We start from the raw sequence: 72,089 nt of genomic DNA on the forward strand, positions 1-72,089 counted from the left end.
GTGTGAAAAAAATCTGGCACTGACTCTAAAGAGATACATTTTGTGAAAATAACACTAATAACACAACATATAGGTTAGGCCAACATTCATTTTTTGCGACTGTGATAAGTCTCATTGGTACTATACGCATTTTGCACGCATTTCGCTTTATATCAAAGCATCTGCACTGGTCACTTTAAGAATGTGGTTTCTCTTACACATCTGTATGTCAAGATCTTAAACCGTTTCATGTTTTAAATTGGTGCCTTAAAATAGTATTAACTTGTTCTCACTATTTACGATATTTTTGTCCCTTAGTACATTCATAATGTTCCTCTACACATAGTGTCCGATTTTAGAACACTGTATTTTCACTGACATTCAATATTTTAACGTTATAATGTTGTATAGATCCATTTACATCTCGCGTACTTTGGTTTGATATGCGCTGGTCTATCGTCCTGCGACCTTGGCAAACACATTTGTAAGAAAAGGTACATTTTTATAGTGACCACTGAAAATGCAGTGAAATCAAGTGAAATGAGTATGGTCTAAATAAGACTTTTGTTACAATCACAAAAAAACGGTATACTACCTATATTACTTGTATAGCTCGGACTATAAAAACGGGACCTGACAACAACAAAAAAGACAACTACTACACTAATAATAATTTAATCTAGTTACATTCCATCGCCTAGGACACCGATTCTTTTATTTCCTTTTAATTGCAGGTGATAATAGCGAATACTGAATATTCCGTTCAGGAATCACAAAGGAGGAGGCATATTTGTAAAAGACGGGAAAATACAGGAAGATTCCAGCTGGATTACAGCAAGGTCAGACAAGGATTCCGAAATCAAATACTGGATTGAAAGGCGTATCCAGGAGCAAATACAGACTCACATCACAATTTAGTAATGATAAACAGCAGAGTGAGGTTTAAAACAATAGCCCAAAGGAATCAGTGTGTAAGGAAGTGGGGTAACGAATTAGTGAGGAATGACGAGACGCTTTGATGTTCGCTGATGATGTGGATACTGCGCTAAGAAACACCTGAATAGGCAGCTCAGTTCATCTCTAAAAAGGGCAATTACGGATGTTGGAAAGACAAAGATAGGTACAACGAAGATAATTGCCAAAAAGTCTTGGGTAACAAATGAGCGACTAAAGAAAGAATACAAAAATGTTCAGGGAACGACAGGAATACAGCAATATAAATCCATTAGGAATGAAATAAATAGCAAATATAGGGCAGCCAAGGCGAAACGGCTACAGGAAAGGTGTGAAGAAACCCAAAAAGGAATGATCGTCAGGAGGACTGATTCAGAACAAAACAAGCTTCACTGAAATTAAAGGTAAGGGTGATAACATTAAGAGTAATAGTAATTTCACTGTTAAACGCAGAAGAGTGAATAGATAGGTGGAAAGCGTACACTCAGGACCTCTATGAAGGGGAGAATTTGTCTGATGACGTGGAAGGAGAGGACACTCAAGTCGATTGGGATGCCGTAGGGGATCCACTATTAGAATTTCAAAGAGCTCTGGAAGACAGAAGGCATAGATAACATTACTTTGGAAGGTGAACCATCAAACTTTCGGAAAAATGTCATCCATACAATTCCGAAGATAGCAAGAGCAGATAAGGCGAAAACTATCCCACAACAAGCTTAACAGGTCATATATTCAACCTAATGTACAGCTAATGTACAGATGAATGGAAAAGAAAATTGAGGATGTGTTAGATGATGAACAGTTTGGTTTAGCGAAAGATAAAGACATCAGAGAGGCAGTTGCAGTTGATCACGGATTCAAGCTGTAGACAAGAAACAAGACATGGTCATAGCATTCGTCGACCTACAAAAAGCGTTTGACGATGTAAAATTCTGCAACATGTTAGAAATTCTGAAAGAAATAGGAGTAAGCTGTAGGTAAAGACGGGTAATATACGATATGTACAAGAACCAACAAGGAATAGTAAGACTGGAAAAAAAGGAACGGAGTGCTCGGTTAAAAAATGTGGAAGACAGCGATGCAGTTTTCCGCCGCTTTTGTTCGATCCATACATCGAAGAAGCAATGACAGAAACAACAAACAAAAACAAACAATGCTCAAGAGTGAGCTTAAAATTCAAGATGAAAAGATATCAAGGGTCAGACCGTCTGATGACAACATATCCTCAATGAATACAAAGAGGAATTACCGGATCTGTTGGATGGAATGAACAGTCTAATGAGTACAGAATATGTATTGAGAGTAAACCGGAAAAAGACAAAGGTAATAGATGTAGCAGAAATGAGAATAGTGAGAAATTTAATTTCAAAATTGGGCGCCACGAATTAGGTGAAGTTACGAAGCGAAGCAAAGATGACATAAAAAGTAGACTAGCTCTGTTAAAAAGGGCATTCCTGGCCAAGTGAAGCCTACCGGTAACAAACATAGGCCTTAGTTTTAGGAAAAAATTTCTGAGAATATACGTTTGGAGCACAGCATTGTATGAAGTGGATCTTACATTGTGGGACAACCGGAACAGGAGACAATCGATGCGTTTGAGATGTGACATTACAGAAGAATGTAGATAATCAGGTGGACTGGAAAGATAAGGGATGAGAGGTTCTACACAGAATCGGCGAACGAAGGAACATATGTGTAATACTGGCAAGAAGAAGGGACAGAATGGTAGTACATGTGTTAAGACATCAGGGAATAACCTCCATGTTATTAAAGGGAACTGTAAGGGAAGTCAGAGATTTGAATACATCCAACAAATAATAAGGACGTGAGGTGCAATTCCTACTCTTGAGATGAAAAGATTAGCGCAGGAGAATAAAAAGTTGGAAATGTGGCACACAACTGCAATTCCTTCTAATTAAAAATGTCATCAAAATAAAATAGCTTCTCAAGCTGGGTAATACAACAAGTCCATCATCCCTTAAGTAGCTGAAAATTGGGCACAATAAAAGTAGCATATTTAAAGCAGTTTCTCAGCGTGGGACTAACAGCATAACTGATCGTGGTTTTTATGCACGCCAGCAAGTACCAAACGACGTTACGAAAGAGCCTGAAAACACGTCGAAAGCAATCTAAGTAGCGAGAACCAACAAATGAACCATGTTGGTTTTTGTTTCCCACGTGAACCGGTAACCAAACATTAATTTGATCCTCAAAGGGTACAAATTACGTAGCGTCATGATTTCCGCTTGCTGAAATGACTGTGTGAGGCACTGTGAGAAATAAAAATTACCTGAATTGTGGAAATTAAAGGATAGATTCCTGCACCACGAAACGATTCCGGTTATACACCACTGTTCCGTTATATACAAAATGAATAACCGAAAAATTCTCTTTATTTTTCGATTCCCAAATCGTACATCAAGGACGGAAAGACAATAATGAGAAGAGTTTTAAGGGCCTCTTTTTTCTCTTAATTTTTTATTTCCTACCCAAGTGGGCGGAGCAGGCTATTGTAAAGCTCTGTTTTTTCCAGCCATACCTTAGAACTCAGGGGGGGGACAGAAGATTTCGAACATTATACATTTGGTTTTATTCGTTTCGCTCTATACCTTGAAGTGTAGAAAGGGTTTTTCGAGATAGCAGCCACTGCAGAGCCCATTCTCTTTCAACTAAATATGAGGCGAGCTGATGGTGGGAGAGAATGTATCCCACAGGGTAACCCTTCGGAGTGGCTCTCTAGTTCCGAGGTTTCCCATATAATCAATGGAAACCTTCTGAAAACCTTATCTGGCATTTGGAGACTGAAGTTAGCAGGTCTATACAACTACCACTGTCATGTAGGGCAGGCTACACATCAGGGGCCTGAAAATCATTTATTTGCCCCTGATGGACAAGTTGAAAGCAAAGCAGGTCGATAAAGCAAGTTGATACTGTAGCACAACATGCCTGTCATGTGGGGCAGCCTACATGTTGCAGCCCAGAAAACCTTTTCTCACCCCTGACATGTTGGCTGCCCCCTGCAACGATGGTTGGTTTCGTGAGCTGATGTTTTCCCACACAACATTCCTATCTTACAGGGCAGCCGATACGCCAGGGCCAGGAAATAACATGCTTTTTCCATATCTCTGCTCCTACTGGAGCTAAGAGCTTATAAATCCCACAGTGCTGGTAGTCATGAGGCCTGCTGTTTCTGTGCCAAATGTGATGGAAATCGATCCAAGGGTTTGGGAGGAGACCCCAGACTATACACACATACTCTTTGCTTCCATATATAAAATCTGAGCACTATAACTGCGGATTACCAAATAGGTTAATGTGCTTTACAAAACGTTAATATGTGGAATGGCTCAAATGGTTCAAATGGCTCTGAGTGCTATGGGACTTAACATCTGAGATCATCAGTCCCCTAGAACTTAGAACTAATTAAACCTAACTGACCTAAGAACATCACACACATCCATGCCCGAGGCAGGATTCGAACCTGCGACCGTAGCGGTCATGCGGTTCCAGACTGAAGCACCTAGAACTGCTCAGCCACAATGGCCAGCTAATATGTGGATAAGGGACTTGTGAATGTGGTGCAAACAGCATTTTCTCTTATCCCCACAAACTTCTTATTAAAGAACACAGGCAGTTCAAAACTGATCATACTAACCACTATGACAAACAGGAAAATTTCCATCCCTATTGAAAGAAATTACTGTACACGTTATCGGTATGTATTTTTTTTACCTGGACCTGAGGGATGGAAATTTTGTTTCCTCCTAACTGTGTTTAAGCCATATATCTCGCTGAATAATGTTATTCGCAGCAACTCATGGGAATGTATAGACTGCTACCACAAAACAACATAACGCTGAGCAGAAGTGAAATAATTTTGATTTTTCCATCAGTAACGAAAACTTATATTTCAAGGGAAACTTGTGAGTTGTAGAATGTCCAGTGAAATGCATGTGGTCCTGTTTTACATCTACATCTACGTGCCTATTCCACAATTCATACTTAATTGCCTGACAGGAGGTTCATTGAACCACTAGAAGATATAATCCCATGTTGTGCTACTTAAGAACGTTATGTGGGAAATTTTGTATGATTATCTGACTGTTTACAAGCTATTTACCATCGAAAAATTGATCACCGACGAATTTTGTTTTTGACATATCATTGCATTGGTTATCAAAAGAGTGAGGCCAGGAAATAAAATGTAACTATTATGCATTAAACTGTTCGGAAAATAACTGAAACAAGAGGATTGGCCTGAAACGTCAATATCACTCCATCGCTTACAGAATATCTCTGATATATGCGACTGCAGTCCTTCTCAGCGTATTCCACTGATGAATTCTTCTTGGGTTATCAGCCGAGTGGTGGCGTCGTCTTGTCGCAACGTTTCAATGAGTTTCGTACCCATCATCTTCTGGCGATCTCTCTGACATGTACCCTCATTAGTGTTCTTCATCCAAAAGGTGGAAGTCTCAAATTAAGACTTCTCCGTATCTGATCGGAAGTAAAATTCCACAGAGATAAGATGGTGGGACAATCTCATTTTGACCTCTGAGTCGAATTCATGAGACTGTTTTGAAAGCAGTTTGATATGATTTTCAGGCATTTTTGGTCACATAGTCGGTAGTCCAGACAGTGCTGATACTTAATATATAAATTACATTAAGCGGTTTCATGCTGTTGGTTTCGGGTCTTGAACCGACCTTTATTTGTTTATTTTGTACAAGTCTCATGAAAGTACTCTGTAGCTTACTGTACGAAAGAAAAACGAAATTGATTAGGTAATGATAAGAAATTGCAAGTCCCCATGTCTCGATGATGGACTGATAAAATACATTATAGGCACTCAGGATGCTTGAAATCCATTACTAAGAGAGTAAACTGGCGTAGGTATCTTGGGACAGTTTCTGCGAAACCATTGTGTCATTGTGGCCTTGTCAATGGAAGGAACAGCTTTTCACGTCACTTGTGCGACCGAAGCAGCCGCACAATTTTATTCTCCACTGGAGCCACGCATCAAAGAGATACAAGGCGGTGGAAGAAAATCACGATACTTACAGAAGATGATCCCAAATGACCGCCTCAATTTCAGAGTCGTCGCGGCAACTTCCAGCCTTGGTGGTGCGCAAATGAAAAATGCGTGCGTTTGAAACAGTTGATTCTTAAGTGTATTGCTTCGAAAGTATTCTATTCAGCTGTCGTTACATTTTACTGTTCTCTGTGCTCACAGCACCGCAGTTGCTCTGGAACAAATGACGAGATAATTTTATAAGACCAGTCCAAGAGCGAGAAATGACTGTTTAAGTGAAGTTTATGAGAAACAGGGCGACAGTTTTGTTTGCTTTATAAATATTTAACAGTGCGTCCTGTTAAGATTACGTAACCATATTTATAAGAAAAAAATAAGAGAACTACGCCAAGACATGAGGGCTCCTATACGTTGGGTACTTTTCTGTACTGTACACACGAAGGTGCTGAAGGAGGGTACTATTTGATCATGTTAGACAGTTACAGTCTCATAGTGGCCTTGTGAGTTGAAAATCGGTTAACTAAAGTATTTAATACTGTAGAGCATTCACGTTTTCTGCTTTTTATTTATTTTTTTTAAGTTATTCCTCTATGCATCACTGAGTGAAATTGTAAACTTACCGTTGACTAAAAGGAGGCAGGAGACAGCTGGGAGCGGTACTTCGGAGCATTCTGCAGTGAGGTTTTTCCACATTCCCCAATACGCCTTCCCACGACCGGGTTCCCGGGTTCGATTCCCGGCGGGGTCAGGGATTTTCTCTGCCTCGTGATGGCTGGGTGTTGTGTGATGTCCTTAGGTTAGTTGGGTTTAAGTAGTTCTAAGTTCTAGGGGACTGATGACCTAAGATGTTAAGTCCCATAGTGCTCAGAGCCATTTGAACCATTTTTTGAACCCAATACGCCAGTTGGCACAAGCTCAAGAAGAAGTCATGCCGTTCAACACGCCTGAGGTTTTAGAAGCCCGGCAGAAGGTAAAACTTGGGAAGTACACAGGGTAGATATGCCAGCAGAAGTGTCACAGAGGAGAAGAAGACGCCAACGGAGAAGACACGGAACACAACAGACACTATTTCTTTCATTGTAGATCTTACAGCACATCATCGACAGCAGGATAAATAAAGTTCTCAATATTACCGCCAATCAAAGGCTTTGTAAAAGGCTGCGGGACCACCGATGCCATCCATGCAACTCCCTTGCTTATTTATAAACACTGTGAGAAATCTAAACACTTTCACTTTCCTGGACTTGGAAAAGGCTTTTAACGGAGTATCGCATCTAATATGGTTTACTCTCCGAGGGCATGAGTGTCTGGAGAAATAAGTGAATGGATCCCATTGCTCTACCACAATCCTAAAAGGTGAGTACTATCTGTTGCTGGGTTATTGAATGAGTGTTTCTGTGGGTGTCCACCATCGATCTACTGTTTCTACTCTTCTCCTCGCAATAACAACAGACCTTCAGAAATTAGCACTTTGGACACGGGTTGAAAGGTCTCTGTTGGATTCCTTTCATGTTAATTTTTTAAATCTGTTGTCATTTACAGCATACATTCCACTTCTAAAGTTACTGTGGTGTTTCTGACTATCTGGGAGGAGACTGAGCAGTGAAACGTGTTACTTTTACACATAAACAAGAACGATCTGTCACACTACTACACTTTAAAACACAGTTTATATGTAATTCATGTAACACAGTCTCATACGGAACCTACATCCGCTTTCTTTTATATACTGTATATGATAAGATACTGTCATCCTCCTTCCCTTCTGTGTGAGAGGATCAATGAGCAAATGTATTTCTAGTTGCATGCTTGATGGTAGCAGACAAGCCTGTCTGCTAGAGAACAGTAGGACCAACGTCGGAACAGGTAGCTACGCTTTCTAAAAGCAAGAGAGGTTTCTGTTCTGAGTATGGTCCTGTCCGTCCCTTGTCATGTTGGTATAGGAAGCTGCCTCTCTGGTCACTTCCGTTTGTATTTGTGAGGCACCCCTCAGGAGGATCCCAGGTCAGTCTGTCCGCGGCGAGCATCTGAAGTGGTAAGATCTCCGGCTAAGCGCGTGTCTGCTAAGTCTGTAGGACAATGGATTTCTTAAGTTCAGCCTAACTGAAAATTTAATCACCTTTATTTCAGGTTTAGCTCTAAAATATCTAATGTTATCTTAAATTGCAACGCAGTGTAATTCGAGTGTGAAGTTCAGAATATACTCCGGTAGTTGCTTTGTCACTACTTTGTGAGTAAAGTGGAACCACGTGTTGATCAGTAACTCTAACTAAGTTCATCAATCTTAAATGCGAATGTGCGTGAGATTATAACGTTTCGTCTTGACAATATTTTTCAATATAGCAACTTTTCTTTATGTTCAACCCACGTGGGGTGTACTTTGTGAGACCAGTACCACGTGCTTATACAATTGTTTGACCCATCAGGTTAATAGTAAGACGATAGTAACCAGTTCGAGGTTTTTCTTTTGTAAATTGCTTTTCGATCTAATTTATTTTAATTATCAAAATTATTGTGGAGTTACACTCTTTGTGTAAACCAAGTTGACCACGTGAAGCATGTGGTGTAATCATCAAAGCAGCCCTCAGCTATTCTTTTCGGGAAGATTTCACAGAGAGTTAATATGAATTTAGTATACCAGTGTGTGGTAATTACATGACGGACAGGATTGCGCTACGAACGTAACTTCTTTGGGTGAAAATTGAATCGGTTGGTTGTGGTTAATTTCCTCTAGGATATGTTTCAACGTTCTTCGTGTGTTATTTTATGAATGCTGTGTTGTATGCAGTCTCCCAATCTTGGCTCCATATTTGATGTGTTCCGTAAGATTACAAACTCACATTTTCACAATCCTAAATAAGGCACCAGTTTAGTTATGAATCAAGTTTAATATGCTGAAATTTCAATGATCAATGTTAAAATAAATTTTCAAATATAAACTGATTTATTTCTTTTTATTTAAATTCTCTTTTTATTTAAATTATATATAATCATCGGTTGTCGTATGACTATTAAAAGATTATAATTAATGTTAGTCTGGTTGGGAATTTGGTAAGCTAGACTGGATACCTGGTGAAACAGTTGCTCAGTAATGCAAGATTAACTTACCCAGACAGCTCACAGCTTTTAACCCGCTTTTATTGTCTATCAGCACCGGTTTCAGAATAAATAAATGCAACAACACTACAGGGTATATACTGAAAATGTTCTACTGGCAGATGAAAATAGGAATGACCTTCAACGACAAGGTCAAGAATGGGAAAACCACCTTTAACAGTCTGCACTGTACCTCAGTATAAAGCAGACTTACTACCTGTCAATAGCTGCAGATAACATGGATAACATCGAGAGCGATGGTGTAGATATTCTGTAGATAACTAATGTCAAGTACTAGGTGGTTATGATCAAACTGACGGTATTCCGAGTGCTGTAGTGCCGGCTGAATACATGGCACGGAGTACGCTGAAAAAAGTAATAATTCCACTTTTTGCCACCAGGTGAAAACATGACACTGTAAGCATAGTGTGGCGTGGGTAGAGGAAAAGGGGAAAAGCGATCAAACACTTGATAACGGTGCTTCTCGCACGTTTATTAGGATATGGTCAGAAATTACGTGTTGAATATTCTCTCCCAACTCAGCAACATTGCACAAGTAATTAATCTCGTCTTATAGTTTAGAGTATCCCTACCGATCCAACGCACTGATTTTTTTGGCACCGCAGGAAACGTCTCTTAACTACTCAGTTCCCCTACCATAAAGCAGCTGTTCACATGTTTTGTAAGGTTGTTAACGGATTGCTCTATTTCTGTGTCTTGCTGTGTCCTTAAAAGAGGGTCCATTAGGCGTGAGTTCAGGCTTCGGTTCTGTGTGGATCAGTCCGGTACTGATTCTTCCTCTTGCCCCATCCACCCCTGCCCAAATACAATTTACCATCATATGCGTTGTTAATATATCAAACGTATTTAGGATTTATAATAATTTCCTCACGTCAGTTGTTGGTACAACGCTTTTGCTCTGTATCCATGCCTGGTATCTAACATTAGCATACAAAATGGATTTTAGCATTTTTGTCGTCTATGTGACGTTTCAGTTTCGTTCGCCTATATCGTCCTCCACCTTACTGATAATTTATCTTAGTCTTGAACTACAACATTTGTCTGGTTCAATTAAGAGTTCCAATTCCGGTAGCTACTCCTTCTGCAATTTCCGCAGGTCTACCAAGAACTGAGCCGGCTTTAACAGTGCTGGACTCAGCTGCTCACGTGCAGCATGTAAGACTGCTTCCTGCAACTACCTTACCACTACCCGAGCATGCCACAAGCTATCGGCTAACGACTGCAACAATATCGATACTGCCGCTCTCTTATCCGAAGTATCCACCCGAGCCTGTATAGCTTCCAGGTTCTGATTCACAACATTTACTGTTGTTTCACACGTGCGTTACCTCAGTTGCTAATCTTCGTAATGCCATTGTGTTGTTCAGTAGCCCTTGTTCCAAACTGGTTAACTGTGTAGTGTGCCATTCTGTGGTGGCCTTATTTCTCCTTGCTACATCATTCGGTTTCTATCATACCGTGCACTTCGCAGATATCACCGACATCGCCAGACCCGAAAACCGTTTGAGTAGCAGTCCCCTTCCAACTAACCAACCTCGCTTAGGTCGCCTTACGGTGCGTGGCAGTACTTCCGTCATCTGCTGCATCTGGCGTCTCAAGTGAAGGGTTTAGTGCATTAGGGGGGTAACTCAAAAAGTCACGAAAACCTGTTTATCGCACTTATGTGTGCAGTAAAATTAATTTCATCTTTGATGCAAGAATGAAGTAGGTCCACTGGAAACTGACAGTCATTATATGAGCTTTATTTCCTCTTGCGTTTGAGGCAAGAGGAAGGCACCTCCAGAATGTATCTCTCTTGCCGCAAAGTGTTTCCGCAGTCGTTCGGTAGAGAGAAGACCGTTCTGACTCTTATGCATATTCCTTTGCGTTACCTCAGTTGCTAACCTTCATAATGCTCTTGTGTTGTTCACGTGAACCTTGTGTGGTTTCGGGCAGTGAATTTAACTGCAGTAATGATATAGGAAGAGCATCTTCCCGAGAAAATAAAAATGTGAGTCGCCAAAGCCGTCAAAATCGATTTAAAAATCAAATGAAGTGGAAAAGGAATCAGAGGAAGTTGAAACGTGCTAGGGATGAGGAATATATAGGTGTTACTGGAAAAGTTGCACCAAGCAGGTAACCTGTTAAAGACTACAAATGCAATGGAAACTGCTTGTCGAGACTTACAGATGATGAGAAAAGTAATATCTTAACATATTTCTGTGAAGTAGAAAATCAAACACAACGAGATTCATACTTAAGAGGTTTAGTAACGGTACGTAGTGGGGTGAGTGCAGAACAAATGCAGGGACAAGGACTTGTCCAGCTTGCAGTTTCTGCTGCGCCGTGTGGGATCCTTACCAGATAGGACTGACGGAGTAATCGAAAAAGTTCAAAGAAAGGCAGCACGTTTTGTATTATCGCGTAATATGGGAGAGAGTGTCACAGAAATGATACAGGATTTGGGCTGGACATCATTAAAAGAAAGGCGTTTTTCCTTGCGACGGAATCTTCTCAAAAAATTCCAATCACCAACTTTCTCCTGTGAATGCGAAAATATTTTGTTGGCTCAGTCCTACATAGGGAGGAACGATCACCACGATAAAATAAGGGAAATCAGAGCTCGTACTCAAAGATACATGTGTTCATTCTTTCCGCGCGCTATACGATATTGGAATAATAGAGAATTGTGAAGGTGTTTCGATGAACCCTCTGCCAGGCACTTAAATGTGATTTGCAGAGAATCCATGTAAATGTAGATGTAGAGTATAAGGTACGTGTGAAATGCAAAACTTTCAGAAATGTATGTTTGTTTATATTTAACTATGCAGATTAGTGGAGTTTCTACATCTACATCTACATTTATACTCCGCAAGCCACCCAACGGTGTGTGGTGGAGGGCACTTTACGTGCCACTGTCATTACCTCCCTTTCCTGTTAAACTCGCGTATGGTTCGCGGGAAGAACGACCGCCGGAAAGCCTCCGTACGCGCTCGAATCTCTCTAATTTTACATTCGTGATCTCCTCGGGAGGTATAAGTAGGGGGAAGCAATATATTCGATACCTCATCCAGAAACACACCTTCTCGAAACCTGGACAGCGAGCTACACCGCGATGCACAGCGCCTCTCTTGAAGTTTCTGCCACTTGAGTTTGCTATATATCTCCGTAACGCTATCACGCTTACCAAATAACCCTGTGACGAAACGCGACGCTCTCTGTCAACCCGACCTGGTACGGATCCCACACTGATGAGCAATACTCAAATGTAGGCCGAACGAGTGTTTTGTAAGCCACCTCCTTTGTTGATGGACTACATTTTCTAAGGACACTCCCAATGAATCTCAACCTGGCACCCGCCTTACCAACAATTAATTTTATATGATCATTCCACTTCAAATCGTTCCACACGCATGCTCCCAGATATTTTACAGAAGTAACTGCTACCAGTGTTTGTTCCGCTATCATATAATCATACGATAAAGGATCCTTCTTTCTATGTATTCGCAATACATTACATCTGTCTATGTTAAGGGTCAGTTGCCACTCCCTGCACTAAGTGCCTATCCGCTGCAGATCTTCCTGCATTTCGCTGCAATTTTCTAATGCTGCAACTTTCTGTATACTACAGCATCATCCGCGAAAAGCCGCATGGAACTTCCGACACTATCTACTAGGTCATTTATATATATTGTGAAAAGCAATGGTCCCATAACATTCCCCTATGGTAAGCCAGAGGTTACTTTGTCTGTAGACGACTCTCCATTGAGAACAACATGCTGTGTTCTGTTTGCTAAAAACTCTTCAATCCAGCCACACAGCTGGACTGATATTCCGTAGGCTCTTACTTTGTTTATCAGGCGACAGGGCGGAACTGCATCGAACGCCTTACGGAAGTCAAGGAAAATGGCATCTACCTGGGAGCCTGTTTCTAATATTTTCTGGGTCTCGTGAACAAATAAAGCGAGTTGGGTCTCACACGATCGCTGTTTCCGGAATCCATGTTGATTCTTACAGAGTAGATTCTGGGTTTCCAGAAATGTCATGATACGCGAGCAAAAAACGTGTTCTAAAATTCTACAACAGATCGATGTCAGAGATATAGGCCTATAGATCTGCGCATCTGCTCGATGACCCGTCTTGAAAACTGGGACTACCTGTGCCCTTTTACAATCATTTGGAACCTTCCGTTCCTCTAGAGACTTCCGGTACACGGCTGTTAGAATGGGGGCAACTTCTTTCGCGTTCTTTGTGTAGAATCGAATTGGTATCCCGTCAGGTCCAGTGGACTTTCCTCTGTTGAGTGATTTCAGTTGCTTTTTTATTCTTTGGACACTTATTTCGATGTCAGCCATTTTTTCGTTCGTGCGGTCTTCCTCTGTGAAACAGTTTTGGAAAAAGGTATTTAGTACTTCAGCTTTACGCGTGTCATCCTCTGTTTCAATGCCATCATCATCCCAGAGTGTCTGGATATGCTGTTTCGATCTACTTACTGATTTAACATAACTTCCTAGGATTTTCTGTCAAGTCGGTACATAGAATTTTACTTTCGAATTCACTGAACGCTTCACGCATAACCCTCCTTACCCTAACTTTGACATCGTTTAGCTTCTGTTTGTCTGAGAGGTTCTGGCTGCGTTTAAACTTGCAGTGAAGCTCTCTTTGATTTCGCAGTAGTTTCCTAACTTTGTTGTTGAACCACGGTGGGTTTTTCCCGTCTCTCAGTTTTACTCGGCACGTACCTGTCTAAAACGCATTTTACGGTTGCCTCGAACTTTTTCCATAAACACTCAACATTGTCTGTGTTGGAACAGAAATTTTCGTTTTGATCTGTTAGGTAATCAGAAATCTGCCTCCTATTACTCTTGCTAAACAGGTAAAACTTACTCCCTTTTTTTTAATATTCCTATTTACTTCCATATTCAGGGATGCTGCAACGGCCTTATGATCACTGATTCCCTGTTCTGCGCTTACAGAGTCGAAAAGTTCAGGTCTGTTTGTTATCAGTAGGTCCAATATGTTATCTCCACGAGTCGGTTCTCTGTTTAACTGCTCGAGGTAATTTTCGGATAGTGCACTCAGTATAATGTCACTCGATACTCTGTCCCCATCACCCGTCCTAAACATCTGAGTGTCCCAGTCTCTATCTGGTAAATTGAAATCTCCACCTAAACTATAACATGCTGAGGAAATTTATGTGAAATGTATTCCAGATTTTCTCTCAGTTGTTCTGCCACTAATGCTGCTGAGTCGGGAGGTCGGTAAAAGGAGCCAATTATTAACCTAGCTCGGTTGTTGACTGTAACCTCCACCCATAATAATTCACAGGAACTATCCACTTCTACTTCACTACAGGATAAACTACTACTAGCAGCGACAAACACGCCACCGCCGGTTGCATGCAATCTATCCTTTCTCAACACCGTCTGTGCCTTTGTAAAAATTTCGGCAGAATTTATCTCTGGCTTCAGTCAGCTTTCCGTATCTATAACGATTTCAGCTTCGGTGCTTTCTATCAGCGCTTGAAGTTCCGATACTTTACCAACGCAACTTCGACAGTTTACAATTACAATACCGAGTGCTGCTTGGTCCCCGCATGTCCTGACTTTGCCCTTTCTGTACTTGGCCGAGGCCATCTAACCTAAAAAACCGCCCATTCCACGCCACACAGCCCCTGCTACCCGTGCAGGCGACTGCTGGGTGTAGTGGACTCCTGACCTATCCAGCGGAACCCGAAACCCCGCCACCCTATGGCGCAAGTCGAGGAATCTGCAGCCCACACGGTCGCAGAACCGTCTCATCCTCTGATTCAGACCCTCCATTCGGCTCTGTACCAAACGTCTGCAGTCAGTCCTGTCGACGAGGCTGCAGATGGTGAGCTCTGGTTTCACCCCGTTAGCGAGACTGGCAGTCTTCACCAAATCAGATAGCCGCCGGAAGCCAGAGAGGATTTCCTCCGATCCATAGCGATACACATCACTGGTGCTGACATGAGTGACCACCTGCAGATGGGTGCACCCTGTATCCTTCATGGCATCCGAAAGGACCCTTTCCACATCTGGAATGACTCCCCCCAGTATGCACACGGAGTGCACATTGGTTTTCTTCCCCTGCCTTGCAGCCATGTCCCTAAGGGGCCCCTTTACGCGTCTGACGTTGGAGCTCCCAACTACCAGTAAGCCCACCCTCTGCGACCGCCCGGATCTTGCAGACTGAGGAGAAACCTCTGGAACAGGACAAGCAGCCATATCTGGCCGAAGATCAGTATCAGCCAGAGACAGAGCCTGAAACCGGTACGTCAGACAAACTGGAGAGGCCTTCCGTTCAGCCCTCCAGAATGTTTTTCACCCCCTGCCTCACCTCGAGACGACCTCCCACTCTACCACGGTGTGATGGGTCAGCCTCAATGGGGGCAGTATCCCGGGCAGCCACAGCCATAGTCCAGTTGGGGGATGCGTGGGACGAGCTGGCCGTCCCCGACAAACCCCCGTCCGGACCCCCATAGTGATGCCCATTGGCAACAGCCTCAAGCTATGTGACCGAAGCCAACACTGCCTGAAGCTGGGAGCGAAGGGATACCAACTCAGCCTGCATCCGAACACAGCAGTCGCAGTCCCTATCCATGCTAAATACTGTTGTGCAAAGAACGTCTGAACTAATCTACAGAGAGCACAAACAATTCGACACAAAATTTAAATGGTTATTAAAATAAAGGATGCCTAGTAAGTGCAGTAATGCTGCTACTTGTGCACTGCTGACACACTGCTCGGCGGCGGAAGGAGACTACGCGATTTTACACTATTCAGGTACTAAACGCGATGGTACAACTCTCAAATAGCATAATACGCCCGAAATTTATGAATTAAACAATGCAAGTACCCAAAAACACGCAAAGAAATTAAGAATTAAACTATGTAACAAATAAGTGAGCTAAGAGTTCATACTGTATTGCTTTCTTTAGCTATGCAAGTCAGGATTGAGGCTAATATATGTGACCACCAAAAAGCGTGTCGAGCGTATTCCACGTTACATAGCGACAAACATTACACCTCCACTGGACAAGAGAGGAAAAAATAAAACCAGGCCTAGTGCCATTCCATAAATCATTAGACATCAGATAGACTGTCACATTAAAAGTTTTCCTTAACGTTCAACCCTCTATTGGAGGAAGCAGAGTAATGAGTGTTATTTGTCTCCTGACTGTGAGCAAGATGTATGACATGTGTTTGGAAAAATATGAGTGCGACCCGCATATTTTGAAGATAGGGAGTAGAATTTATAAACATATTGTCTCGTATGATATCTACTACAGATACTTTCCACAGAACTTTAATTATGCATTTACGAGCCCTCGAATAGACACTTGCAGAACCTGAGGGACAATAGAAAAGCAAATGAAAAGTACTGCAGCTGAGGAAGAAAATATTGCGTCTTATAAAATCTAAATGATTCTACAATGAACTGAGATAAATATGCAGAGGCATGGAGGGAAGCTTCTCTTACAACACTGTGTATTGACTGCCACTACCCAAGGTATCATCTGCTGATGCATTGTACAGTTTTCAGCTTTGGGTGTATAACTTCTGTGTCTACGGAGCCAAGAATAAGGCAGCACACCCATATATGTATGATAAATCGACTGGAAAGAAAATTGCAAATGAGGTAATCAGCTTTCTGAAGCACTACTTTGAGAATATAGTAAGTGGAGATATTAGACATCTATGCATATTCTCAGACAACTGCTGTCCCAAAATAAGAATACAGCACTGGTTTAGTTCCTATTTACGTACGTTGATGTTGGCAGACTGGAAATCATTACCAACTGGTTTCCTGAACCAGGTCATAGTTTTATGCCCTGCAGTAGGTGTTTTGGTTTAATCGAGAAGAACATGCACAGAACAGAGAGGATTTTTCTGCCACAGGGATATGAGAAAATAATAAAAAAGTCTTCACTATGGAAGTTTCATCTAATCAGCGTGAACACTGATATGATAAAAGACTTTGTGAGTCACCTAAAACCTTACTTCCTAAAATTTTTCAAATAGATACCAAAGACAGATTTCTGGTGTCTAGTTATTGAGTGTTTCGTTACAATCACAATAGTGCTATGGTAGAATATAGTGTATCTGCAGGCATGTCTCTCTTCCGCCAGTTCAAGCTGCTGAAACACTCAAAGAATAATTACCCTCACTGCTGCATGTGCATACCAAGGAAAGCCTTCATTAAAACTAAAAGACACGATGGAATTGATGGAGCAGTATGTACTCTGTAAAGGCATGTGGTACTATGATAAGCACTGACGCAGAGCAGTCATGTGAAGGAAGTGGAGACTATACAGACTCTCTTACAGAAGACGAAGACAACGCTTAAATATGGAATATTTCATTTGTTATGGTGACTATTTTGCTTTATTTTGTTTGTATATTTAAATTTACAAGTCTGTATTCTACATTAGGGATATTCTCAAATATAACATATTTTTAATACTTTGGTGCAAGACCGAGGTAACTTTATTTTAAATTTATATTAATATAAATAATACTAATCGGTCTGAACTTTCAAATTATACTCCTGCATTAGTGCCTTAAAGTAGGTGCTTCGATAATATATACTATGTGATCAAAAGTATACGGACACCTGGCTGAAAATGACTTAAGAGTTGGTGGTGCCCTCCATCACTAATGCTGGAATTCAATAGAGTGTTGGCTCACCCGTAGCCTTGAAGACAGCTTGCACTCTCGCAGGCATACGTTAAATAAGGTGCTGGACGGTTCCTTGGGGAATGGCAGCCCATTCTTCACGGAATGCTGAAAGGTGGCTACACTGAGCCACAGCGCCAAAAATCGCGCCAGAGAGTATTGTTCCGCCGCCTCCACTGGCAGTGATTATTGAGACGTAGCGGCAAGCAGTTCTTGCCGAGAAGTTGTGGTGGACACTGCTTGTAGCTGAAGTCAGAGTGAGATGCGGTAGTGGAGAGTGTTGTTCCATGTTTTATGCAGTGGTTTGATGGGAGAGATGATGATGTTCTAATGGAGATATTGTAATGGTCAGAGTGCATTTCGTCAATATATATGGAGGTATTTTCTTTTATTCTTTTATTCTTTCAGTGACGTGAATAATGTGTCATTACAGGTTCAGTCAACAAAGCATCTGGCGTGTGTTCTTGTATTAGAGTGTAATTTTGGTTTTCTTGCACAATTATAGTATTTGTAATTTTCTTTTATCACGTCAGTATAATTGGTATTTAAAAATTCTTGTCTTGTTGAAGAAGAACCGTGCCAGATGTGCGTTGAGTCATACTACCACATACAGAACAGCTACACTTGTGCTTTGTTGGTTTCGTAGGTTTTATAGTTGCTGGGGACTTAATTAATTAATTGTATTAACTGAAATTTTCATTTCATTCTTTGTGGTTGTTACATGCAGTCAGATTGCGTACAAAAACTAGTCAGGGCCAGCCGTTTACGAAACAGCGTAATCGGACATACAGCGACAGAAAATTAAAAAGTATTTGCATTGCATTCTTATATCTTTATTATAATTAAGCCCCCATGCAATGCTACACTGAGGAGAGGTATCGATGTCGGTCGGTGAGACCTAGCACGAAGTCGGCGTTCTAAAACATCCCAAAGGTATTCTGTAGCATCCAGGTCAGGACTCTGTGCAGGACAGTCCATTGCAGGGATGTTATTGTCGTGTAACCACTCCGCCACAGGCCGTGCATTAAGAACATGTGCTCGATCTGTTGAAAGACGCATTCGCCATCCACGAATTGCTCTTCAACGGTAAGAACCAAGAAGGTGCTTAAAACATCAATGTAGGCGTGTGCTGTGATAGTGCCACGCAAAACAACAGGGGATGCAAGCCCCCTCCATGAAAAACACTACCACACCATAACACCACCGCCTCCGAATTTTACTGTTGGTACTTCACACACTGGCAGATGACGTTCGTCGGGCATTCCGCATACCCACACCCTTCCATTGGATCGCCACATTGTGTACCCTGATTCGTCACTCCACACGACGTTTTTCCACTGTTCAATCGTTGAATGTTCAAGCTCATTACATCAAGCAAGGATTTGTTTGGAATTTACCGGCGTGATGCGTGGCTTATGAGCAGCCGCTCGACCAATAAATCCAAGTTTTCTCACCTCCCGCCTAACTGTCATAGTACTTACAGTGGATCCTGATGCTATTTGGAATTTCTGTGTGATGGTCTGCATAGATTTCTGTCTATTACGACCCTCTTCAACTGTCGGCCATCTCTGTCAGTCAACAGACGTCGTCGGCATGTACGCTTTTCTACTGTACATGTCCCTTCACATTTCCACTTCACTACCACATCCAAAACAGTCGACCTAGGGATGTTTAGGAATGTGGAAATCTCGCATTCAGACGTATGACACGAATGACATCCAGTCACCTGCCCCGTGAGTTCCGCGGAGCGCCTCATTGTCCTCTCTCACGACGTCCAGTCACTACTGACGTCGCTGGTTTGGACAACCTGGCAGTAGGTGGCAGCACAATGCACATAATATGAAAAACGTATGTTTTGGGGAGGTCTCCGGATACTTTTGATCACTATTCAAGCTATATGAAATACGTCAAACAGTTTTATGTGTCTCCTGAAAAAAATGTTAAAATGGAGTTAGCACCCTCTTCCACCAGACTCTTCAACTGTTCATATGAAGGATGCAACCTCTTTTCCTTCAGCCCGTCTTTTCCTTCCAACAGCCACCGTAACTCCATAAGCACATATTTGAAGCGTCTCACCTCATTATGCATTTCCAAAGTGTTCAGAGTCACCTGCAGTCCCCAATGTTGGCTTGTGACTATTACATCCTCTTTCCATGTGAAGAGTACTTCAGTTTCCAATGGTAGCACCTGCAGTGCCCCAACTTCCAACTTGCTGTGACAATGTCCGACTAAAAATTGTCACGATCAGCCTCATAACGTGCAGGCAGTTTCGGACAGATGGTCCTTCGTTGTTCTTTATGGTCTTCTGTTACGTGGCGCGAAACACAGCGAGCACCGAAGTCTGAGTACGCCATCTGGTGTCTGCACGTTCCAGCACTGAGGAGTCGTAGCTGTGTGCGGCCGGCCGGAACGCGAGAGATCGGCCAAGTTTGCACTGTTGCGGTAATGACATACACCACACCCAAGGACTCACCATATTCTTGTTCACTGGTAGGTCTCCGTGCACATTTTGCAGGCGCCTATGAATATCTGTGATGCTCTGATTTTCCACTAAAAGAAATTCAATGATAGCTGTCTGTCTGGAACGCACCTCGGTTACAGACGCCATTTGAAGGCTAGTATAGCGCCGCCACCAACCAGAACTTCATGAAGCTGTAGCTGCTGAAGTGGGAACACTCCACCACACCTCACAAGTTACTCGTTTGCTCAAAGGAAATCAGCCACGAAACACAATGTGTTGCATTACTTATTGAACGCCCCTCGTACATGCGAAAACCCCACGAACATTCGTCTAGTAGCTTGGAGACTAGTGTGTCCAAACAGACAAACATACAGACACGTCGGTTTTACAGGCTTGTTATTAGTATAGATATAGGTGATTCATCAGTTTCTCCTCCTTGATGGATTCGCGGAGGAAAACTTTTCAATTATTAGGTCGTGAGGGTGCATCGGCCGCAGTAGTACGCCGCCTCCGCAACAGCTGCAATTAGGAACGGGCAAAAACGTGTCCGTGTGGCAGGTAGGAGATGAAGAGGGAGGTGCTGAGGCGGCATAACGAGGCGAGGGCGGGCGGCCGGGCTGCGGCTGCGGCGGTGCTGCGGCGCATTCCTTTGTCCCGGCCGCCCGCCAGATAACAGCATCACAAGAAAGTCACAGCGCCGTGCCGCCAACGGGAAACAAGAAGAAGACCGGCGCCGGCGCGCCGAGCACCGCGGGCCTGCGCTGGGGCAGCGGGAACTCTGCTCGTCGAGTAGGCCGCCCGACATTCGCCTGACGCCGTGCGGGATGGCCTAGCACTGCTGGGCGAGAATGTTGCGTTTAGCTCCTGGGTGTTACTCATTGGGATTAGCCTCTATTCTTAATTTTTGTCGTCAGTGTTGATACGTGGAAAAGCATTGCGGTCTCAACAGAGACACTGATGAGACCAAACATTTCTGACCGCCACCGACCGTCAGGTGGCGTTGCGAGAAGGTGACAGGCTATGTGGGTGGAGAAGAATGGGCAATCATGATAGCGCCAATACCGGCCGCAAGTGGGGAAATCCGCTGACATAAGCAACTTTGACAAAGAGCAGCTTGTTATGGTCCCCCGCCTGGGAAGAAGCATCTCTGAATGGCATAGGTGGTCGTCTGTTCGCCTGCTATTTTCGTGAGGGCTATGGAAACTGGTTGATGAACTGTGAAACACGAGTAGGTGACGAGTTGTTCGACATCCACGCATAACCACAGATCGTGGAGACTGTAGGTTACCCCCTCTGTTACGAAGGATAAGTGGAGACATGTGGCTGATATCATGACAGGATAAAATCATGGCGCAGGAGCTAGTGTTTTGGAGTACACTATTCTTTGCTTATTGTTGAACAAGGAGCTCCGCAGCAGACGTTCCCTAAGTGTTCCTGTAATGATTCAACGACAATTGCGATGCAACCGGCATGAGATGATGTAAGATTGGATCATGGATTACTGGAAACGTGTCACCTGGTTGGATAAATCACGTTTCTTGTTAAACCAGGTCAAGGGTCGCGTCTGGACACATCACCACCCAGGCGAACGGCTGCCCAAAACGAGCGCCACACTATGGTTGCAAACTTAGCTGCTCTTCTGTGGTATGGGTAATACTCACCTGGTCTCTCATGAGATCTAAGGTAGCACTTGAAGGCTCACCTCTGGAGATTGTGAACATTACTGTGGACCACCTACATCCTTTATCCCTTCATTTTCCCCCCAATGGTAGGTTCCAGCAAAATATTTTCTGTGTCACAATGCCAGAACAGCGCTTTAGTGAGTTGAGTAACATGCTAATGAGTTCATCTTGATTTCTTGGATGCCAAATGCCCCTGATATGAGGCCGATGGAATCCATCTGGGACGCTACCGAGGACTAGCTCTGCGCCAGCTGCCCGCCCTCAATCCACCAGCCCATAACTTACCTGATGCGGGCCGCATCAAACCAGTCAGTAGACTAATGACTAAAAAAAAAAAAAAAAAGAAAAAAAAAGATATCTAGTTCCACATACCTCCAGAAACCTATCAAGGACCTGTCAGATCCATTCCATGTACTGCCTTCCAGAGTCCACCTGCTTACCTGAGTGGTTACGTATTTACCTACCATACAGTGGGCACGGGTTCGATTCCTAACCGGGTTGGAGACTTTCTCCACTCATGGACTAGGTGTTTTGTTACATTTCATCCTCATCATAGGTACCTGTAGTCTAGGGGTAGCGTCTTTAATAATCAAAACGTCTTCGGTCCCGGGTTCGATCCCCGCTACTGACTAAATTTTGATAAATAATCGGCATTGGCAGCCGAAGACTTCCGGCATAAGAAGTCAGCCTCATTCTGCCAACGGCCTTGTCAAAGAGGGCGGAGGAGCGGATAGAGGTTCAGGGCACTCTCTTGTCCTAGGGGTGGGAAATTGCCCCTAAAGGCGGAAGAATCAGCAATGATCAACGACATGAGGATGCAGAAGCCAATGGAAACCACTGCATTAAAGACACGTAACGTGTATCCACAGGACATGTGGCCTGTTATTGAAGAAGTGTCATGATGATCTCTCCACTGGCAAAAGATTCCCGAATAGTCCCCCATTCGGATCTCCGGGTGGGGACTGCCAAGGGGGAGGTTACCATGAGAAAAAGATTGAATAATCAAAGAAAGGATAACGTTCTACGAGTCGGGGCGTGGAATGTCAGAAGCTTGAACGTGGTAGGGAAACTAGAAAATCTGAAAAGGGAAATGCAAAGGCTCAATCTAGATATAGTAGGGGTGAAGTGGAAGGAAGACAAGGATTTATGGTCAGATGAGTATCGGGTAATATCAACAGCAGCAGAAAATGGTATAACAGGTGTAGGATTCGTTATGAATAGGAAGGTAGGGCAGAGGGTGTGTTACTGTGAACAGTTCAGTGACCGGGTTGTTCTAATCAGAATCGACTGCAGACCAACACCGACAACGATAGTTCAGGTATACATGCCGACGTCGCAAGCTGAAGATGAACAGATAGAGAAAGTGTATGAGGATATTGAAAGGGTAATGCAGTATGTAAAGGGGGACGAAAATCTAATAGTCATGGGAGACTGGAATGCTGAGTTCTGTAACAAGTTTCAGCTAGTAATAGTGAATAACCTGTTCAAGAATCACAAGAGGAGGAGGTATTCTTGGAAAAGGCCGGGAGATATGGGAAGATTTCAATTAGATTACATCATGGTCAGACAGAGATTCCGAAATCAGATACTGGATTGTAAGGCGTACCCAGGAGCAGATTTAGACTCAGATCACAATATAGTAGTGATGAAGAGTAGGCTGAAGTTCAAGACATTAGTCAGGAAGAATCAATACGCAAAGAAGTGGGATACGGAAGTACTAAGGAATGACGAGATACGTTTGAAGTTCTCTAACGCTATAGATACAGCAATAAGGAATAGCGCAGTAGGCAGTACAGTTGAAGAGGAATGGACATCTCTAAAAAGGGCCATCACAGAAGTTGGGAAGGAAAACATAGGCACAAAGAAGGTAGCTGCGAAGAAACCATGGGTAACAGAAGAAATACTTCAGTTGATTGATGAAAGGAGGAAGTACAAACATGTTCCGGGAAAATCAGGAATACAGAAATACAAGTCGCTGAGGAATGAAATAAATAGGAAGTGCAGGGAAGCTAAGACGAAATGGCTGCAGGAAAAATGTGAAGACATCGAAAAAGATATGATTCTCGGAAGGACAGACTCAGCATACAGGAAAATAAAAACAACCTTTGGTGACATTAAAAGTAACGTTGGTAACATTAAGAGTGCAACGGGAATTCCACTGTTAAATGCAGAGGAGAGAGCAGATAGGTGGAAAGAATATATTGAAAGCCTCTATGAGGGTGAAGATTTGTCTGATGTGATAGAAGAAGAAACAGGAGTCGATTTAGAAGAGATAGGGGATCCAGTATTAGAATCGGAATTTAAAAGAGCTTTGGAGGACTTACGGTCAAATAAGGCAGAAGGGATAGATAACATTCCATCAGAATTTCTAAAATCATTGGGGAAAGTGGCAACAAAACGACTATCCACGTTGGTGTGTAGAATATATGAGTCTGGCGATATACCACCTGACTTTCGGAAAAGCATCATCCACACAATTCCGAAGACGGCAAGAGCTGACAAGTGCGAGAATTACCGCACAATCAGCTTAACAGCTCATGCATCGAAGCTGCTTACAAGAATAATATACAGAAGAATGGAAAAGAAAATTGAGAATGCGCTAGGTCACGATCAGTTTGGCTTTAGGAAAAGCAAAGGGACGAGAGAGATAGTTCTGACGTTACGGTTAATAATGGAAGCAAGGCTAAAGAAAAATCAAGACACTTTCATAGGATTTGTCGACCTGGTAAAAGCGTTCGACAATATAAAATGGTGCAAGCTGTTCGAGATTCTGAAAAAAGTAGGGTAAGCTATAGGGAGAGACGGGTCATATACAATATGTACAACAACCAAGAGGGAATAATAAGAGTGGACGATCAAGAACGAAGTGCTCGTATTAAGAAGGGTGTAAGACAAGGCTGTAGCCTTTTGCCCCTACTCTTCAATCTGTACATCGAGGAAGCAAAGATGGAAATAAAAGGAAGGTTCAGGAGTGGAATTAAAATACAAGGTGAAAGGATATCAATGATACGATTCGCTGATGACATTGCTATACTGAGTGAAAGAATTAAATGATCTGCTGAACGGAATGAACAGTCTAATGAGTACACAGTATGGTTTGAGAGTAATTCGGAGAAAGACGAAGGTAATGAGAAGTAGTAGAAATGAGAACAGCGAGAAACTTAACATCAGGATTGATGGTCACGAAGTCAATGAAGTTAAGGAAGCAATTCTGCTACCTAGGCAGTAAAATAACCAATGACGGACGGAGCAAGGAGGACATCAAAAGCAGACTCGCTATTGCAAAAAAAGGCATTTCTGGCAAAGAGAAGTCTACTAATATCAAATACCGCCCTTAATTTGAGGAAGAAATTTCTGAGGATGTACGTCTGGAGTACAGCATTGTATGGTAGTGAAACATGGACTGTGGGAAAACCGGAACAGAAGAGAATCGAAGCATTTGAGATGTGGTGCTATAGACGAATGTTGAAAATTAGGTGGACTGATAAGGTAGGGAATGAGGAGGTTCTACGCAGAATCGGAGAGGAAAGGAATACGTGGAAAACACTGATAAGGAGAAGGGACAGGATGATAGGACATCTGCTAAGACATGAGGGAATGACTTCCATGGTACTAGAGGGAGCTGTAGAGGGCAAAAACTGTAGAGGAAGACAGAGATTGGAATACGTCAAGCAAATAATTGAGGACGTAGGTTGCAAGTGCTACTCTGAGATGAAGAGGTTAGCACAGGAAAGGAATTCGTGGCGGGCCGCATCAAACCAGTCAGTAGACTGATGACCAAAAAAAAAAGGCACGCGAGTCGCCCAATGCTGCCATTAACGATGGAACGCATATGATTTAAGGCACCATTGGTCCAGAGGTGGAAGCACAACTGATGGAGGAGATTGCAGAGGAGGAAGTGATGGAGGCCATTGGTAGGGGAGCGGTGAACAAATCTCCGGGACCAGATGGCCACGTTATGGAATTCTACAGGACCTTTAGCTATGTGATCGCACCACGATGGACTACTATCTGCCGCGAATTAATGTCTCCTGAAGTGCCCTTACCGCCTGATTTTGTTGAGGGGCTGATTGTTCCGATACACAAACCCTCGGGTGATACATGGATGCGGGACTACCGACCACTGAAGGTCCTTAACTGTGGCTTTAAAATATTCACCAGATTATTAGCAGCACGCGTCCGAAGAGTATTACGACAAGTACTCTCATTTCATCAAACTTCGCTCAGCGCAGAAAACAACATCCAGACGGCGCTTGTAGAACATCGCGACTTGATCGCTCTAGCAAAGACGTGTCGCCTCCGTTCAGCACTAGCGTCAATAGATTTTGATCAACCCTTTGATAAAGTTAGCCCAAGCTATGTTGCAGAAGTCGTAACGCACACGCGACTTCCACGACCATTTATCACTGTCGTGATGCGGCTACGCAGCAATGCCTCTTTCAAAGTGCTCGTCAATGGAAGTACGACAAATCACTAATCATAGCAAGATCGGTCAGACAAAGTTGTCCCTTATCAACGACACTATATGCACTGGCTCTCGACCCGTTACTTTGTGGCCTACGACACCGCTTGACAGGACTGACTTTGCGAAGATACATATTTACATGCAAGTCATATGCGGAAAATGGTTCAATGGCTTTGAGCACTATGAGACTTAGCATCTGAGGTCATCAGTCCCCTAGAACTTAGAACTACTTAAACCCAACTACCCTAAGGACATCACACACAACCATGCCGAAGGCAGGATTCGAATCTGCGACCGTAGCGGTCGCGCGGTTCCAGACTGAAGCGCCTAGAACCGTTCGGCCACTCCGGCCGGCTTCATATGTGGATGACGTGGTGCTGATAGTACGGAATGAAAGCGATATGAGTGTAGCTTTAGATTTGATACGCAAATACGGAACGGCCACTCGCAGCCGTAAAAATATGGACAAGTTTGTAGCGAAGAACATTAGTTCAAAAATGGTTCAAATGGCTCTGAGCACTATGGGACTTAACTTCTAAGGCCATCAGTCCCCTAGAACTTAGAACTACTTAAACCTAACGAACCTAAGGACATCACACACACCCATGCCCGAGGCAGGATTCGAACCTGCGACCGTAGCGGTCACGCGGTTCAAGACTGTAGCGCCTTTAACCGCTTGGCCACACCGGCCGGCAAGAACATTAGCGTTGGACTAACGGAAGAATGTGTAGGATCCTTACGGCTCATGGATACCTTGAAATGCCTAGGTATTGCTTTTACCAACGACGTATGTCGCACAGCAGCGTACAACTGTAAGAGACTACTACAGTCAGTCCGGACGTGCGTTAGAGCGAACATCACACGGGCATTAGACATGATCAACGGGTCACGTATGTTAACACCTACCTGGCGTCACGAATTCCGCATTTTGCTCAAGTACTCCTAATGCTGGTGACGATAGCACGACGAATAGTGGCGGCATTCGATTCCTTTGTGAGTGCAGGTCTACTGTTTAGCCGACCGCGGTGGCCACGCGGTTCTAGGCGCTGCAGTCCGGAACCGCGCGACTGCTACGGTCACAGGTTCGAATCCTGCCTCGGGGATGGATGAGTGTGATGTCCTTAGGTTAGATGGTTTAAGTAGTTCTAAGTTATAGGGAACTGATGACCTCCGATGTTGTCCCATAGTGCTCAGAGCCATTTGAACCATCAACTGTTTAAAGTAAGTTACGACACCTCTGCCCTACCTCTTAGTAGGGGTCCACAGCTCGTGACCTCACGGTCGCGTACTCGCTTCCCGAGCACGGTGTCCCGGTTTAGATTCCCGGTGGGGTCAGGGATTTTCACCTGTCTCGAGATGACGGGATGTTTGTGCTGTCCTCATCATTTCTTTATCATTCATGAATGTGGCGAGATTCGGCTGAGCAAAGGTTGGGAATTTGTACGGGTGATGATAACCACGCAGTTAAGCGCCCCACAAACCAAACATCTTAGTAGGGGCGGATTTGGTCTTGCGCATGTTCGTCATCGAGCCGTGGCACTATACCAGGTGGTCCATTGATAGTGACGGGGCCAAATATCTCACGAAATAAGCATCAAACGAAAAACTAGACAGAACGAAACTAGTGTAGCTTGAAGGAAGAAACCAGATGGCGCTATGGTTGGCCCGTTAGATGGCGCTGCCATAGGTCAAACGGATATCAACTGCGTTTTTTAAATAGTAACCCCCATTTTTATACATATTCGTGTAATACGTAAAGAAATATGAATGTTTTAGATGGACCACTTTTTTCGCTTTGTGGCAGATGGCGCTGTAATAGTCACAAACGTATAAGTACGTCGTATCACGTAACATTCCGCCAGTGCGGACGGTATTTGCTTGGTGATACATTACCCGTGTTAAAATGGACCGTTTACCAATTGCGGAAAAGGTCGATATCGTGTTAATGTATGGCTAATGTGATCAAAATGCCCAACGGGCGTGTGCTATGTATGCTGCACGGTATCCTGGACGACATCATCCAAGTGTCCAGACCGTTCGCCGGATAGTTACGTTATTTAAGGGAACACGAAGTGTTCAGCCACATGTGAAACTTCAACCAAGACGTGCAACAAATGATGATGCCCAAGTAGGTGTTTGAGCTACTGCCGCGGCTAATCCACACATCAGTAGCACACAAATTGTACGAGAATCGGGAATCTCAAAAACGTCGGTGTTGAGAATGCTACATCAACATCGATTGCACCCGTACCATATTTCTATGCACCAGGAATTGCATGGCGACGACTTTGAACGTCGTGTACAGTTCTGCCACTGGGCACAAGAGAAATTACGGGACGATGACAGATTTTTTGCACGGGTTCTATTTAGCGACGAAGCGTAATTCACAAACAACGGTAAAGTAAACCGGCATAATATGCACTATTGGGCAACGGAAAATCCACGATGGCTGCGACAAGTGGAACATCAGCGACCTTGGCGGATTAATGTATGGTGCAGCATTATGGGAGGAAGGATAATTGGCCCCCATTTTATCGATGTCAATCTAAATGATGCAATGTATGCTGATTTCCTACGTAATGTTCTACCGATGTTACTACAATATGTTTCAGTGCTTGACAGAATGGCGACGTACTTCCAACATGATTGATATCCGACACATAGCTCGCGTGCGGTTGAAGTGGTATTGAATAGCTTATTTCATGACAGGTGGATCGGTCGTCGAAGCACCATACCACGGCCCGCACGTTCGCCGGATCTGATGTCCCCTGATTTCTTTCTGTGGGGAAAGCTGTAGGGTATTTGCTATTGTGATCCACCGACAACTCCTGACAACAAGTGTCAGCGAATTGTCAATGCGTGTGCGAACATTACGGAAGGCGAACTGCTCGCTGTTGAGAGGAATGTCACTATACGTATTGCCAAATGCATTGATGTGGTATTTACAGGTAATCACGCTATAACAGCAAGCGTTGTCAGAAATGATAAGTTCACAAAGGTACATGTATCACATTGGAACAACCGAAATAAAATGCTCAAACGTGCCTAGATTCTGTATTTTAATTAGAAAACCTACATGTTACCAACTATTCGTCTACAATTGTGAGCCATATGTTTGTGACTATTGCAGCGCCATCTATCACAAATTGAAAAAAGTGGTCCAAATAAAACATTATTGTTTCTTCACGTATACACGAATATGTAATAAAAATGGGGTTCCTATTTTAAAAAACGCAGGTGATATCCGTTTGAACTATGGCAGCGCCATCTAGCGAGCCAACCATAGCGCCATCTGGTTTCCCCCTTCAAGCTAGATAAGTTTCGTTCTTTGTAGATTTTTCGTTTTACGTTTATTTCGTGTGATATTTGGCCCGGTCACGATCAGTGGACCACCCTGTATATCAGCACAATGTTTGAACTGAGTAGACATTAGACTTGTCTGACAGGCTTCTTAATAGAAGAGCTAGAACCAGTTTCTCGAACGGCAGCAGTGGCGGTGCAGCACATTTCCCAGTCACTCCCGCATATACGCACTTTCTTCACAGAGTACAGTTATGTCCAGACGGCTCTGCCGGGAACCAGACCTGCAACTGCGCCTGACATCTATCGGATACTAACTACCGGACGACACAGCAATCCTATTGAGAGGGAGCATCCACATATCAATTGGCAAGTAGTATGGCGATCGATACACCATGTTTCCTTAGATACAGAGACACGTGCTCCGTGGTACCTAACAGTTGATGGTAAAAATGTCACCCGATCCTGACTCCATGCGATTCATATGGCAGATTCACCATTGTGCCCTCAGCGCCAAACTCTGGACAACGATGAGCACCGTCTCATATGCGGCCCCTCGGAAGAAGTGTGGCGTTTGGCGACACAAATGATCGCGTTCTTTCTTCGAAGGGGACAACACAACACTGAACCAGGGATTATATTCTTCCCGGACGGCACATACTGCCCAATTGCCAAAACGAATGCCGTAACCAGGCTTCGAGGCCAGACGGTGCTCTATTTGTTCAGAGATGGCTCAAAGAATGTAATGGACTTTTAGACCTTTTTACAGGAACGACATCTAAAGATCGTGAACAATCCGAAATACCAACAGTATTTCTCCACTTCCTATGGAGTGTGTTTCAAGAGGCCCCGCATAGCTGGAACGTCCAGGGTAGGAGAATTGAAATTATTGATACGAAGAAAGAATGAACGGAAGATAAGAATCGGTGGATACATTATACTTACGAGGAGGAATACCCGGATGACAGAACAGAGGGAGGGATTGGACATACGATACTCCATTGTGACGTATGTTTCTTTCTTTCTGTAATGCGAGAATAATGTTTAGTTTACCAAGTTTCAAGCAATACGGAAATATTATTTGTGGTATGACAATGGAGTGGTTGTTACCAAAAATTAACTTCACTTAAATGTTATATGTGAACCAGGATTTGCTTTAGTTTGCGAAAGATATTCATTGAAGTTTGAAGCACAGCTGGAGAAGTATTTCTCTTTAACGTAATTTTATTGTCGTTTCATTTCTGACATATGATTACTTTTCCAAAGCTTACTACTGAACACAATGTTAATTTTACGCCAGTCTGTTTTATACTTATCCTTTCAGCTTTTATATATACACTCCTGGAAATGGAAAAAAGAACACATTGACACCGGTGTGTCAGACCCACCATACTTGCTCCGGACACTGCGAGAGGGCTGTACAAGCAATGATCACACGCACGGCACAGCGGACACACCAGGAACCGCGGTGTTGGCCGTCGAATGGCGCTAGCTGCGCAGCATTTGTGCACCGCCGCCGTCAGTGTCAGCCAGTTTGCCGTGGCATACGGAGCTCCATCGCAGTCTTTAACACTGGTAGCATGCCGCGACAGCGTGGACGTGAACCGTATGTGCAGTTGACGGACTTTGAGCGAGGGCGTATAGTGGGCATGCGGGAGGCCGGGTGGACGTACCGCCGAATTGCTCAACACGTGGGGCGTGAGGTCTCCACAGTACATCGATGTTGCCGCCAGTGGTGGGCGGAAGGTGCACGTGCCCGTCGACCTGGGACCGGACCGCAGCGACGCACGGATGCACGCCAAGACCGTAGGATCCTACGCAGTGCCGTAGGGGACCGCACCGCCACTTCCCAGCAAATTAGGGACACTGTTGCTCCTGGGGTATCGGCGAGGACCATTCGCAACCGTCTCCATGAAGCTGGGCTACGGTCCCGCACACCGTTAGGGCGCCTTCCGCTCACGCCCCAACATCGTGCAGCCCGCCTCCAGTGGTGTCGCGACAGGCGTGAATGGAGGGACGAATGGAGACGTGTCGTCTTCAGCGATGAGAGTCGCTTCTGCCTTGGTGCCAATGATGGTCATATGCGTGTTTGGCGCCGTGCAGGTGAGCGCCACAATCAGGACTGCATACGACCGAGGCACACAGGGCCAACACCCGGCATCATGGTGTGGCGAGCGATCTCCTACACTGGCCGTACACCACTGGTGATCGTCGAGGGGACACTGAATAGTGCACGGTACATCCAAACCGTCATCGAACCCATCGTTCTACCATTCCTAGACCGGCAAGGGAACTTGCTGTTCCAACAGGACAATGCACGTCCGCATGTATCCCGTGCCACCCAACGTGCTCTAGAAGGTGTAAGTCAACTACCCTGGCCAGCAAGATCTCCGGATCTGTCCCCCATTGAGCATGTTTGGGACTGGATGAAGCGTCGTCTCACGCGGTCTGCACGTCCAGCACGAACGCTGGTCCAACTGAGGCGCCAGGTGGAAATGGCATGGCAAGCCGTTCCACAGGACTACATCCAGCATCTCTACGATCGTCTCCATGGGAGAATAGCAGCCTGCATTGCTGCGAAAGGTGGATATACACTGTACTAGTGCATGCTCTGTTGCCTGTGTCTATGTGCCTGTGGTTCTGTCAGTGTGATCATGTGATGTATCTGACCCCAGGAATGTGTCAATAAAGTTTACCCTTCCTGGGACAATGAATTCACGGTGTTCTTATTTCAATTTCCAGGAGTGTGTGTATATATATACAAATTGTTAATCTCATTTTGTAACACCAACCAATAAAAAGTAATGTGGCGTCGACTGCAGTAAGACTCGCACTCGGCGGCCGAACTTCCCCGGATGAGACCTCCCGGCCGGTTGTGCCACACTATCATTTCACTTTTGCGTTCCAGAGGTGGACCAACACGCTATTAATTAGGTAGTCATTCCGTCTTGGTTCATCAGTGCTTCATCAACAATACCCTATCCCACAACTTCCATCCACCTGGAGGAGTATCCCAAGGATTAGTTCTACCCAATCCTCCTTTTCTCTCCCTCCCTCCACTCCCCCCCCCCTCTCTCTCTCTCTCTCTCTCTCTCTGTCTCTCCTCTATACAGATGATATGCCCCAACCACCAGTCCTAATCCAACTGCGCCAGCATGATGGCAACACCGCCTTTCTTGCCTTCCATCCACTCCTCCAAGCTCCTCAAAAGTACCTCCAAGTCCACCTCTATAACTTTATCTCCTGATTCAATCTTTGGTACCTCAGAATCAATCGTGTCAAAATTAATAGCCATAGGAAGTATATCATATCACTTCCATCTTTCTGACTCTCATCTCACCATCCGCAGCAATCCTATTCATCTTAAAAGCATATTAAAATATCGTGAACTTACGCTCAACCACAAATTAATATGGCACCCCCATCTGTTAGCCATCCAACAAAAAGCTCATAATAGGCTAAAATTACTAAAACAGGCTGTACATCAGTGTGATATAGTTCTTTTGAACTAGCCGCTCTTTTCGAAAAACCAAATTTGATTGCGATCATTTTGCTGTGGTCCAAAGCATTTGACTCAGATGAAATCTGCTTTGTAAATTATAATCTAAAATTCTACCTAATAAAAGTTAATACTGATGTAATCTAGCAGACACCTTCGGCTACTACATAAAATTCCTTGAAATTATCTATCCGTTTCCTTATTGACGTATTAGCCTGTATTTACTTATCATGTTTCTTCGTGTGCACCAAGTTTTCTTATTTATTTCTCTTCTAGAAACTATCCCCCGTTTGACAAACATGTAATGGAACTTATAACAACCTCTTATTCGCAGTGATATGACAGGTTTTGCAGGAGATAGCTGCCGTCAGGTAATACCGCAATGTTTGATGTAAGAACAATGCTCATGTTTGCGATATTTATAGAAAAAAGCTTTCAGTGAAGAACAAGGTCAAAATACCTCGATCCTGAGAACTACACTCATATTCAGAAAAAATAGAACACCTTGAATGACTAGTGATAGGGCGTTCATATTCACAGGACACGTACATTAGTATGTTCTGCAGAAACGATAAGCATTTCAGTCACCTGGGTTCAGCATGTGTCCTGTTGCCTAGTAGGCACAGGCTCCCGAACAGGCCCCGATAACGTGTACCTTGCGTGACGGTATCGACGCGTGTAAGGCGCGAATGGTGTCCTGTGGTGTAAGCATCCATGCTGCATTCACCTGGTTCCAAAGTTCGTATGTGGTGGTTGACACTGCGTCGCAGCACTGCATCCGTCTTTTCACCATATCGCACACATTTCCGGTTGGCGGCAAGTCTGGTGATCAGGCGGGCCGGGGCAAAAGGCTGACATCCGGTGACACCAACAAGGCAAGTCTTCGTGAAGCAACACGTGGTCGTGCGTTGTCTTGGTGAAATATGGCGTCTGGGAAGTTGTGTAGAAAAGATACGGCTGTGGGTCGCAGGATGTCATTCACGTAGATCACACTGGTCACAGTGCCATGGAGATGCAACAACTGTGGTTTGTTCTTGTACCCAATAGCACCCCACACCATAAGGCCTTGAACTGACGCTGTATGTCTTCTGCGAATGCAGTCGCTGTGATGCCGCTCCCCCTATTTGTGGCGAACCAAAATGTGGCCGTCACTTTCAAATAAACAAAACCTGGAATCCGCCGGAAACACTATCTGCTGCCATTCGTGTTCCCAGTGACGACGTTCCATGCACCATTGCAGTCTACTATGTTTCTGCACATTCGTCAAAGGAAGGCGGAGAAGTGGACGACGCGCACGTGACCCACGCCGTAATAAACGGGGACGGACTGTAATCCCTGATGATTTACAATGTGTTACACTGTCCTACTGTTGCGCCTTAGTCGATGAGAACGCAGATCTGTCGTGCAATGCCACTCGTTTGAGGTGTCTATCTACTACTGGGGTGGTCTGGGAGCGCGACCTGACCCATCTCGTCGTGTTCTACGGCTTTCAGTAAAACATGCTCCTCACACTCGCTGCACTGCTGAAACACTTCGTTCCACGGGAGGAGCAGAGACCCGGATGGATGCATCACATTCTCTCACGCCAATTCCACACCCTCTTTCAAACTCGCTGATTTGACTGTACGGTTCGCCCATACGTCTGCAAGGCAGACTGCACGTCTGCTCAAGTGACGCTGATCCATTATCTTCTGTTTACAGCGACTAGAGCAGCAGCCACATTTTACTGGTGGGTGGTGTTGAGCCGCGATATCGATGTTGACCTTGAACCCAAAAGCCGAGATGGTTCAGATGATAAACATTTCTGCAGAACATAGTAATGTACATGTCCTGTAAATATGAACGACCTACTCTAGTCGTTCAAGATGTTCTTTTTTTTCTAAACATAAGTGTAATTTTACTTAGAAAACGAATTTTTAATCACTGTTAGTTAATTATTAATATTAATTAGTTAGAAACATTGACAAAGACACATCGATAACTTCTGTAATACCTTGCTTAGACAAGATCCAGTTTCTGTTTCTAAGTCCACCGATCAAACGATATCGTTTCGTATACATGTCGATGACATTCTGTTTCATTTTTGTTCTGGAAATTTCAAATCATTTTTGTTTCTGTACGTTTTCACTCATCCACTTCCTTTCAGGCTGTTTCAATTAAAATATTATAAACACGATTTGCATGTAAAAACAACCGGTGATTTGTGAGGGACTGACAAAGATGTTCTTTCACCATACAGTAAAGCATTTGCTCATAGTAATTTACATGCCCTATAAATATGAACGTCCTATCTCTAACTGTTCAAGACGTTGTGCTTTTTTCTGAACGTGCTTCCCGACCAGCATCACCCACGTCTACGCCGACTCGGTCACATCTTGGCCACCATTTCCCTACTGCTGGATCGACATTGCATTCGGGCCATTTTCCGCCAAAACTTCAGTATGAATCTGCAATTTAGACGCTTTGTTCAGTTATTTTATTGGCCCCCGTACTTCAACTCTGGAGTGCGTTTCTAGTTGCCGTACCATTTCAATCCCACACTGTGATGCACCTGTTATCAGCGCCGGTGCAGAACTGCCTCTGCAGGAAGCCCGAAACGTGTACACTCAGCTCACAATACGTCACTCTTGTTTCGCAATGGTCTCAGCGTGGAGTGACACTGAAGCGCGAAAGAAACTGGTTCAAATGACTCTGAGCACTATGGGACTTAACTTCTGAGGTCATCAATCCCCTAGAACTCAGAACTACTTAAACCTAACTAACCTAAGGACATCACACACATCCATGCCTGAGGCAGGATTCGAAGCTGCGACCGTAGTGGTCGCGCGGTTCCAGACTGTAGCGCCTAGAACCACTCGGCCACTCCAGCCGGCGAAAGAAAACTGGTATAGGCATGCATATTCAAATATAGAGATATGAAGACAGGCAGAATACGGCGCTGCGATCGGCAGCGCCAGTATAACACAACAGATGTCTCGCGCAGTTCTTAGATCGGTTGTGATGAAGTAGGGATTTTCCCGGACGAACATTTCATAAATGTACCTTGAATATCAGGAATCCGGTAAAACGTCATATCTCTGACATCGCTGCGGGGGAAAAAGCTCTTGCAAGAAGGGGACCAACGACGACCGAAGAGAATCGTTCAACGTGACAGAAGCGCAACCCATCCGCAAACTGCTGCAAATTTCAGTGCTGGGTCATCGATAAGTGTCACCGTGCGAATCATTCAACGAAACATCATCGATATGGGCTTTTGAGCCGAAGCCCTTCTCGTGTATCCTTGATGTCTGCAGGACACAAAGGTTTATGCATCGCCTGGGCCCGTCTGTTTGTAACCTCCCTCTCACTTACCGACCTTAATGACAGTGAAAAATGAAACCGCGTGTACCTAATGGGAGTTTTGGAAAAGCAATCGTCACCGAAGTTAACCTGTCGGTAAAGAGGGAGGAAAGGGTTACATCTAGATGAAAGGAAATGTGCTAATGAAACTGGTGGAAATTAATTTTGAAAAGGGGTAAAGTTAATAAAGAAAGTAAATGTGCAGCCGTTACGTTAACAATTAACTAGCGGTAATTAGGTATTTGAGATTTGGGGGAAATCACGGTCGCCAGTCCTAAGGACAATTACTATAGTAACTGAAAAAGAAAGGTTATTACACATATAATTAGCACTAGAAGCGTGGCAACTGAAGGTTGACACGTGTAGTGTGAAAACTGAAAGTTTGTCAGAAGTAATAAATTTCGCTACACCCTGACTTAATTTAGCAAAAGAATTAATAAAACCGGAAAATCGAAAGTTAATTTAGTGACTGAAGTTAATAGTGAGCTTTCTTTCTGAAGCACATCGAAATTCAGTAAAATACGGTTAGTCTTGGACTACCTCAACAATCATTTCAAAAACTCCTTGAATCTACGCAATTTAGAAATAAGAGATATAACTTTGAACTTGAATTAAATGATTCCAAACAATTAACAATAGTAAAATTTAGTACGTACCAAGCTGAGCTGCAGTCACAGGTAAGCTAAAATATGGTAACAAAACTCGTACTCTTAATTTGTGCTTGTGTAATCTAAATAGTGTAGCCAGCTATAAATACTTTAACCGAATTTTGAAATTAAAGCAGTGAAAACGAGTTAGCTATATTACTTTAATGCTGGCGTTTGAATTTCAACGACACTCGGGTTCATTTCGGAAAAGGAAGGGACTCTGCTTGGTAATGCAATTGGGACAATGAGCAACAAACGTTCATGCTAAGTTGCTGTAATTATAGTGACGAAAATGGAACAGTTTGAAAAGCTGAGGTCTGCCATACAGTTCTAAAACTTTACGTGCGTCCAGTCTTCCTTGTCGGTTGATTGAAGGTTTGAAGCCGTCGGTCGAGGAGGTGGCGACAGTCACTCATTGTCGGCCGTCGCTGTTGCAGAAGCTGGATGTTGGCGCGCCTTCTTCTCGACACGGTCACCAGACGAAACGGGCTCTTGATGTGCGCTAGTTAATGTTTCCCGTCCGCGACACCATGTCAGAAACTATCATCGCAAGTCGAGCGCAATTACATGCTGCCAAAACCCGAAAGCGCGGCAGCTCGCGGGAGCGTCACACAACACACCTGCTCCACTCGCTACTCCCGCCACACTCCTTCTCCTCGCCCGCGCTCCACGCGGCAGAGTTCACACTACCAAAGATCCTACACACTTTGATTCTTCACACGACCTATCGACGTAATCGTTCGATAGCAGTCTTCCCTAGGCAAGACCTAGCGTAAAAATACAAATAATATTTGCGAAACAAACCAATTATACATCGACATAAATGTATAAATATATATATACAAACAGTAAAACAATTACAATATACAAAGAGACAGAAATGTCATATCTTGAGGTAACAAAGCAAGGAAAAAAAAAGTACAATAGATGGAAATAGGAGGCTATGCATTTCCGGCGTTACATGTTGATGATTGGATACATGTTGCCTGGTCGGACGAGTCTCGTTTCAAACTGCATGGAGCGGATGGACTTGTACGGGTATGGAGATAACCTCATGAAGCCATGGACCATGCATGTCAGCAGGTGACTGCTCAAGCTCGTGGAGGCCCTTTAATGGTGTGGCGCCTGTGCAGATGGAGTGATATAGGACCCCTGATACGTCTAGGTACGACTCTGACAGGTGACACGTACGTAAGCATCCTGTCTGATCACCTGCAACCATCGAAAAGCTCATCCAGGAAATAAGAGTGAAGGAATTTGCTGCTCGAAAATTATTCGCCAGTCGCAAGCCCACCGTGCCTCAGACAGGAAAATACAGCACTGTCCTTGCTTCTCCTCGGCCAACAAAGGAGGCGGCCACGCAGACTTGCGACCTCACCTTTAGTGCCACGGTCGTCAGATCGGCCAGCGCAAAGATCCCTCGTTCAACCTCTCCAGTTTCGCCTGCCCACTCTATGGCTCACCCTTCGTCGGGTTCTGCTAAATCTCGAGCCCAAAAGTCAGACGCCAAGTCTTCGAAAAAAGAGCATACTCGTGAAGAGTTTTTACGCACCGCAACTTCACAACCATCGGTTCCTCCTTCATCTAAACATCATTCTTCCAAGAAGGCTACAAAGAAACCCAGTTCCTCTCCTTCTCCGCCAAGGCGTGTCCCATCTACAGCACCACCTGGCGGAAATCGCCCTCGGCCGTCATCTGTGTCGCCGAGGCGCACTGCTGGTGGCCGGTCAACCGGCCGATCGCTGGTGGCAGGGGCTGCTCCTGACCAACCTATGGATCAGGATCTTCTGCCTTCGGCTGAATGCCATTCCATGCTGTCGGTCGCAAGCTCTGCGCAGTCGTTGAGTTGACAGCACCCTTGGTCACATTCCTCCATTTTCTGTTCACCCTATGTCCATTATCCACTGGAATATCCGCGGCATTCGAGCCAATCGGGATGAATTGTCGGTCCTCTTACGATCCTACTCGCCGGTCCTCTTCTGTCTTCAGGAAACAAAGCTGCGTCCCCATGACCGCTTTGTTCTCCCTCATTTTCAGTCCGTCCGATATGACCTCCCCTCTGTTGAAGGCACTCCAGCCCATGGAGGACTCATGATTCTTCTCCATGATACTCTCCATTATCACCCAATCCCCTTAAACAGTGCCTTCCAAGCTGTCGCCGTCCGTCTTTCCCTTTCTGGATACACGTTCTCTCTTTTTACTGTATACATTCCATCATCCACACCAATGGCACGAGCTGATCTCCTTCATCTTCTTGGTCAGCTTCCACCCCCCTATTTGCTGGTTGGGGACTTCAATGCCCACCACCCGCTTTGGGGATCTCCACATCCTTGTCCACGTGGCTCCATATTGCTAGACGTCTTCCACCAAGCGGATCTAGTTTGCCTCAACACTGGGGTCCCCACATTTTTGTCTGCCTCCACGACAAATTTATCTCATTTGGACCTTGCGGTCGGTACTGTTCCGCTAGCTCGGCGCTTCGAATGGTTCACCCTTGATGATACACACTCGAGTGACCACTTTCCATGTGTCCTTAGACTGCAGCCTCCACTGCCATATATGCGCTCGCGACGCTGGAAATTTTCCCAAGCCGATTGGACACTTTTTTCGTCTCTAGCGACATTCGATGACCGTCGCTTTCCCAGCGTCGACGATGAGGTCACACATATTACCGACGTTATTCTTACAGCTGCGGAACGTTCAATACCACGCACCTCCGAATTGCCCCGGCGCCCCCCAGTTCCATGGTGGAACGAGGCATGCCGTGACGCAATACGTAGCGGCGACGTGCTCTTCGCATTTTCCGTCACCATCCTACTTTGGCCAACTGTATCCGCTATAAGCAGCTCCGTGCGCGATGCCGTCGCGTCATCCGCGATAGCAAGAAGGCAAGCTGGAAATTCTTTATTAGCTCATTTAACACCTTCACTCCCTCCTCGGAAGTTTGGAGTCGGCTTCGACGGTTCCCAGGCGCGCCTAGTTTCTCCCCGGTCTCTGGGCTCACTGTCGCGCATGATACCTTAGTGGACCCCGTCGCAATTTCTAACTCGTTGGGTCAGCACTTTGCTGAGATTTCGAGCTCTTCAAATTACCCGCCAGCGTTTCTCCCGAAGAAACGTGCAGCGGAAGAGCGACATCTTGCTTTCTCCTCTCAAAATCACGAAAGCTACAATACTGTTTTCTCCATGCGGGAACTCCAACATGCCCTCTCTTCTTCTCGCTCCTCCGCCCCAGGACCGGATGGTATCCATGTCCAAATGTTGCTGCATTTATCAACCCATAGTCTGCGTTACCTCCTTCGCCTTTATAATCGAATTTGGACCGACAGTACCTTTCCCAGACGGTGGCGGGAAGCTGTTGTCGTTCCCGTTCCGAAACCTGGAAAGGACAAACATCTCCCCTCTAGCTATCGCCCCATTTCTCTCACGAGTAGTGTCTGTAAGGTTTTGGAGCGTATGGTGAATTACCGTTTAGCTTGGTGGCTGGAATCCCGCAGTCTTTTAACACCAGCCCAATGCGGATTTCGGAAGCATCGTTCTGCAGTTGACCATCTTGTTGCTCTCTCCACTTGTATCATGAACAATTTTCTCCGGAAACGCCAAACGGTAGCAATATTTTTCGATCTGGAGAGAGCATACGATACCTGTTGGAGGACAGGCATCCTCCGCACACTGTTCTCTTGGGGCTTTCGAGGCCGGCTGCCCCTTTTTCTTCGCGAATTTATGGCAGAGCGCACTTTTAGGGTGCGGGTGAACACTACTCTCTCCCGTACTTTCTCCCAAGAAAACGGGGTACCCCAGGGATCCGTGCTGAGTGTTGTACTGTTTGCCATCGCCATAAATCCAATTATGGATTGTCTCCTTCCTGATGTCTCGGGCTCCCTCTTTGTGGACGATTTTGCGATCTACTACAGCTCTCAACGGACCAGCCTTCTTGAACGGCGTCTTCAAGGATGTCTCGATCGCCTCCACTCGTGGAGCATCGAAACCGGCTTCCGTTTCTCACCCAGTAAGACCGTTTGTGTCAATTTTTGGCGACGTAAGGAGTTTCTTCCACCCTCCTTACATCTAGGTCCTGTCAACCTTCCGTTTTCAGACGTCGCTAAATTCTTGGGTCTTATGTTTGACAGAAAACTGTGCTGGTCCTCCCACGTTTCCTATCTTTCGGCTCGCTGTCTGCGATCGCTAAACACCCTCCGTGTCCTGAATGGTACCTCCTGGGGAGGGGACCGAGTGGTCCTTCACCGCCTCTATCGCGCCTTAGTGCGCTCGAAATTGGATTATGGAAGTATAGTCTACTCCTCTGCTCGGCCGTCTATTCTTCGGCGTCTCGACTCTATCCACCACCGTGGATTACGTTTAGTGTCTGGAGCTTTTTACACTAGCCCTGTGGAAAGCCTTTATGCTGAGACTGCTGAACCTCCGCTGTCCAATCGGCGAGCAGTCCTCCTGAGTCGTTATGCTAGCCATCTGTCTTCCATGCCTGCTAATCCAGCCCATGACTTTTTTTTCGACGCCTCCTTTGATGTAGGGTATGCAGGCCGCTCCTCCTCCCTACTACCCCCGGGAGTCCGCTTCCGTCAACTGCTCCATTCTCTTTCCTTCCGCTTTCCTAAAACCTTCTTGACAACTTGGGGTACAGCACCGCCTTGGCTCCGTCCCCGGATCTGCCTGCTCCGTGACCTTTGTCAATTTCCCAAGGATGGTACCCCTACACTTGTTTATCGTCGGGCATTTGCTGCTCTATGTGCACAAATGACAGACGCCACATTTATTTACACCGACGGCTCGAAAACATCGTTAGGTGTAGGCAGTGCCTATATTGTTGGCGACACCCCACATCGCTTTCGGCTTCCCGACCAGTGTTCGGTTTATACTGCGGAGCTTTACGCTGTTCTCCAGGCTGTCCACTACATCCGCCGCCATCAGCGGATACAGTACGTTATCTGCTCCGATTCTCTCAGCTCTCTCCTCAGTCTCCAAGCTCGTTACCCTGTACACCCTCTGGTCCACCGGATTCAGGACTGTCTGCGCTTGCTCCACCTGGGGGGCGTCTCGGTGGCGTTCCTCTGGCTCCCGGGACACGCTGGTATCTGTGGGAATGAGGCGGCCGATATAGCGGCCAAGGCTGCAGTCTCTCTTCCTCGGCCAGCTATTCAGTCTCTTCCCTTCACCGATCTACGGAGCGGTTTATGTCGCAAAGTTGCTCATTTATGGCATGCGCATTGGTCAACACTTCCCCGTAATAAATTGCGGGAAGTGAAAGCCCTTCCTTGCGCTTGGACCTCTTCCTCCCGAACGCGTCGTCGGGAGGAGGTAATTTTAGCTAGACTCCGGATAGGGCACTGTCTTTTTAGCCATCGACATCTTTTAAGCGGCGATCCTCCCCCACTCTGTCCCCACTGCTTTCAGCTGTGGACAGTCAGACACCTTTTAATTGAATGCCCCTATTTTAATCCGTTACGCTCCCGTCTACAGCTATCGCCTGATCTATCGTCGAATTTAGCAGATGACACGCGCTCAGCCGACCGCGTTCTCCAGTTTATTAGTGACAGTGAAATGACGTACGTCATTGGAAGCTTTTTTTTGGGGACAACCACCCCCTTTCTGTAGTGGATTTCAAGCATTCCTTCTATTTTTAGTTTCTCCAATTTTATGACTTTGTTCCCATTGCTGCTGGTTTTCAATTTCGGTTTTTTACTGTCTTATGTCACGGGCTGGGCGCTAATGACCATAGAAGTTTTGCGCCCTAAAACCAAAAAAACCAAACCAACCTGCAACCATTCATGTCTATTGCGCATTCCGACCGACTTGCCCAATTCCAGCAGGACAGTGCGACACCCCGCATGCCTAGAATTGCTACAGAGTAGCTCCAGGAACACTCTTCTGATTTTAAACACTTTCGTTGACAACCAAACTCCTCAGACATGAACATTATTGAGCAATTCAAATTTCTAGAATGGTTAAATTTACATAATGTTGCATTCTATTTATTTTTCAATAATTATACTATTGTTGCATCTGCTTATGTGCATCGATGTTTGCTTTCTCCCTATTTAGCCCCTACCGCAGCGAGTATCTACCTGAAATAACTAATACTACATTCAAGTTAGCAGGACCATGATTGATAGTACTGTTATAGACAATGTTCAAGCTGGAACAATCCATACAAAACTGTTAATGAACTATCTGAACATGATGCACAAGGTATGGAAATGAACAATGTAGCATCTTACTGTTCTGGGGCATGCTCATACAAAGTAGTGAGTTTCTGATGAGAACAGGTAAAAATATTTTAAGACTATGTCAAAGGAGATTGTATGGGATGAGGTGTACATAGTAAGACATGTTAGTATGAAATTCATCATATTCCATAATACACTTATGGAAATGGAAAAAAGAACACATTGACACCGGTGTGTCAGACCTACCATACTTGCTCCGGACACTGCGAGAGGGCTGTACAAGCAATGATCACACGCACGGCACAGCGGACACACCAGGAACCGCGGTGTTGGCCGTCGAATGGCGCTAGCTGCGCAGCATTTGTGCACCGCCGCCGTCAGTGTCAGCCAGTTTGCCGTGGCATACGGAGCTCCATCGCAGTCTTTAACACTGGTAGCATGCCGCGACAGCGTGGACGTGAACCGTATGTGCAGTTGACGGACTTCGAGCGAGGGCGTATAGTGGGCATGCGGGAGGCCGGGTGGACGTACCGCCGAATTGCTCAACACGTGGGGCGTGAGGTCTCCACAGTACATCGATGTTGTCGCCAGTGGTCGGCGGAAGGTGCACGTGCCCGTCGACCTGGGACCGGACCGCAGCGACGCACAGATGCACGCCAAGACCGTAGGATCCTACGCAGTGCCGTAGGGGACCGCACCGCCACTTCCCAGCAAATTAGGGACACTGTTGCTCCTGGGGTATCGGCGAGGACCATTCGCAACCGTCTCCATGAAGCTGGGCTACGGTCCCGCACACCGTTAGGCCGTCTTCCGCTCACGCCCCAACATCGTGCAGCCCGCCTCCAGTGGTGTCGCGACAGGCGTGAATGGAGGGACGAATGGAGACGTGTCGTCTTCAGCGATGAGAGTCGCTTCTGCCTTGGTGCCAATGATGGTCGTATGCGTGTTTGGCGCCGTGCAGGTGAGCGCCACAATCAGGACTGCATACGACCGAGGCACACAGGGCCAACACCCGGCATCATGGTGTGGGGAGCGATCTCCTACACTGGCCGTACACCACTGGTGATCGTCGAGGGGACACTGAATAGTGCACGGTACATCCAAACCGTCATCGAACCCATCGTTCTACCATTCCTAGACCGGCAAGGGAACTTGCTGTTCCAACAGGACAATGCACGTCCGCATGTATCCCGTGCCACCCAACGTGCTCTAGAAGGTGTAAGTCAACTATCCTGGCCAGCAAGACCTCCGGATCAGTCCCCCATTGAGCATGTTTGGGACTGGATGAAGCGTCGTCTCACGCGGTCTGCACGTCCAGCACGAACGCTGGTCCAACTGAGGCGCCAGGTGGAAATGGCATGGCAAGCCGTTCCACAGGACTACATCCAGCATCTCTACGATCGTCTCCATGGGAGAATAGCAGCCTGCATTGCTGCGAAAGGTGGATATACACTGTACTAGTGCCGACATTGTGCATGCTCTGTTGCCTGTGTCTATGTGCCTGTGGTTATGTCAGTGTGATCATGTGATGTATCTGACCCCAGGAATGTGTCAATAAAGTTTACCCTTCCTGGGACAATGAATTCACGGTGTTCTTATTTCAATTTCCAGGAGTGTATATTTTCCAAGAGTCTATATATTCCATAGTAAACTTGCGTCAGTTGCCTGTCTGAAAGTACCTTTCCTAATCTGTTATCCAGAAAATCCACTAAAAGAAAAAAAAGACATAATTTGTGGATAACTCATGTGAAGGGGAAAGTAAAACTTACATAAAGACTAGTATAAGTCCTGATCCGGCATTATTTGAATTCAAGAAAAGTGCAATTGTGAAACTTCTTGATAAGGTAGGTGACAAGAAAGACTTAAATAATTATCGTCCGGTTTCCTTACTGACATATTTTTCCAAAATATTCGAAACGTAATGTACTCAAGAAGAGTCTCACATTAAAGTAAAAACAATATGCTTAGCACATCGCAGTTTGGATTCCAGAAGGATTGCTCGACTGAGAATGCTATTTATACATTCATTCGCCACATATTTCAAGCCTTGTGTAATAAAATTCCAACAGTTGGTCACATTTGTTAGTTTTATAAGGTGTTTCGTTGCATAGATTACGTTGCTCTCTTAGGAAACTTAAGTTTTATGAAACTAATAGCTTTGCAAATACTTCATTTGAATCATACTGAACAAACAGAATGTGAATGTTGTGATAAATAGTTCCGACAATATTGGAAGGAGACAAAATTTTAATGACTGGGGAGAAATCACGAATGGGGTCCCACAGGGTCACTGTAGGCCACTCCTACCCCTTATGAGTGTGTATGACCAGCTCTACATGCACCAAAAAGATTTGGTACTTTTGACAGACGATACTGGTGCTTTAATAAATCACGTTAGAGAGAAAGCAACAGAAGAGATTATTAATAATGTTTTGCAAAGAATTCAGCGGTTTCTTAAAATGGCCTCTCCTAAAATGTTGAGGAAACACACTGCATCAGTTCTGGACAACAAATAGAGTCGTGACAACAATTCGTGTAAACAGGGAAGATTACTCCAAACGTCTGAAGGTACGTATTGGTGAAAAAGGAACTGGAACAAACATATTACCCAACTCCTCAAGGTACGTATTGGTGAAAAAGGAACTGGAACAAACATATTACTCAACTCCTCAGACAGCTAAGTTCAGCTAGTTTTGCTCTTCATACGATTGCTATTCTTGGAAACAAACTACGATGTCCTGCCCACTCTTCTCTTATAGGGTGCCTGGGAAGTTGTTTCCTCGGAGAGCTAGACAGTACACAATCAAATCATATTAATGGAGTTTATGACAGTAATTGAACTGACAAAACTTTGGTTTACAACGTCGTCTCGCAAGCTATCGGCGACATGCAAGTAATAGATATGGATCACAAGTCATGGCTCCTCTAGTGCCCTCTTCTAGGCCGAGTCTACTAGAGCGCGGCCGAGGCTGGGTGGGGCGGCGCTTGTATTACCTCGGACAGAGGCCGGTCCTGTCGTGGTGCGGTCCTATTCAGCGTGCTATTGGCTGACGTCGTGTCGCAGCCTTCTCTGCTCTTGTGTTCATCTTCGTGCCGGCGCTTGCCGTTACACCGGAACACAAACGAATCAACTTCCTGATATATTTTGCATTTATACAAAAATTAACTACTTATAGAATAATTTTCTGTGGTAACTCATCACTTAGGAAAAAAGCGAGCAGTAAGAATCGTATGTAGTATTCATCCACAGTCGTCATGTAGGTACCTCTTCAAGGAGTGACGCAATGTACCCGCACCATCACAATGCATACTGTACATTCCCTATGAAATTCATCATAAATAATCCATCACAATCTGAAAAAATAATGATGTTCATATCTACAACGCTAGAGGAAAAATAGTCTTCATTACCCGTTACTGAATCTGCCAGAGACTCAGAAAGGAGTTCAATATGCAGCACCAAAATTTTTTGATCATTTGTGCAGTAATCACAGACGCATGTCCTGTAAACTCACTCGTTTCGATAAAAGATTCGTTCATATGATCTGTGAAATGAGTAACTATTTGTCTGAATTATATAACCGAATACCCATCACCACACAAAATTTAGTGAAACAAAACTGAATTTCAAGACTGCTCAGGGAAACGGGAAACATTAAAAGTAGTAACGGTAACCATGAGTGATTGATAAATAGGTGGGAGTGGCATATCTCTGCTCGTAGCTCCTTGCCATGCAGTAAACATGCAGTAAACTGATATGCAACGTGCATTTTCTGTAAAGGCCATTTTAAAAAAATGGTCTCAGTGTGAGTGCTGCTCGACGGCAATTCTAACATCAATATAGTTTAGGACGTCATGGTCGCGTTTCATTTTGTCATACCAAGAAACAATAGGTTGAGAATTTCGAGGAGGTGAGTCTAGCTCTAAAAAGGAATCTGTCATGGGTGAACGCCCTCAGCGAACGACAGTAAACGTTAAGAAAAGGTGTCATCATCGAAGCAGTTCGGGCGTTAGTCGGAGTGAACTCAGAACGATGGGTAAAGAAATACGTTGCAGCATTAATACTGAATCCAACAATCGTCCGTCGGATACTCTACAGCAGGGGTTCCTAACCAAATTTTCTCGGGGACCCTCTCATCGAGCATGATTGGTACATAGTCATACCACGGTATCAAGTACCTAAAGAAGCCAAATTAAAAGTCTTTTTATACGCTTTCTGTTTTTGGTACTTACAAAAAACATTGACATATTCATTATTGAAAAAATATTGAGCTTAAAACTCACTGGCAATAAATTACCAATGGCCGATTGTCGTCTAAAATGCGAGTTTCTGTGTAAAGTGACCATGACGTCAGTTGTCAGCTGCAAAGAGGCAGCGCTCAGTCTAACGGCATACAGCAAAACTGTTTACCTCTATTTAATTCTAGTTTTGCGCTGGAGTGTGCAAGTGTCGGTTGGGTCTAGGAAGACGCTAGACGCATTAGTTAGCGTTCGCTAAAGTTCTGCTCATGCAGGAAGCGGCCAGAACAAAAAATCTGTTATCATACGAAATATATTTAATACATTTTTTATTCTAACAGCATCTTGCGGACCCCTGTGGCATAGCTCGCGCACCCCTGGGTGTCCGCGGACCACCTGTTGGGAACCGCTACTCTACAGTGTTTGTTACAGAGCATTAAGTGGAAGGGCTGTAATTGTAATAATCATCCAAACTTTTAAAAACAACACGAAATAATTGATTTTAAACAATATGTCAAAAAACTTTACAATGAAATTTCAGCTTAATTTAATGTGGTATCTCGACCAAGAAAAACTTTACAACCAGAATTGAATATAACACATGCACTCATCCTATCAAAATTACTGCAGTTCCTCATTCGTCTATCCTTGCTAAGTGCAAACTGTTAACAAAGAAAACACAACCATCAGAATTTTTCTCTGGACGCGACACGAGAATAACCATCTGAATACAGCACATATGAATCGCATGACAAGTTTTCGAATTCCCCTCCCGCAGAGTTCTCTCAGTTAAGTATACACCACCGCTGAGCCACATAGAACACGCCCGGTATTCAGACCGTTCCAATCCACCACAGCACACTATAGCTCAAAAAGGTGTCACCGATACCGGCCAATGGCATCTTCTGTCCGGAACACGCCTTGCAGCAGGTAGACGCAGTCCGCTGCTTCGCTCTTCCGTCTCGCTCCCTCGCTGCAACCGTTCTCAACGTAGCTGGCTCCGGCCGCCCCTCGTGGAAGTCGGCAGTTTTGTAGTTTGATACTTACAAAATTTAAATGTACAGAAATGAAAAATGGAAAATTACTGGGGCCCCAAAATTTTTAACTATCTTTTCATTAAAAAAAGGGCTTATTTCTATATCATCGGATACTGAAACAAACAGAATTTCAGATATTCGGCACCTGCAAACCCTCGTTAATCATACTATCGAAATTACACCGCACAAAGGCTACAGTTTGCAGTGAAGTATCACTACAAGAAGTGAAGTGCCCTTACATTTTTGAAGGTGAAAGAGGGAATGCAAGGACAGCAACGTATGACTTTTGTAGCAAAACGACTTCCAAACTTTCCTGATCTTCTTAGTCTTGTTTCGGCTAACAGTGCCTCAACGGGAGCTCTTTCTCATAAATTCAATGTTCTCCTTACTTCAGTTGGCATTAAGGCTTTTAAAGTAGTTTATATATTTTAATCCGATAGTTATTTATTGTTTTGCCTGTTCGCTTCAAAATAACCTCATCTTGCAGGTCTAGAAATTATCTTGTTAAGTGTGGTTCTCTTATTAACTTCGTTCATTGGGATAGCTACACTTTGAAATACCTTTCGCCACAGATACAGCCTCGTTTTCTTGGCAGTGTCACTCTGAACTAAGGGCTGTACACTGACGCGATGTACACCAAACGCATCGTGAAGATTCTTTTCAACACGAATATACTAGGAGCTAAGTAGCACCAGGTAGAGCACAGCAACAAACAAGTTGAAAGATTGCTGACTATAACGAAAATGGTACAATACCTCACGCCGCACATAACTGAAGCGATACGCACCGAGTTAAATGTATCATAAAATGGAAATTTCTCGTGCATAGTCTCAGGGGTGATAACAGAAACTGATAAAACATAGTTCCTCTATTACTCCACAGTTTTGTAATTTGTGATTTTCACCAGTATGGTTTCGGATTGATGCTATTCTCAAGTGGTAGATACAAAATCTGCAAACGCCCAGAAGATTTAACACCGTTCAGAATAAATTCGCAAGAAAAGTGTATAACAGATGCAGCGCGACTGCAGCTGTTCTGGACTGCATTTAGGGGATTTAGTTGTTATTTTCTTTTGATTTACAAAGTGATCATTCATAACATGGTTTAACATCACAAATGGTTTGTTAGGGAATTACCTAATTTGTTTTTATTTTATCCATTAGAAATGTAGGGTAAAGATTGCGTATGTAAAACAATAACAGAGTTTGTTACAAAGCAACATTTATTGTTGCCTTTCATTTATTTATTGTACAATGCGTAAGAGTGTCGTTTTGGTCAGGGGGTAGCGTCTTTGACAAGTAATCAAAACATTGGATCCTCGGTTCGATACCAACCACTAGATAAGATTTGAATAAAATGGCAGCCTACGACTTCGGGTTAAAAAGTCACCCTTCCTCTCCCAGCGGCGTTGTCAAAGCCGGCGGAGTATCCCATGCCCTAGGAGTGGGAAACTGCTCCTAAAAGACGCAGTGATCACTGGCATGAAGATGAAAGAGGCAACGGAAGCCACTGCATAATGTATATCCACAGGACATGTGACCTGAAATTCAAAAAGTGTATTGATGATTTTTACATTTGTAAAATATTCCGAATTAGTCCCGATTCGGATCTCCGGGAGGACACTGCCAAGAAGGATTTGACGGTGTGAAGAATATGGAATAACCAACGAAACAGTAACATTCGACGAGTAGCAGCGTGGATTGTCAGACGTTTCAACGTGGTAGGGAAGCTACAAAATGTGGAAAGGAAAAGATAGGAAGTGGGAGCAGTCAAGTGAAATGGGAAAAAAACAAGACGAATATAGTATAATATCAATAGCAGCTGTAAGTGGCACAACGGGAATAGGATTCATTTCGATAGGAAGGTAGTACAGAGAGAGTTACTGAGAAAAGTTCAGTGGTAGGGTTATTGTAATCAGAATCTGCGGCTGGTGAACGCCAACAAAGAGAGTTCATGTGTACATGTCGAAATCATAAGCAGAAAATGAAGAGATAGATAAAATATATGAGAATATTGAACGGGTAGTTAAGTAAGCGAAGTCAGATAAAAATCTACTGACCATAGGGTATAAGAAGGCTGTAGCAAAGGAGGGATCAGAACACCGGCTTACACAGTCTTACTGCTTGGAGGAGGAGGAGGAGGAGGAGGAGATTAGTGTTTAACGTCCCGTCGACAACGAGATCATTAGAGACGGAGCGCAAGCTCGGATTAGGGGAGGATGGGGAAGGAAATTGGCCATGCCCTTTCAAAGGAACCATCCCAGTATTTGCCTGAAACGATCTAGGGAAATCACGGAAAACCTAAATCAGAATGGCTGGACGCGTGTTTGAACCGTCATCCTACCGAATGCGAGTCCAGTGTGCTAGTCTTTGCGCTTCCTTTTTTGTTAGTGTAACACTCTCTGTAAAACATAAAATAGTAATACTTTCCTTTGGGAACACTTTGCACTTCATTATTTTATGTTTTCTCTGGATCAGTAATATCTGTGTAAGTCGCACATCATTTTCTGCGTAGTTGCGAGATTCAGTCATCACCAACCGATCGTCTAAAAGGTCGAAATCCGATTTTTGATTAAATAAATAATATTTCTCAGAACATCTGGAAGTTCTTCCCTTCATATTACATGAGGAAGTATTACGATAGACAGTACTGTTGACATAAATTTATGGACGCACTGACTGTCACACATACACATTATTTTGAAAACCACGACAAAAAGTATTGTTTGGAGTCATTAGCTGAGACCGAGAGCTACTTAGCAACACCGGTGTTCACATGGCTCTGAGCACTACGGGACTAAACATCTGTGGTCATCAGTCCCCTAGAACTTAGAACTACTTAAACCTAACTAAGTACATCACACACATCCATGCCCGAGGCAGGATTCGAACCTGCGACCGTAGCAGTCGCGCGGTTCCGGACTGAGCGCCTAGAACCGCTAGACCATCGCGGCCGGCCAACACCGGTGTCATTCTGCATCGCCTAAGCAGTGCAGTAAGCTAATGTATTCTCCAGCGACAGTTTTAATACACAATAAGAACTACAGAGTGAATTTTTCTAATATTTCACTTCATTAATCCCTCTGCGTTTTGCGATAAAGTCACTCTTCAAACAAAATTGTATGACATCACCAAAGATTTCAGCCTCTTGTAAAACATCAGAGACCTTCCCCAGAAACGGAGATTCCTTGTGCAATTTCATAGACAAAGAAACAGATGGAGAACACGGGAGAATGGTTTATAGCAAGGTAGTATACCTGCACCATTGTCATTCAATATCCACACAAATGATCAGCCATTGCCTTAAGGAACCCAGAGTTTTGTTTGTGCTAATGACTGTGCAATCACTGCTCAGGCCGACTGTTAAGGTGGAACAAACTTGTCTAAAGCCCTGGAAAAATTTATCACCTACTACAATAAAAATAACCCGAAGACGAATCCTGCCAAAACTCAAACCAGTGTATTTCACTTCAGGAACAAACAAAAAGCTAAAATCCTTCAAATCACTTGCGAAGGAATTGCTGCTTAACACTGTCCGACTCCGAAAAATCAGAGAGTGATTTTGGGCCGTATGCTTGCCTGTGAGAAACACTGCCTAAACAGGAAACAGAAAGCATACGTAATACGGAAACTGACAGGTACCACATGGAGAGCTCACCCACACATCGTGACACGTAGCGCGCTAGTGGTATGTTACTCCAGTGCTGAATATGCATGTTCGGTAGGGTACAAGTCAAGCCACGCCAGAAGCGCAGATGTGGCGTTTAATGAGATCTGCTGCGTTATCACGGCGTTTAAGACCCACACTGTAGATAAACTGCACTGTCTTGCTAGCGTAGCCATTCCTGAAATTAGAAGCGAGACAGCTGCTAGATGCGAGAAATGCAAGGCTTCGGCAACGGAAGCCTACCATTTATGTGGTCATCGGCCAGCAGATCCTCGGCGGATGGTTTCAAATGAAGAGCTCCCTTCCGGCCATTCAGAGAACTGGATAACATGGAAGGCTCTCAACAGATTACACTCTTGTACCATCAGATGCAAGACATATCTGCAGAAGTGGGGCCTTCCTGCAAAGTTAGTTTTTTACAAGTGTGGTGCTGTGCGGACTAACAGCTATCTGTAGCAGTGTCCTTCGCTTCCAGCCACATGCATCACGAGAGACCTGATGAGAGCGACGCCGAAACCATTCGACGTGGCAAATTTCTGTTCAACCTTTGCATAAACTGCAAACATTAACTACCGATTTCCTTTCGTTGATTATATACTTTGTACTTCAAGCACAATAATAAATAAATAAAGTCTCAAACCAAGAATTGGTCTACACAAAATAACATGAAACAGCCACAGTCCATGCCATGTACAGTATGTGAAAAAACTTCACCAAAGCTTAGAATAATCAAATGGCATAAATAAGACGCGAATAAGCAGTTCTATTTTAAAAAATTCTAAATTACCATGTGTCTGAAATGAACTGATGAAGTAGGTCGGTTCGTTACGGCGAGAGTAACGAAAAAAGCTAATGTAGTTTCATCAGCCCAAGTAGCACCTAAAGTTATGCGTCATTACATAATGGTGCCTAAAAGCTGCGTAGTAAGTAAATGCCACTTCCTTGTAACGATACACTCCACGTGACAAGCCCCCAAAGAAGAGGACTATGAGCAGGCATACGACCGTCAATGCAACTGTTTATTTCCTCCCTGAGTGACTTATACTACTGTGACTTTTATTCCCGGAACTTCTCTTTCCAGAAGCATCTCAGACTTGCTGCATGAGATTAAGTTCGTGATATCTGGCTAGCAGCTATACAGCCAGAAGTTTAGATACCGCAGATAAGCTCACTGTACAAATTAGTTATCCTCTTAAACGATCTCTCTGGTTGCTTTGAAGAGCAGCAGAATGTGTACAACTGGTGCATTCGGCCATGTAACGCTCCACTGCTAACGTAAATCACGGCAGTGAAGTGGTGCGCATATGGCACACGGGTGTGCGGAACCAGCGTAGTAAAATATGTCGGCTTAAAGATGTGGCAGAGTGGCGAGGGCAGCTACCGTGTTTGGACGTGACCATGACCGCACCGTGAATGAAGTTCCCCGATTTGTTGGTGTATGAACACGGACTGCGCAACGCGACTACAATTAATTGTGTACCACTCACAGTTTCGTAAAACAACGTAAAAGATCATAACCGACAGCGACTGAAGTCGAGTGTTGCGCTATGTGAACGACAATATGCTTCAATTCCGACATGAACTGCTACTGTATGCAGGCCCATCTCATCCAGTTTATGAGCGAACATTGCTATAGAACTTGCATCAATTCGGCATCTGGGGAACAAGAGAAGTGTAAACTGCATTTTAAAAAATGTCATGATGATCTCTGCACTGGCAAAAGACTTCAGATTAGTCCCCCGTTCGGATCTCCAGGAAGGGACTATTAAGTAGGAAGTGGCCACGAAAAAAAAAGTTGCATAACCAACGAAAGGATAACATTCTATGAGGCGGAATGTGGAATGTTAGAAATCTGAAAATGGTATGGAGGTTATAAAATCTGATGTGGTAAATACTAAGGCACATTGTAGATAAAGGGAAGAGGGGGATGGCGGTTCAAAAATGGTTCAAATGGCTCTCAGAACTATGGGACTTAACTTCTGAGGTCATCAGTCCCCTAGAACTTAGAACTACTTAAACCTAACTAACGACATCACACACACCCATGCCCAGGGCAGGATTCGAACCTGCGACCGTAGTGGTCGCGCGGTTCCAGACTGTAGCGCCTTGAACCGCTCGGCCACCCCGGTCGGCGGGATGGCGGAATACTGAAAATACACTGATGTTCAGAAAAAAAACAGTACGCCTGGTACGTCTAGTCATACGACGTTTATACTCACAGGGCATGTACATTAGTATGTTCTGCAGAAATGATTAGCACTTCAGTCACCTCGGTTTAGCAAGTGTCCTGTTGCCCAAGAGGTACAATGTCCGCAGTTGGCCTTGATGACTTGTCCCGTGCGTGATAGCATCGACGCGTATAAGGTGCGATGGCGTCCTGTGGTATCTACGCTGCATTCACCTGCTTCCAATGTTCATCTGTGGTGGTTGGCATTGGATCACAGCACTGCACCCGTCGTTTCACCACATCCCACACATTTTCGATTGGCGACAAGTCTCGTGATCTGGTGGGCCAGGGCAAAAGGCTGACATCCTGTGACACCAACAAGGCATTGTCTTGCTGAAAAAAGGCGTCTGGAGTGTTGTATGAAAGGGTATGTCTACGTGTCGCAGGATGTCATTAACGTAGGTCACACTGGCCACAGTGTTCTGGACACACAACATCTGCGATTTGTGGTTGTACCCAAAAGCACCGTACACCATAAAGCCTTGAGTTGCTGCTGTATGTCTTGCGCGGATACAGTTACTGTGATGCTGCTCCCCCCTGGCTGCTGCGAACCAAAATAGGCCATCATTTTCAAACAAACAGAACCTGGATTCGTCCGAAAACGTTATTTAATGCCGTTTCTGTCCCCAGTGACGTCCTTCCTAACACCGTTGCCGTCTGGTAATAAACGGCGACGGGCTGTCACTCCCGATAGAGTGTACGGTGTGTTACTCTGTTCGACTGCTGCGCCCATTCGGATGAGGTGTCGATCTCCTCCAGGGGTGGTCTGGGTGGTGCGATCTGACCCACCTCATCATGTTCTACGGCCTTCCGTGAATCATTCTGCACACATCCGTTCCACTACCGAAACACTTCGTTCCACATGATCTGCAATTTCCCGAATGGATGCGTCACATTCTCTCATGCTAATAATGCACCCTCTTTCAATCTCACTGATTTGACGGTACGGTTCGCGCATACGTCTGCGAGTCATTTGCGCGTCTGCTCAAGTCTCACTGATGCATTACCTTCGGCCTATAGTAACAACGAGAGTCGCAGGCACATGTTACCTGTAGGTGGTGTTGCGCAGCGATACCGATGTTGACCTTGAATCCGCAAGCCGACATGGTTCAAACACTAATCATTTCTGCAGAAAATGCTAATGTACGTGTTCCGTGAATATGAAAGTCCTATCTCTAGTCGTTTCTGGGAATTCTGTTGTTTCCTGAACGTGAATGTATATAAGAGCATTAAAGGGGTAAATCAGTACGTAATGAGAGGCGATCCAATCATCTTGGAGACTGGAACGTAGTAGTAGGGGAAGGATCAGAAGACAGAATTACATGACAACACTATCTCGGTAGCAGGAATGACGAAAGAGAAAGAGTATGTAACTTCTGCAACAAATTTCACCTAGTAATAGCGAATATACCATTCAAAAATCCAAGGGGAAGAGGTATACTTGGAGAAGATCTAGTGATATGAGGAGATTCCAACTGGATTACATCGTGGCTAGACAGATATTTCGATATCATGTAGTGGGCTGTGAGGTGTATCAAAGGGCAAATATAGGTACAGACCACAATTTACTAAAGGTGAAGAGTAGGCTGAAGTTTAAGGGAATCGTCTAGAAGACTCAGTGTGGAAGCAGGCGGGATATTGGATTACTCATTAATGACGATGTGCGAGTGAAATTCTCGGAAGATGAAAATACTGCGATAATTAATACCATGGTAGGCGATACAGTTGAATAGGAATGGATATCACTAAAAGGACAATCACAGAAACTGGAAACACAAGTATTGGTAGAAGGAGAAACCGTGGGTAAACAGAAAAAATACTTCGTTTGATCAACGAGAGAAGGAGCTGCACAAACGTTCAGGGAAAGACAGGATCACAGCAATGTCAGTCACTCAGGAATGGAATAAATAGGAAGGGCGGGGAATTCAATCCGAATGGTTTTAAGAAAAATGTGAAAAAATTGAAATAGAAATGTTTGTAGAAAGGATGGGTACAACGTATAACACGGAATATGGGTGGAGTAAACAGAAGAAAGACGAAACTAATGAAGAGTATCAGAAATGCGATGAGAGATTAACTTAAAATAAAAAATGGTGACCACGAAGAGAAAGGATTTGCTACCTTAGAAGCGAAATAACACATGATGGATTAAGCAAACAAGACATTAAAAGCAGACTAGCACAAGCAAAGTGTACTTTCCTCGCCAAGAGCAATTTTCTGCGTCTTAATTTAAGGAATAAATTTCTGAGAACGCACATTCGGAGCACAGCACAGCATTCTATGGAAAACCAGAGTAGAAGAGAATCGAAGCGTTTCAGATGTGGTGCTACACACGGATGTTGAAAAAAAGTGGGGTGGGATGCTTAGATAAGTAATGAGGTTGATCTTCGTAGAATCGGCGCCGAAATGAGCATGTGGAAAATACTAACATAATTAACGGACAGGATGAAAGTAAATGTTAAATCGCACCAAAGCCCACTGCGGACAGAAACACATAAAGCTGCGTGTTTTCGCTGGGTCAAGAAACAGAAAGTAGGCAGTGGCTGAGTGATGGTGTATTGAGTCGTTCCGACGAGTAGCGCTTTTGCTCTTTTCTTATAACGCGAAGCGTCGAGTGCAATGTCGCCCCACTAATCTGCGACTAATATTCTTTTTTTACTTTCTACTTGCGAACCCTACGTGTTCGAGCTTTATCATCTGGTAAAGGGAAATCATTATTTGTTGCACTGCCTTAGAGGCGGAAACAAGTATCAAAGAGGTGCTCCCACCTAGAACTGTATACCAACGGAGGATGAAAACTGAACTTCTATAAAAATATGAAGCAGAATCATAATTAAAAATACAATCTTCTTATTAGAGAAATTTATTTCCCTAGATCGAAGTGATTCCATCTGTAGACTACTAGTTTTGGCAAATTTTAATTGCCAGCTTCAGATCTGAAATAAATTTTTGTAACACTATTTTTATAACAGTTTAGTACAGTCATATATTCTAAATTCGTTCAGGCATTCCGCTGGAATATTAGACAGCAAAAATCTGCCATAGTCGTCCATAGTCGTAATTTCTGTGATCTAGGCAAATAAAACTTCACTAACAAGAATATTATATTTCTCATAATACGAGATCGCTCTCCTGCTGACCAGGTCAAATAACCAGATTCATAATTATAGCACACGTGGTAACAGAGGGCAGTTAAAGGGGAAGAAGTTTCAAAGTGTCTCTCTCTGAAAGAAATATATAGTGTTTTATGCAATTTGTCATATGATGACATGGTTGGAGACCGTGGCTGTTATTTGAAGACAAATGTTGGTGTTGGGATAGCAACCAGCCACAAATTTACTTTCAGTTCCTTTATTCAAAAGGTACCGTTACCTGTTTTGAATCGTTTTGATTCATCTTCAGACGGTTTATATGCTTTCCTTCTAACATGTGGTGCGTTTTCTACAGATTAACTGTCCTAAAATATAAATAATACATAATTATAAGCACGCGACCCATAGATGGTTGCATCATAGATTTTCGTTGGATGTGACTTACGTGAAATGTCGGTTTGGAATGTTAGTTTTCATAACATTCGTCCAACAGATGTGAATACATTCCCGCCGGCCGTGGTGGCCGAGGGGTTCTAGGCGCTTCAGCTTGGAACCGCGCGACTGCTGCGGTCGCAGGTTCGAATCCTACTTCGGGCATGGATATGTGTGATGTCATTAGGTTAGTTAGGTTTAAGTAGTTCTAAGTGCTAGGGGACTGATGACCTCAGATGTTAAGTCCCATACTGATCAGAGCCATTTGAACCAATACATTCCCACTGCATTCTTATTGTTTTACACGTAAATTTTTCTCACTGAACACTTTAGATTTCTCACTGAAAAGATTTCTACCACGCACCACACGAGAGATCGTCATCCCAGAACATAATATAAAAGATTTACACCTCCAGCCTTACAAATAATTTTGTTGCGTATGAGGTAAAGTTCCCAGATCAAACTTTCTTTGCTCTGGCCTGCTGCTGGCTTCTTGTTGTTGTTGTTGTGGTCTTCAGTCCTGAGACTGGTTTGATGCAGCTCTCAATGCTACTCTATCCTGTGCAAGCTTCTTCATCTCCCAGTACCTACTGCAACCTACATCCTTCTGAATCTGCTGAGTGTATTCATTCTTGGTCTCCCTCTACGATTTTTACCCTCCACGCTTCCCTCCAGTACTAAATTGGTGATCCCTTGATGCCTCAGAACATGTCCTACCAACCAATCCCTTCTTCTAGTCAAGTTGTGCCACAAACACCTCTTCTCCCCAATTCTATTCAATACCTCCTCATTGGTTATGTGATCTACCCATCTAATCCTCAGCATTCTTCTGTAGCACCACATTTCGAAAGCTTCCATTCTCTTCTTGTCTAAACTACACTCCTGGAAATTGAAATAAGAACACCGTGAATTCATTGTCCCAGGAAGGGGAAACTTTATTGACACATTCCTGGGGTCAGATACATCACATGATCACACTGACAGAACCACAGGCACATACACACAGGCAACAGAGCATGCACAATGTCGGCACTAGTACAGTGTATATCCACCTTTCGCAGCAATGCAGGCTGCTATTCTCCCATGGAAACGATCGTAGAGATGCTGGATGTATTCCTGTGGAACGGCTTGCCATGCCGTTTCCACCTGGCGCCTCAGTTGGACCAGCGTTCGTGCTGGACGTGCAGACCGCGTGAGACGACGCTTCATCCAGTCCCAAACATGCTCAATGGGGGACAGATCCGGAGATCTTGCTGGCCAGGGCAGTTGGCTTACACCTTCTAGAGCACGTTGGGTGGCACGGGATACATGCGGACGTGCATTGTCCTGTTGGAACAGCAAGTTCCCTTGCCGGTCTAGGTATGGTAGAACGATGGGTTCGATGACGGTTTGGATGTACCGTGCACTATTCAGTGTCCCCTCGACGATCACCAGTGGTGTACAGCCAGTGTAGGAGATCGCTCCCCACACCATGATGCCGGGTGTTGGCCCTGTGTGCCTCGGTCGTATGCAGTCCTGATTGTGGCGCTCACCTGCACGGCGCCAAACACGCATACGACCATCATTGGCACCAAGGCAGAAGCGACTCTCATCGCTGAAGACGACACGTCTCCATTCGTCCCTCCATTCACGCCTGTCGCGACACCACTGGAGGCGGGCTGCACGATGTTGGGGCGTGAGCGGAAGGCGCCCTAACGGTGTGCGGGACCGTAGCCCAGCTTCATGGAGACGGTTGCGAATGGTCCTCGCCGATACCCCAGGAGCAACAGTGTCCCTAATTTGCTGGGAAGTGGCGGTGCGGTCCCCTACGGCACTGCGTAGGATCCTACGGTCTTGGCGTGCATCCGTGCTTCGCTGCGGTCCGGTCCCAGGTCGACGGGCACGTGCACCTTCCGCCGACCACTGGCGACAACATCGATGTACTGTGGAGACCTCACGCCCCACGTGTTGAGCAATTCGGCGGTACGTCCACCCGGCCTCCCGCATGCCCACTATACGCCCTCGCTCAAAGTCCGTCAACTGCACATACGGTTCACGTCCACGCTGTCGCGGCGTGCTACCAGTGTTAAAGACTGCGATGGAGCTCCGTATGCCACGGCAAACTGGCTGACACTGACGGCGGCGGTGCACAAATGCTGCGCAGCTAGCGCCATTCGACGGCCAACACCGCGGTTCCTGGTGTGTCCGCTGTGCCGTTGTGCCGTGCGTGTGATCATTGCTTGTACAGCCCTCTCGCAGTGTCCGGAGCAAGTATGGTGGGTCTGACACACCGGTGTCAATGTGTTCTTTTTTCCATTTCCAGGAGTGTATTTATCTTCCATGTTTCACTTCCATACATGGCTACACTGCATATAAATACTTTCAGAAACGACTTCCTTACACTTATTCTGCTAACAGTCATTGGATCTCGACCAACGCGAGCAGCTATGTCGCGATACGATAAACCGCAATCGCGATAGGCTACAATCCGACCTTTATCAAAGTCGGAAACGTGATGGTACGCATTTCTTCTCCTTACACGAGGCATCACAACAACGTTTCACCAGGCAACGCCGGTCAACTGCTGTTTGTGTATGAGAAATCGGTTGGAAACTTCCCTCACGTCAGCACGTTGTAGGTGTCGCCACCGGCGCCAACCTTATGTGAATGCTCTGAAAAGCTAATCGTTTGCATATCACAGCATCTTCAGCATCTCAGTTAAATTTCGCGTCTGTAACACTTCATCTTCATGGTGTAGCAATTTTAATGGCCAGTAGTGTATATCTGAGATGCCGTGCAACGTGCTGTTCAGAAGAGACCTCCACCCCCTCTTTACTCTTACTGATTTATGGACAGCCCTGCAGGACTCATGGTGTCAGTTCCCTCCAGCACTACTTCAGACATTAGTTGCGGCACTTATGCGTGCTCGCGGGCGTCCTACCTGATATTAGGCAAGTGTCCCAATTTCTTCGGCTCTTCAGTGTAAGTCATCGTAAAATACATTAGGTTACCCATGTGGACCAATCTAAAATTCGAATTATTTATCACATGCACGTCGCTTTTCAGGGAATTATTCCGATTTTCGAATGCTTCTATTGTCGTGTGTTATTTAAAAATACATCACGGTGTGGGAAAGTAAGCGCACTCAGAAAACAACTGGTAAATAATATCGCGAAACTGGAGTTGTAAGCCTACCACAAATTACAAAAATAAATATGTATTATGTTTCTTCTCGTTTTTCTCAATTTCTGTTATTACGTGAAAGTCACAGTCGGATGCCAGTCCTAAATTCACTGTAGAATGTTGATAACACTTCATTTCTGGAAAATACCCTCGAGAATTAGACCTAGTTTTTTTAAAAATGAGTGTTCAACATAGCTTGCATTCTACTCTGCTGTTAGTTGCTTCGGCTGGTGGCGTCCTGTGTGCCCTGTCACGTCCTGCTTCTAGCAGTTAGCACCTGATATACGATCGTAGGTGCTACCAACTTGTGGACATTCCGGACATTTCCCTGGGTACTAAGTCGTTTTAATGGTCACAGAACGAGCTTTTGTCTGCCGTCACCTACTAAGGTAGGTCGTGCTGTCACTTCCTACCTGGATGTTTCTGCACAATACTATGATATGGTGAAATCTGCCCTAATTACGGAAGAATTCACGGAGCTACCATTAGATCGTTGCATCAGAGCCACCTGTTGCTACACGGCGGCCGTAGATTCTTATGTTGGTGGGAGGCACATATTGTAGGTCTGTTGCACCAATGGTAATACACCGCTGGAAATACTAGCAGCTGTAGCAAACGTAAAATAGAATTATCACTTGTATAATACATTTTGGAAGACGATTTCGATTTTCAAGTACGTTTTTTCGATGTAGTAGGTACTGTATACACCATATGCCAGAGTCCTTTGTAATTTTACGGGGACAGTGCTTTGTAGCAATAGTTGAATTAGTTTCCTATTACAATGACCCACGTGTATGTATGTTGGATGAGAGATGGGGAAGTGAGTAGTTCGGTAACAAATAATAAACGCCAAGATATTAATGTATATGGATGTCAAAGCATTTCCGAAACTCAACCGTTCATCGATAATTATTCTGAAATGAAAAAGTTTCACAACAGACCGTCCACTCCATACTGCTAGCACATGATATATGGCAAAAAAATAAAAAATGCTGAGACAGTATTATTATTGAAGGAGAACTTTATTAGTACGTTGAACACTGTAATACTTAATTTCCGAAAATCTTGTCTGGGATTAGAGATATGTAATAAAAGTTATTTAGAGCAGTTGATACAGACTGTATTCTGGGAAGTTGCTGTATATTGAGACTGGGTCCGTATACTCTGGTGTGGGTTCTGTCTCTCGGCCAGTGCGGCTCTGCTGGCTTCTTCCTGCTGTCCACTGTTTACTGTGTGTGGGTACCAGTGTCCATGTCGGTGGTTCCCCCAGCCTGGAGCTGAGGCGTAGGCGTGGTGTCAGCCACTGCTAGTGGCGGTTTGCCCTGAGCAGCCTAGCTGGAGAGCTGAATGGTGACGACGTTACGTACAGGCCTCCGCATCACTATTTTTTTAGTTTGTTTTAAATGAAATGCATTTCATTTCTCTATCCATCCTCTTTCCAGTGTAAATTTAGCGATGTGTAAAAATGCTCCTGCTGGGATTATTCTACTGTTATTTACAAGTATACTATCTTCTTTTTGTCTCTCATTTCTCTAAGGCATCCTATTAGTGACATCATCGCTTTTTAGTACACTATGACATACGTTTTCTGCCTGTGATAAGAGTAATTGATTTTATAGTCTCATTTTAGCACTGTGTGGATTCTTTTGTTGTTATTTATGAGTCTGCTGTGGACACTTTTACAGTGACATCATACATTAGTAGTGTAGGGATGTGTTATTCCTAGCAATAATTTGCTAGCTGCACTGTGGTGGTTGCTCAGTCTTGTACTTATGGTGGGTATTTGTGGAAAAATTGGTTAAAATTATAGCAGATTACAATGGGAGGTGCAATGCTTACAGAATACGCCCAATATTTTGATGCTAAATGTGTTAATTAAGATACAAAAATTGAAGACATCATTGCAGAAAATTTATTACGGTAATATTGGCCACCATTTTTAAGTAGGGTAACACCCTGTCGCACACAACACGTCTAGAGGAATGGATGTACTAATGTTGCAGAATATACCGTGTAATCATCATATTTTAGTAATTCAGTTACATACTGTCACGTCAAAGTAGCTTATATCACAAATTACATTAATGTTAAATGGCACGATTTCATTAATTTATACACACAATGTAATTTCAAAGTACCTTACTTACTAAATTGTACTAATATTGGCAGCCATTTTTTAAATAGGATGACTGTTCTGACGCTGATGTTTCTCTCACTACAGTGAACAGACCTTGAATGATAAAACATGTGTATAATAAAATTAATTTATTATTATTATTATTTATAGCAAACACACACACCCCCTTCCCGAAACAAATCTGACCTCCCACTACGGTGCACAGACCTCGAATGATGAAACTCAAATAACTGGAATAATAAAAATATTTATTATTATTATTATTTATAACAAATACCCACATTCTGACCCGAAAAAAACCTGATCCTCTCACTACAGTGTATAACCCTCGAGTAATACGTCCCACACAGTTGCTCTAGTACTAAAACGAGGAGGGGGCGAGGGCGAACTTGAATGTTATTGGTCCAGAAATAAAGGTGGAGGAGAGAGGATTAACTTCATTTTACTGTCAATTTTATATCACATTGTTGTCCAAGAGGTATGCACGGGTACCCTGGTAAATGATGACCTGGATTGCATATCACACAAGTGCTCGACGACCACGCGATCACTATCGGCTTACGTCATGACCCTGGATGTCGACATACAATTGCCGCAGCTGCGTGGGCAGGATGGGAGTTCCCTGGGCTGACCTTGAATGTAACTCGCCCAGAAACTTTCGGTGTAACCAAACACTGGAAGTGACCTTGAGATAAGATCGTTATCTGTCCCAGAATCCTCACTGCTCTCTTTCTAACAGTGATGTTTGTTTTTTGTGAGCCGTTTTATCGTTGTTACAACTTGGCTGTAGAAGAAATAAATAGTGGTCTGTTGCTAGTGGAATTTCTTGTTCCTTAGGTGCCGAATATTTGTCCTTTATGTGCCTAGAGATATGAAGTAACTTACAGTTACTGTAACTTACAGTAAAAATTCCCCATTGCAACATGTGTGCACATTAAGTTAAATGTGCAGTAATCGCGAGTTGACGGTCAACTCTTTCTGATGTTAAAAACACAAGTATTGAGTTCAGAATCGCAGTGTTCAGACAACTGGTAAGCTAAAACCGAATGGTAAGACTTAGTGGACTTCTAACACTTAATTTCATCTAAACGATTTCACTTGAGTCCTAATTAGCTTTAATTTTCGTAACTATTGGCAACACACAACCTTCAGTTCCAGTTAACCTGTCACTTCGACACACACCTGCATTTGTCTCGTAAATCTATGGAATCAATGATAAGGTTAGTCAATCAAGTGTAAAGATGACAATGATCAGTCGGATTCGTCTCCTTGCTAGAAAACAATAGTTTTCATCCAGACTTCTTTCAGCGTAGATACAGCATCATCATTGGGAATCTTTACCCCAACGTTGTAAAACTGTGGCTGTAGATCCATTTCAGACGTATCTTTATATTAACTGCTATACGGGGTGCCACCCGTTGTTCGACATTTTACTGCTGCGTTTCTATATTCGATTAGGCTTTGCTAGAACACGTTCAGTACCCTAGCTGCTTAGAATTTAGCTACATGATTTTTGAGTAAATTGCATCGAAGAGAGACAGCTCCCACAGGAGATACAAAATTTAATCTACAGAGAAATAAATGAACATCCCTTGCTGAAACACGTTTGGATAGATATATGGTAAAAAAATGGCTGTGTTCTTGGAAAAAGGTCGATCCTCATAGTTAACGTTTTCTACGACCACAGGAACAAAATTTAAAGTCTATGATCATATTAAGTGACACCTGTGTGGTGGGGGGATTGGTGTTTGTGTGTTTGTGTGTTCGTTCTGTCAGTTATGACTGAGACAATCACCAACTGCAGTTCATTAAATATTCTGACGCTTTTACATTATGTAAGTTTTCCTAACCTTATTACGTACTCTCAGCTCACAAAGATCTACTGTAAATCAAATGGTTAGGATGAACAGGGTACTGAAGTGAAATATTGCTCTTTTCTTATTTAGCTTATTATAAAGCCAGCATGTGAATTCCCAGATCAAATTTTAAAAAAACACACGAAACAAAATACACGGTGTCAGATGATGCTGATGGCTGGAAAAGTTATTAAAGAGGAAGGAGGTCAAGCTAAACCGATGCCTCCCTCAAGGTAATAGCAACAACGCTTTGTGACTATGTATGTCAGGTACTGACCGAGATCGTGAACCGCTAGATGATCGTCAATATCACACAAAGTGGTTGAAATACAGGGCTGCAAATCAGATGGAAGAGTAAGTCACGAGACAAAGTTTGCTAATAGCTCCTGGCTGACGATATGCTCACCACTGAACTGCCCATCAGGTGCTCAGGAGACTGGCCGCAGGCGCGAAACTACAAAGGCCGCGGCCGGCATACCCTCACGCCGAGATGCGCAGAGAATCACGGCTGACGGACAGAAAAAAACGAGACCTTTCTCTGTGGCGGCTCTCCGCCAATTTGCCGAGCGTACAGTGTACCTCGGCCGAACTGCCCAGACCGTCCTCTACGATGAACATCCACTGAATCCACAAAAATCTTTCCTCTTTTACCTCCTCGACATCAACTCCACGAGCAGTCGCCAGAAAGTATCCCTCCAATGGCCAAGCTGCTAGCGCAAATTGCACCAATTGAGTACTTATAACACTGCGCCAGAACTCCCGCATAGATGCGGCTCAGCGGTACTCTCCAGTGCGAAAGTTTGCCGCCATAGTCTGTGCTCTCTCCCGCTAAACTTGGCGCCAGAGAAACATGTGTGCATCCCACGCCTGCGACTGACAATGCACTACTTCTCAGAGAAATCACAAAGCTCAGTGTCCGTCTGCTGGTTGCACACCAGAGGTGGACGATACGCTTCCGAAGTGCACGCCACTGGCCCTTGACCTGCTGAAAACCGGACCGCCCTCCTTGACCGACATTATGGAGAGAGACATCTACTGCGCTCACAAGCAAAGCGGTCAAGCTTTTGTAAAGGCCCGGATGCTTTCCAAGAAGAGCCTACGGCTGTTTCTTTGACTTCTGCCGCAATGGCCAAGTCTCCCTGCCGTCCTCTCCAACACAGAAAAATCTAGTGTCACAACTACTGTTCCTAGAGGCAAACAAACTCTGTCATTCCCTGTCATGTCTACAATCACTCGCTACGTAGCTGAGATGGCTGCAGTGCCTCTGCAGGGACTACGTAAGTAACAAGATGTGAAAGACGGCGTGCCCAAAGGGTTGTCACCTTTCTACTCCACTCCCTCTCTGTTACCTTTCTCACCTTTTCCCTTTTCCTGTGACTCACTTGCGCTCTCATGCTAAACAATTTTGTTACAGTACGCCTATTGTGAAGTTTCTGACTCTGTTAGTCATACGATTTATTCGTAAACTTCAAATCGCGTTTGAACGAAGATGGAATAATTGACACTTGACCTCATAAAGTAGAGTGATGTATAAGCAAAAGATAGTACTGCAAGTACCAGGGTGTGCCTAAAAGTAACTCTGCAATTTTTAACGAGAAAACTGTTCCAGTCTTCAAGTAAAATTCTACATCTTTATTCTCCATGTCTACATTTTTATTGCTCAGCATAGTCATTCTGGTGACGAACACATTTCTCCCAACGAGATACCAGTTTGATGATATTGTCACTGGAGAATGTTTCAGTTTGTTGACGAAGCCAAAACCTTACTGCTGTCTCCACCAATTCATCAGTATCAAAGCGAAGTCTTCGAAAATGTTCTTTAAACTTTGGAAACAGATGAAAATCGGATGGAGCCAACTCGGGGCTTTAGGGACAGTGAACTCAAGACATCTAATTGCTGCACACATCACAGGACTTGTGTGTGGTGTGGCATTGTCGTGGTGAAGGAGAGAATGGTTCAAATGGCTCTGAGCACTATGGGACTCAACTGCTGTGGTCATAAGTCCCCTAGAACTTAGAACTACTTAAACCTAACTAACCTAAGGACATCACACACATCCATGCCCGAGGCAGGATTCGAACCTGCGACCGTAGCGGTCGTGCGGTTCCAGACTGTAGCGCCTTTAACCACTCGGCCACTTCGGCCGGCGGTGAAGGAGAGTGTGCGCCATACGTGGCGAAGTATTCGAATTCGTGCGTTCAGTTTTCTTGAGTCTCGCAATATCTTTCAGATTTTATGGTGGTGCCTTTAGACACAAATTCGAAATGCACCACACCTTGAACATCCCAGAACACTATGAGGATGACTTTGCCTGCTGATGGCAAGCTCTTTAACATATTTGGAGTCAGTGATCCTTCGTAGCGGAACTACACTGATGCTATATTGTTTTCGGGATCAAAATAACGAACCTCAGCTCTCATCACGTGTCCCACGGCTGTTAAGGGACACACCACCCTCTCGCTCATATCGCAAAATAAATTGTTGACAGACGTCAAATGCCACCTGATTCATGTCAGGAATGAGCATTCGCGGTACCCGCCTTACGCACAGTTTTATTTGTCGCAGTTCCGCAGTGATGGCCCGAACACGCTCTCGTGAGATGCCGCACTTATCTGAGAGCAGTGTCTGTGTCATCCGACTATTTTCTCTGATGACTTCATCAACCTGATTCCGATGAGCCTCCTCCACTCCGAACTCTGTCACACACGTTGAGGTTACCATCACCGTCTCGTTCATTACTTGCACAAATGGCCCAGTGTCGCAGGTTACTGATGTCGACGTAATCGCCACTGTACACAGCTATCATCCTTACATGGAGCTCAATGGAGGCAAGTTTTCTGCGGTTAGAAACTCGATTACAGCACGTTGTTTCTCATGTAGTGACAGAGATACGTTACAAAACGCCATGTTACAGATCGGAGCCCGCTAGCAGCAGAGGACTGCAACTTGCGTCAACAAAACTGGGAAGTTGACTGAGTAATATGCACGATATATAATACGTCTGCCGATGTTGAGAACACAATAAAAAAATTCGGAAGTATTATTTTTCTGTACGCCCTCGAACAACTATAGGGAGAATATTGAGTGAGCTTTATGGTCTTTTAAACTGATTGGAGACCGTGATAGAACAGGTAGGGACAGCTCGCGCACGCATTTATTATTAATATAGTATCATTCTGATATGTTTATACTCATAGGATAAAACCTCTCAAAAATAAGCTAAACCCACATAGTCCATATTTCATTTTTAATATCTATTTTGAAGAGCATTTGAAGAAAGAGATAGAGCCGAATCAGTTCATACGTCATTTGCTTCGCACTGAATGACCACGCAACGAAATTATTTGTGCTACCCAAGCCGGTCTTCATGGAGGAGTTGTGTAATTGAGCGTGCATGCAAAATCGCGATTCTGCTAGCAAGGCATAGAGTAATGAAGCTTAGGATGTGATTTGTGAAAGACATACAATTCCTACAACAGTTATTACAGTAAACGTATTAATTGTGAGTTATATTGAAGGGTGATCAGCTATTTCACGTGAGAGTTCTGTAGGTGTACGTTCGTTAGCATACAATTTCTATAATCATTTTTCAGCTTTGCCTGAAAGAATTTAAATTAAAAGTCGACGGCACATCCGTAAACTTCTGGGTTTTTCATTTCCTCGAGATGTTCGTTGGTACTCCATTAGAGTCTCACAGCAAAGAACAGCTTGATTGGTGACTCCGTGGAGTGCTGTGTGCACAACGATTGTAAGTAGGCTGTTTATATTTTCTTATTGGCAACGTTACGTAGCGCTCTGTATGAAAAATCACTGGCTGTGCTGTGTGCAGTCTGTGGCTAGTTTGCATTGTTGTCTGCCATTGTAGTGTTGGGCAGCTGGATGTGAACAGCGCTTAGCGTTGCGCAGTTGGAGGTGAGCCGCCAGCAGTGGTGGACGTGGGGAGAGAGATGGCGGAGTTTTGAAATTTGTAAGACTGGATGTCATGAACTGCTATATATATTATGACTATTAAGGTAAATACATTGTTTGTTCTCTATCAAAATCTTTCATTTGCTAACTATGCCTATCAGTAGTTAATGCCTTCAGTAGTGTGAATTTTTTATTTAGCTGGCAGTAGTGGCGCTCGCTGTATTGCAGTAGTTCGAGTAACCAAGATTTTTGTGAGGTAAGTGATTTGTGAAAGGTATAGGTTAATGTTAGTCAGGGCCATTCTTTTGTAGGGATTATTGAAAGTCAGATTGCGTTGCGCTAAAAATATTGTGTGTCAGTTTAAGCACAGTCATGTATAATTGTTCTAAGGGGACGTTTCACGACCATATATGTTAAATTAAAAGGAAGGTCAGCGTTGGCCGTAATACTGATGGTTTATTGATGGCAAAATCGATTTTCAATAACATAGTGATAATCTTCAGTGCTGTGGTGTACAAATTAAACTCACAGGCACTGGTGTCAAGTTATCAGTAACCAAAACTTAGAAACGATCACAATCTGTAGAAAGAAATGATACTTAATCGAAACCCTTAGCTGCCAACATGTGTAGTTGATATACGTCAACGGGGACAGCTGAAAATGTGTGGCCCGACCGAGACTCAAACCCGGGATCTCCTCCTTACATGGCAGGCGCTCTATCCATCTGGCCCCCGAGGGCACAGAGCATAGCGCGACTGCAAGGACTTATCCCTTGCACGCTTCCCGTGAGACCCACATTCCCAACTGTCCGCAACCTACATTCGTAATGTTCCTAAATGAGATTTGCCCATTCACTCATTACTCGCGACGACTAAAGTGAGGATTCCCGTAAGATTGGTTCAGATGGCTCTGAGCACTATGGGACTTAAATTCGATGGTCAACAGTCCCCTAAAACTTAGAAGTACTTAAACCTAACTAACCTAAGGACATCACACAACACCCAGTCATCACGAGGCAGAGAAAATCCCTGACCCCACCGGGAATCATTCCCGTAAGAGTTGGGGCAAGTGTGCGCATTCGCACGGAAGAAGGTCAATGGCCGGGTAGCCATTAACTATATGAAGATAGTAACTGTTCCGAAAGAACAGATACCAATGGGACAAGTCCCTGCAGTCGCACTGTCCTCTGTGTCCTCGTTGGCTGAGATGGATAGAGCGTCTGCCATGTAAGCAGGAGATCCCGGGTTCGAGTCTCGGTCGGGGCACACATTTTCACCTGTCCCCGTTGATGTATATCAACGCCTGTCAGCAGCTGAAGGTATCAATATATAATTCTAATTTCGGATGTGAAGTAAGTCACAATTCAGAAGAGTGCGCTTCTGGAAACCCTCGTCTGTGTTAGCATAGAGTGCACGTAACTGTCTTCATCTGTACTTGACTAGCAGGGCCGTAAGGTGCCTATTCGCATCAAAGTAAAACACTGAAATTCTGAAAACGTCCGCTAACCTGGCATCTTTAAGTGATGTTATCATCCCTGCACGGAGGTAGCACATAGATAATGAATAAGCTGTTCTTTTACATTAAAAGGAAGGCCAGCGTTGGTATCTATTCTTTCGGAACAGTTACTATCTTCAAATAATTTATATATAAAAATACTTTACCAACACAACAGTTACACATGTAATCAATTAAACGAGGGTTTTCTCCTGCTCAAAAAGGTATTGGCACATTGTATAACGTTTTAATGTACGTGACAGACAACGACGATCGTAACATATTCATGCAATCGGCGATTCAAACAGTCAGTCGCTTGCATGATTGTCAGTGTAAGGGGTATTCAGTTGCCACGATGAGTCCGAAGAGAAAGGAGCATTCCGTGTCGTTGTGCAACAGGGCTGTTTTGATGCATTGGTAAGGTAAAAGTTACCGTAAGCTTGGTAAAAACATTCTTTTACTTATACGACGGTGCAGGGAATCATCAAGAAGTTTCAAGACACTGGTAGAAAAGACAATAAACACAGATCCGGACGTACAAGAGCTTAGGCGTAGGGAACGTCGAAGGATAGTTCGTCTTGCACAAAAAGAACCCTTTAAAAATGCAGGGTCGTTTGTATCGGACATCCAGTTAACGTACAACAAACACGTCAGCTCATGTTTTTATTGCAGCTGATGCTCATGGTGATATCCCAGAAAGAAGCCAATGATTTCGGAAGTTATTCAAAGAAAACGCTTGCAATTGGCCAAAGGTTACGTCAGTAAATCGACTGAGTTTTGGAATACAGTGCTACTTTCTGACGAATCCAAGTTTAACTTGTTTAGATATTACGGAAGGGGAAAAGTACAGTGCAAACTACAGAGCTCCAGTCACAAGATTACTGAAGGTGCTGCGGATCATCGTAAATATATCGAAGTGTTGCGCCACCGTTTACATAGCAGTACACAGAAACTGGGTCTTGATGGCACAGATTTTTTTTTTTTCCAACAAGACAACGATTCTAAACATGTGGCTCTTAGAACTCGGGACTGGCTATTATATAATGCCCCAAGAAGGGATTTCACTCCACCAAAGAGCCCTGATCTTAACGCGATAATCTTCCATTCAAAAGTTCGAAAACGTCATTTTCCAGGAAAGCGCGAGTTTCAGACCGTGTTGTTAGAGGGATGATCGAAAATCTCGCGAGATATTAATCGCAACTTCGTTCACTCCCTGCCAAGACGCCTGCGAGCTGTCATCAGTGCCAACAGCATGCCCACAGGCTCCTAAAATTGAGTTATGTGAATTAGAGGGACTTCATTTTTGTGTAGAAGCGCCAATACTTTGTGGAAACTAGTATTTTTGTTGTGAGAAACTGATCATAACAGAAGAACTTTATGTTTATTACTGTACGTTTAAATAAATATACCAGTGTCTTGGCATCACCTTTATTTCAGAATGAGGTTTTCACTCTGCAGCAGAGTGTGCGCTGATATGAACCTTCCTGGTAGATTAAAACT

Source organism: Schistocerca cancellata, chromosome 3, assembly GCF_023864275.1.
Source record: "Schistocerca cancellata isolate TAMUIC-IGC-003103 chromosome 3, iqSchCanc2.1, whole genome shotgun sequence".
NCBI lineage: Eukaryota > Metazoa > Arthropoda > Insecta > Orthoptera > Acrididae > Schistocerca > Schistocerca cancellata.